Below are 72,089 nucleotides of genomic sequence, written 5' to 3'. Positions count from 1 at the left end.
ATGCATGTCCATGCGCCCCCATGTTAAATATAGGGGCGCATGACGCATGCGGCGACGCTGCGGCGCCGAACGCTAATGTGAACGTAGACTTACAGATGCGCCATTTCTGGGGTGGCTGCGGACTGGTATTTGTAGCCGGGGGGGGGGGGGACCAATATCCATGGCCCCTCTCTAGGCTATTAATATCAGCCCACAGCTGTCTGCGTAGCCTTTCTGGCTATAAAATATAGGGGGACCCCACGTCATTTTTTTTGGGGGGTCCCTCTATTTTAATAGCCAGTAAAGGCTACGCAGACAGCTGCGGGCTGATATTCATAGCAGGCTACAAATATTGGCCTCGGCCGTCGGCTTTCCCCCTCTGGCGCAGAAAATTGCGCGGGAGCCCACGCCGTTTTTTTCAGTTTTTTATTAAATTAAACGCTCATTAAGCCCTGTTTCACACTTGCGTCGGTACGGGTCCGTCGCTATGCGTTGGGCCGACGTACCGACGCACGTTGTGAAATTTGTGCACGTCGTGGGCAGCGGATGCAGTTTTTCAACGCATCCGCTGCCCATTCTGAAGTCCGGGGAGGAGGGGGCGGAGTTTTGGCCGCGCATGCGCGGTAGAAAATGGCAGACGTGATGGATGTGCCAACGGTCCGCCAAAACACGACGCATCCGTTGCACGATGGACGCGACGTGTGGCCATCCGTCGCGATCCTTCACTAATACACGTCTATGGGTAAAAAACGCATCCTGCGAGCACATTTGCAGGATCCGTTTTTTTCCCAAAAAGACGGATTGCGAAAAACGCAAGTGTGAAAGTAGCCTTATAGAAACATCGGCCTTTCTATTATATATCTATGGATATATCTATCTATAGATATATTTATCTATAGATATATCTATAGATACATAGATGTATCTATCCATATATTTGGCTGCTTTCACACATCAGGTTTTTGCCGTGAGGCACAATCCGGCGAGTTTTGAAAAAAACGGATCCATTTTTTTCCGACGGATCCGTCTTTTTCTCATAGAGTTTCATCCGTTTTTTTTCATCCGTCAAAAAAGCTGTTTCCGCCGGATGGAAAACACATACAGAGGAACGTTTTTTCTGTCCGGCGAAAAAACGCACAGCGACGGATCCGGCAAAAAAACGTATGAAACTGAGCTGTGAAATGATGAATCCGGCCTTGGAATCCGTTTTTTCATGCATGTTTCCATTCAAATCATGCACATTTTCCGTTTATTTACTTATTTCCAAAAACGGCATTAAAACCGCGCATAAACCGCACCCAAAAAAGCATAAAAACTGCACCAAAAACTGCATCAAAACTGCACCAAAAACTGCATCAAAACCTGGTGCAGTTTCGCAGTTTTGGGGCGGTTTTGATACAGTTTTTGGTGCGGTTTTGATGCAGTTCTTGGTGCGGTTTCGGTGCGGCTTTTTCCGCAGCATGTGCACAAGTCTGCGGCTCCCATAGACTTACATTGGTTGTACACTACACTGCGGATTTGATGCAATTCAGTGCAGCAAAAAACGCTGCGGATCTGCAATCAGATCCGCAACGTGTGCACACAGGCTTAGCATTTAGTGAACCTAGCCAAAAAGCCAAGCAAAAAACAAGCGTGGGATTGCACTTTTTTTGCCATTTCATTGCACTTTGAATTTTTTTCACATTTTCTGCTACATGACATGGTAAAACCAATGATGGCGTTCAAAAGTAGAACTTGTTCTGCAAAAGATAAGCCCTCACATGGCCATATTGACGGAAAAATTATGGCTCTGGAAAGAAGGGGAGCGATAAACGAAAACAAAAAAGCTCCAGGGGGTGAAGGGGTTTAGAAACATGGATATGGACATATCTATGGAAATAGACATAGATATATCTGTATCTATCTATCTATCTATCTATCTATCTATCTATCTATCTATCTATCTATCTATCTCTATCTAATGGAGTGTAGGTTGGACAAATGTAAAAGAGGAGGTTGGACAGAAATGACATCACAAATCTTTTTGAAGCTAGAGGAGGGAGGGGTTGGGGTGTGTTTTGGAGAGGGTGTGCTAGGTTCAGGCTTAGTAGCAGTGCAATGCATCATGGAACTTGTAGTATTAGAGCACAATGACTCAGGAGTAGTGTTGAGCATTCCGATGCTGCAAGTATCGGGTATCGGCCGATACTTGCTGTATCGGAATTCCGATACCGGGATTCCGATACTCTTGTGGTATCGGGTATCGGGTATCGGAACAACATTAATGTTAAAATGTGTAAAATAGAGAATTAAAATAAAAAATATCGCTATACTCACCTGTCCGACGCAGCCGGGACCTCAGCGCAGGAACCGGCAGCGTTGTTTGTTTAAAATTCCCGCTTTTACATGGTTACGCGAAGTCCCGGCTTGTGATTGGTCAGGGCGGCCATGTTGCCGGGCCGCGGACCAATCACAGCAAGCCGTGACGAAAATACGTCACGGCTTGCTGTGATTGGTCCGCGTCCCGGCAACATGGCCGCCATTAACCAATCACAAGCCGTGACGTCACGGGAGGCTGGAAACGCGCTCATTTTAAAAAGGGCGCGTGTCCAGCCTCCCGTGACGTCACGGCTTGTGATTGGTTGCGTCGCGGTCAACCAATCACAAGCCGGGAGGCTGGACACGCGCCCATTTCAAAATGAGCGCGTCCAGCCTCCCGGCTTGTGATTGGTTGCGCCGCGATCAACCAATCACAAGCCGTGACGTCACGGGAGGCTGGACACGCGCCCATTTCAAAATGAGCGCGTCCAGCCTCTCGGCTTGTGATTGGTTGATCGCGGCGCAACCAATCACAAGCCGTGACGTCACGGGAGGCTGGACACGCGCCCATTTTAAAATGAGCGCGTGTCCAGCCTCCCGTGACGTCCCGGCTTGTGATTGGTCAGGGCGGCCATATTGCCGGGACGCGGACCAATCACAGCAAGCCGTGACGTAATTTCGTCACGGCTTGCTGTGATTGGTCCGCGTCCCGGCAACATGGCCGACCTGACCAATCACAAGCCGGGAATTCACGTAACCAAGTAATAGCGCGATTTTTAAACAAACAACGCTGCCGGTTCCCTCGCTGAAGTCCCGGCTGCGTCGGACAGGTGAGTATAGCAATATTTTTTATTTTAATTCTTTCTTTTACACATTTATATGGTTCCCAGGGCCTGAAGGAGAGTTTCCTCTCCTTCAGACCCTGGGAACCATCAGGGATACCGTCCGATACTTGAGTCCCATTGACTTGTATTGGTATCGGGTATCGGTATCGGATTGGATCCGATATTTTGCCGGTATCGGCCGATACTTTCCGATACCGATACTTTCAAGTATCGGACGGTATCGCTCAACACTACTCAGGAGAAAGGAAGTTGTCGATTAACCCCATGAGAGCTGAATCCAGCACTAAAATGTGCTGCTACAGCATGATAAAAGGTAATATTGCTAAAATAAACACAGTAGATGTTTTCAGTGGCCCATAATAGCAAGATTTATGAAAAAAAAAAAAAAAGGTTATAGTAGTGGACAACTTCTTTAATTCCTGAGCTGCTGGAGAGACTGCGTTCTGTCAAGATTTTGCCAAACTTAGTCTAAGAGGGGCTTATAATCTCATACGAATTAGCCTGGGACATGAGTGGAAAACCACCTTTTGTACAAGATATGGACATTTTTAATACCTGGTTATGCCTTTCAGCCTTAGCAATGCCCCTGCCACCTTTCAGCACTTCATTAATGTTGTTTTTTGAGATTTATAGGATTAATTTGTTGTTGTTTTTCTCAATGACATTCTGATACAGTGCCTGAGTCCTGAGACTGGGACGGAGATTTGTCTTCCAACAAGACAATGATCCCAAACATAAAGCAAAAGCAAAATCTAAAATGAAATGGTTCACAAATAAACATATCCAGGTGTTAGAAAGGCCAAGTCAAAGTCCAGACATCAATCCAATCGAGAATCTGTGGAAAGAGCTGCAAACTGCTGTTCACAAACTATCTCCATCAAACCTCACTGAGCTCGAGCTGTTTGCCAAGGAAGAATGGGCAAGAATTTCAATCTCTTGATGTACAAAACTGATAGAGACATAAACACTTGCAGCTGTAATCGCAGCAAAAGGTGGCGCAACAAAGTATTAAGTTAAAGGGGCCGAATAATATTGCACGCCCCATTTTTCAGTTTTTAATTTTCCACAAAAATTTAAAATAATCAATAAATTTCGTTCAACTTCACAATTGTTTTCCACTTGTTGATTCTTCACCAAAAATTTACTTTTGGTATCTTTATGTTTGACGTATGATATGTAGGAAAAGGTTGCAAAGTTCCAGGGAGCCGAATAGTTTCACAAGGCACTGTATTTTCAGATACCTTGGAGGAACATTGCAAGCATGTCCAGTTAGTCCTGGAAAGTCTACAGGAGAATCAGCTCTATATAAAACCTAAAAAATGTGAATTTGAACAAACCAGGACTCAATTTCTGGCATATATTATTCTCCCAGAAGGTCTGAGCATGGATCCCACTAAAATCAGTGCTGTAGATGACTGGCCTACCCCAAGAAATCTAAAAGATGTCCAGCGCTTTATACGATTTGCAAATTTCTACAGAAGATTTATAGAAATTTTTTCAAAAATAATTTTAGCAATTATTTCACTCACAAAAAAAAAATGTTTTCCTGGTTTCCAGAGGCACAAGTGAGTTTTGACAGACTAAAGACTCTTTTTATTTCCGCACCATTATTAGTTCATCCAAATCTTGAAATGCCATTTGTTCTTGAAGTAGACACCAGAGAAATATCCCAAAAACATTCAGTAATCCTCTGCAGAATATGCACCAAAACGCTTTCTACCTCAGGCCCAGCCATCACATTTAGCTAGTGGGCAGAAAGACAGATATAACGTCCCTGCCCATGCTTACTGGTCCATGTGTCGTGATTAAGTGGACCTTTACATTGATGGTGTTGCATAGTGCACATCTTATTTTCTATGCAACAATTTTGTGCAGGGCAGAGATAGCTTGCCGAAAACGTAGTGGCAACTAGGTACCACGTACTGCTGTTGCCATGATCCCAAAATATTGTTAAACCTTTAGAAATCACATGTAGAATATGGTATCCAGTATTTGGGGGATGTATAGCTGAAATATTCAATGGGATGGTGTGAAGATGATGTGTGACACCACTGGTGGTTGTGCTGTCACATCCCCTATTTGCAGGGAGCCAGGTTGCCCTGGAGGGAGGAAGAGGCCAGGACCGCAGCAAAAGAGAGAGCAGGAGGAGTCTCATATCGTTCCTGGTTTTCCAGGTGTGTACTCCACTGCAGCTCATTCTTTGCATCCAGATGGCTCATCATGGAGGTGGTGTTCAAATTAAGAACATTTATTCCTCTCTTCAGTCTCTGTTGGCACAGCATGCAAACCACCCATGTCTTGTCAGGGAGCTCCTGCTACTTTGAGCTGGCTTTGTTGTGCTCAGTTCAATGGTGCGGTGATCAGTAGCAGCCGACGTTCTGGCTAGGGGCTGCACTGGTGCTTTTTCACCCTGCTCCTTCTTTTGCTGTGCAGTTGGGACAGCGTGACCACCACCTCTTCCTCCGAACTGCCAACATCACTCAGAGCCTTGACTCCATGTGGGTTCTAGGACTTCATCATCCCCTATCTCATCATTGCACCTCTCAAGTCTGTTCTTAACTCTCCTGCCCCACTAATCCATTTCTGTCCTTGCTATTTCTCAGCCTCTCTCATCTGCATATCCCTTCATAGTCTCCCAAATCTACAACATATCCACTTCAAGCTATTAACACTGACCTACAAAGCCATTTTCATGCTTGGGTGAGGAAGGAGTAAGTGCACAACAAGAGGTAGAGGGAGGGGGAAGCCAAAACACTAGGGAAGTGGGAAGTGGAAACCCCTAGGCAGATCTAAAATCACCCTGTCTGCCCTAAACGTCCCTGTATAGGTTCTGCACCTATTACTGAGCAGGAACCTAATCCCTGCATGACCCTGGCGATAGGCTCTGGTTAGGAAAAGGACAGGGAAGCACTAGTCAGTCCCACTACAACTAAAGACAGAGAGTGCAGATGAATGAGGGGAACACTTAGATTAAGAATGACCACCGAGATGTCACGCCAGCAATCCTCCAAGAGTCTTTTGAGAAGGAACTAACGGACTGTTAACACTTCCAACTAGACAGATACAAGTAAGAGCTAACACCAGCAACATGCTGCAGACACGGAATGAATATAAACCTTCAGCAAATGTGTCTAATTAGCAGCAGAAGGTGGAGGTAACCATTCGGTCCTAAAGGGAGAGGGATATCACTCCACAACAGAGATACAAAAATCAAGAAGGTGCTTGAGCTAATTGCAAAGACCTTCTACATCCGGATCCAGGATGAGTGTCAGTCACCCCAGACACATCCATGACTGCTGTTTATAATCCAGACCCTGGTCACCACACATTAACCACCAAGGGTGGAGGTGATCCTGATGAAACTCGGATACCAGAAGTGTACGCGGAATGTACTTTGGTGTCAGGGCAGGAAAAGGAGGTTAACTCTCAGGGTGAGGAGTGTGAGAGAAGGGAGGATGACAATAAGATTGCAAATCCCACTTGGTGGGAACCCAGAGGTACGCAGCTGAGTAACTCAGCAGGGGAAGTGGAGGAGGAGGAAGATGAGGAGGTTATGTTTGCAGTTTCCCACACAGACACAAAGTGATGCAACCACGACAAGCTCTGCATACTCAGTCCTAACTCTGGCTGTGCCCAGCACCATTCTCAAGTGTGAAGTTTGTAGGGGCAGCAAGGGTTGCCTAGCCTGGGCATTTTTTGAAATATCAAAGGATGACCCAACACACTTTATCTGTCAAATTTGCGAGGTAAAAATTGCAATAATTTGACAGCTACATGCATGAATCAGCACATATGCGATCAACATGCCTTAGTGTGGGAATCTCACTGTGCTAAAATATGAACTAGTGGCTCTCACCAAACTCCTGCCCTCCCATTAACCTTATGTGGCCTCTCTTTGGTTGGGGAGGGCTATATATACCCGCCCCTGTGCAGTGCCCATTGTCAGTTATACATCCAACCTTGGCTGAGCAGCGGACCCTGTGAATACCTGTGTGTATCGCTTGTATCTGTTTGCGTGCTTGTGTATGACCTGGTCGGTTCCCCATTTTGCATTTGTCTCCTGATTCGTTGCTTCTTGTTTTATTCCTGGTTTTGATCTCTGCTTTGTCTCCCGACTGTCTGCTCGTTAGTCCCTCTGGTTCTTCGTATCTCTCTCTCTCTGGCTTCTGACCCTAGTTTGACTCTTACCACGCTATTTATCTGTCCCCTTGGCTACCGCTCTGTTTTCTGGTCTGACCTCGGCTCGACTGACACTTCTTTGGGTTTCCCCGACTCCTGTCATCATCCCTGGGAGTTCAGGACCTAGCCCCATCTCCAAACCACTTCCACGGTGGTCACGTGCTGCAGGTCCTTGTCACCTGCAGGCAAGCTCACAGCAGCTTCCCACATTACAGTAGAAGTTCCCGGCTTACCCAGCATGCCCCCGGACACGTGTACAGTCTCAGGGGGTAAGTCTGTCACGGTGTCCATTACACACTTGAACGCCACCTTCTCCAATCCATTGGTCATAGAAATGTTGCTTTTCTGCCTGGTGGATACAGACGGTGGCCATCACAGTCCACTAGTACCAGTTGCCCAGTAGCCATTACTTCTCTAAAAAAGCTGTGCCTGCGCTACACCAGCATGTCGCTGACAACATCACCCATTCCCAGAAAAAATCTTTGTCTGCGAGGGTGCATTTCACTACTGATGCCTGGATGAGCAAACATGGCCAGGGGCATTACATCTTGCTGACTGGGCATTGGGCGACTCTTGTGGCTGTGGGGGCAAGTGGTCAAGGGGCTGCTCCACAAGTCTTTGAATCCCCAAGGCTTGCGGGGCAAACCTCTGTATCTTGCAGTTTCTCCACTGCTTCTGCCTCCTCCACCTCCTCTAGGGCCTCCTCCTGTGCCCTCAACTTCTATTTCAATCAGACACACGTTCCAGCAGTGTAGATAGAATCCCACCCACCTCCGTACTGCAAAACCATAGCTCGCCACAATCAGGCAGTGTTGAGTTAGGGCAATGGCTGTCTCCACTAAACCTGGAGCCAGGGAAGCCCGTGTGCGCTAACGGTGCAAACCTGGCAGTGGCTCTACACCATGGCAATCTCACACACGTGCCTTGCATGGCTAATGCCCTCAACCAGGTGGTACAGCAATGTCTCTGCCACTATCCCAGCCTGGATGTAATGCTGCAGAAAGCACAGTCACTGTGCTCACTTTTGACGATTGAACCCCACAGGTCATCAACTTGCATTGCTAGAAAGGTCTTTTGGCCTACCTGTTAACTGTTTGATTTGCGATGTTCTGGCATGGTGGAATTCCGCTCTGCACATGTTGCAGCAGATGTGGCAGGAGCAAAGAGCCCTGGTGCAGTATGTCCTTTTGCATAGCCTGGTCCAACCCAGTCCGTATGCGGTGCAAACACGCTTGTGGAGTGGACACAGATGAAGGACCTTTGCACCCTGTGCACAATTTTGAAATGGCTACTAAGATGGCTAGTCCTGGTGATACCATCATCAGCATCACTATTCCGGTCATCTACACACTGGAGCTCTCTTTGAATAGTCTGCATGAGGAGATGATGGTCCCAGATGAAGAGTTGGAAGCAAAGGAGGATGCGAAAGGGATAACAATATCTCAAATTTACGGACTGTCCACAGGCAGGTGCCATGGGAGGGTGTTTTACAGTAATCAAGAAGGGTTCATGGTTCCAGACAAACTTTTAGTGAAGATGCAGGAGCCGAGGAAAAATTGAGGAGGATGAGGTGATGGATGCGCAACAGGAACTGAAGAAAATAATGATGATATGCTTTCTGTTGTCCGTGGTTGGCGGGAGGGGATGAGGAAGCAACCTTGAGTGTTACCCCAACACCAACACACCATGGAATTGGACCTCATGGAAGTGCCTGACCCTTGAGCGCCTTCTTGCTGCACTATCTACAACACAATGCCCATATTCTTCGGATTAAATATAGTGTTGACTATTGAATTTCCACTCTATTAGATCCATAGTACAAGATTAAATTTAGCCAGATGCATCTCCCCCCCTGGAAAGGGATGCGCACATGCTGGAGTATCGAAATACGCTTGTAGACAATCTGAAGAGTGGTTTTCCCTAAGACAGCAGTGAGGCACACATTGGGCATCCCAATTCTATACATCCAACCCAAGGAACGTCAAGGTGTCATCGCCAAAACATTACCAGCAGCAGTGTCAGTGGCATAAGCAATTTCGGTGATTCATTTAACACATCTTTTAGACCAACCCATGCACTAGCAGAACAGAGTACAAGTCTGACACTTTGTGAAGGACTGGAGAGGATGGTGCAGGAGTATATGGAGCTCAGAATGAATGCCATCGGGGGGATGGACCCTTTTACATTTTGGTCTTTAAAAATGGAGGAGTGGCCTAAGCGTATTCGGCTGCCACCTCAAAGTGTAGACTGCTTAACTTTCATCAAAATGAGCAAGTCATGCACCCCAGTCACAGATTGGGCAGACTAGGCAAAGGTGTCATTTTTATCGTCATGTATTGATCTTGCATTATTGCAGTCTGTGCCATCTTTGTGGTGTTTCTGTGCCTGCTGTTGCTACAGCTGCTGATGTTTCCAAAAAAAATTTTTAAATGTGGAGACTCCAAGTTGGGCCTCCATCTGGTGAGTTTCCTGTATTAAAAGATGTGTCAGAGGCCTATTATACTGTTTGTACTCAGTGGAAATTGATGCTACTTTAGTGGTGAGTGACATTTTTTTTTTAAATGAGGAGAGTCAAAGTTGTGTCTCCATCGGATGGGTAGCCTATAGTAGAAAGTGTGTCAGAGGCCTATTATACTGTTTCTACTCTTTTAAAAATGTGGATCCACCAATTGCCTCTCTATCTGGTGGGTTGCCAGTCAGACAGGCCTGCACTTACTTTCAATCAACTACCTGTGTTACTTTTCTTCCATTTTTCTACCAATAGTACTGGAGGTGTTGTACCACTAGGTCCTCATTGAAACTTCAATTCCAAGTTGTAAATGCTTGGCCGGACCCTAATAAAACTTAAATTCCAAGCTGTAAATGCTGTCTCATGCATGGGCCAGGGCTGACTGCTGCAGCAAAATAATAAAATTTCTTCTGTGGGTCAATTGATGACACTTTTCCTGGTGTCTAATTTGAGCTTTTTGGTCAGCTGTTTGACACCATTAATGGTTAATGCCAAGAGACTAAATCAATATGGTTTATATTAATAGCCTCATACATAAATATAGTAAATACAAACCATATTGTGTTTGAGGCAACAAAAATCCATTTATACACCTATATGAATTATCAATATATTGCACAGTGCTTCACGTAAAGAGGTGATAATACCAGTATGGGATATCTGTAAGAAATACTGAAGGTCAGGCATCAGCTTCTTATGGGGGCATGTCTATGTGAGGGGTGGCAGACCCCTTTTGAATGAAGCGCTTGCCAATGGAGAGGAGTGTATCAGTGAACACCCAAAGAGAGCCAATCAGCATCTGTGACATAAGTGGCGCATGTAGTGCCTACCAATCCCCATATGTAAATAGTTACTTCCGAGATGGCCCTCATTGACATGCATGCTGGAACGGTAGTAGAGTGGCAGTGGAGGCAGCACATGCGCACTGTCTGGTGTGCGGTGATTATGATGAGAAAGCGAGGACAGAAAATCTAATAGAGACACTTAAACAATGACTCATTAAAAGAAGAGATTTTTTTGAATAGTGAAGTCAGACTTTTTTTTATTTAAAATAAAGTGCCAATATAGTGAGACCAGTAAAGGGGTGTGAAAGTTTCTTATGGGACATAGGAAGAAGAAGTAACTAATATGCTAAAAAATATATAGTATTTACAGTGACAGTGCAAACAAGTTATGAACAAATGAACTTTAATATTCCATTTAAATAATTAGATAGTTAAAGCTAAAGGCTACATGAGGTGTAAGTATCAGTGTGTACTATTGTTAGTAACATTTCATTTACATAATTACAAAAATTGCATGCAACTAGAGTTGAGCAACTTTTACTTTTTTAGGATAGAGTCAGGTTTCGCGAAACCCGACTTTGTCAAAAGTCAGGTCGGGTGAAATCGGCCGATTATTGCGAAAAGTCGGGGGCCGACTGAAACACGAAACCCAATGCAAGTCAATGGGGAAGCAAAGTCGGCAGAGAGTGGAGGACAGGAAAACACCTACAGTGCCCATTTTAATGCCAAAAACATCAATTCTTGCAACTTAAGCTTGTCAATCTTAATTTGCCTTATAATAATAGTTAGGCATTGAAAATTGGGGGTCATTTGGCTAAAGTTGTGGAGGGGGGTAGGGCTGGCTCAAGTTTTCCGTGGGCCCAGGAAACGCGGACTATGTCACGGCGGTGGAGCAGGGAGAGGTAGGTATTTCAACTTTGCAAGTGCTGTGATCCTGATCAAGCACACTCGTTCGCATTGGCACTGGTACAGGGCCCCTCAAAGGATGGCGGTGTGTTGGACGGCTTGAGCACCTCCCACCGGCAGAGACACTTTTGCGTACTATGAGGGGCCCTGTGCCAGTGATGTCGCCAACGAGTATGCCCCCCACCTGATGAAGGAACCTGCACTTTCATCTGCACCTTCCTCTTTGTCCCCGTGTAAGGTGGTATAGTATGCAGGAAGGGGAACCTGACTTTCAGCAGGGTCAGATTCTGGCTGTGTAGAGTGCAAGGGGAATGTAGTGGTCTGGGTCAATGTACCAGCAGACTCATCTAGCAGTGGCTGGGCAATGGGCAGGATGAGAAGGAAAAACAGTTAGGCCCAAATAATAAAGTATGCTAAATGCAGTTCAAATGTGGTAACAGGACTAAACAGGCGGCATTTCTTTGTTCAGTGGAAGACAACTGTAATGAGTGGCAGGCACAGTTAGTAGGGCCAAATAATAAAGTGGGCCAAATGCAGTTCAAAATTGGTAACAGGAGTAAACAGGCAGCACTGCTTTGTTCAGTGGAGGAGAACAACAAGCAGCGGCAGACACCATTAGTAGGCCCAACCAAACAAGTATGTCAAATGCAGTTAAATATCTGATATAGTCTGAAAGCCTGAAAATTGAAGCTCAGCTTTGTTCAGTGGAGGAGAAAAGCAAGGAGTGGCAGACACCGTTAGTAGGGTCCAACCAAACTAGTAGGCCAAAAGCAGTTTCATATTCAAAATATAGGCCGAAAGCCGGAAGATTGAAGCTCAGCTTTGTACAGTGGAGGACAGCTGTATTGAGTGGCGCAGACAGACAAAGGTAGTAGGCCTAAAATAAAAAAGTAGGCTCAATGCAGTTTAAAATAGGTTACAGGGGAACACAGGCAGCATTGGTTTGGTCAGCGGAGGACAATTGGAAGGAGTGGCGCAGACTTGCTAGGCCTAAAATAAAAAAGTAGGCTCAAAGCAATTTAAAATAGGTTACAGGGGTACACAGGCAGCATTGGTTTGGTCAGCGGAGGACGATTGCAAGGAGTGGCGCAGACTTACTAGGCCTAAAATAAAAAAGTAGGCTCAATGCAGTTTAAAATAGGCTACAGGGGTACACAGGCAGCATTGGTTTGGTCAGCAGAGGATGATTGCAAGGAGTGGTGCAGACTTACTAGGCCTAAAATAAAACAGTAGGCTCTATGCAGTTTAAAATAGGTTACAGGGGTACACAGGCAGCATTGGTTTGGTCAGCGGAGGACGATTGCAAGGAGTGGTGCAGACAGACTTAGTAGGCCTAAAATAAAAAAGTAGGCTCAATGCAGTTCTAAACTGGTAACAGGAGTAAACTGGCGGCACTGCTTTGTTCGGTGTAGGACAACTGGAAGAAGTGGCTGACACAGTAAGTTGGCCAAAATAGTAAAGTGGGCTAAATGTCTGCAAAAAAAATGTTCCTAAATAAACAGGTGGCAAAGCTAGGTACAGGGGTGGGTTCCTCTGCTGAGTAGCAGACAGTGGTAGTTCGCGCACAGTATTCACAGGTCTAAATGGAGGGCAGGGCCCCTGTATATTTTTACTATCATCTATCATTTCAACAAATTTGTATTGGCAGTGCCATTGAAGGATTTAACAGCACAGACTAAACAGTGGTGGAGCAGTGAGAGGTAAGTTTTGCAAGTGGTAGAGCACTGTTTGTGCTGAGGGGGAACACTATCTTGTTGGTGGCGGTACTGGCCCAGGGCCCCTCATATTACGACGGTGTGTCTGATGTTGGGTGTGCACCACCACCGCCAGAGACACTTCATTGTACCATGAGGGACCCTGTGCCAGTGCCGTCGGCCAAAAGTGGGCACACCCACCTGTCCAGGAAACGGCACTCGCACGGGTGCTTGCACCAAGTGGTGACCACGGCCCCGTGGGGGGAATCAGCCCATTTAGGGAGGTGTAAAAATGGCCTATGGTGGACATTCAGTAGCTGCAAATGGAGGAATTGGAGCAGTCAGTAAGAGGAGGCCAAAAGCAAGACCTTTTTACAGGAAAGTTACGTGTCAGCAGTGGAAGGTGGGGCAAAATAATTAGAAATCCATGATTGGTTCATTTTAATGAAGGTTAGATCATCAACATTTTGGGTAGCCAGACGAGTCCTTTTTTTGGTCAGTATTGAACCGGCAGCACTGAAGACTCTTTCTGATAGCACACTAGCAGCTGGGCAAGCGAGCTCCTGTAATGCATATTCTGCCAATTCAGGCCAGGTGTCTATTTTAGATGCCCAGTAATCAAAGGGGAATGACGTGTGAGGGAGAACATCGATAAGGGAGGAAAAATAGTTTGTAACCATACTGGACAAATGTTGTCTCCTGTCACTTTGAATTGATGCAGCAGTACCTGTCGTGTCTGCGGTCATTGCGAAATCACTCCACAACCTGGTCATAAAACCCCTCTGTCCAACGCCACTTCTGATTTGTGCACCTCTAACACCTTTGCCATGTTGCCCCCTGCAGCTCGTGTGAGAACCATCACCGCCGCTGTGTGCTGGGAATGCCTGAACCAAATGGTCTACAAGAGTTGCTTGTTTGGTAGCCAATATTTGCTCAAGGTTCTTATGTGGCATGATATTTTGCAATTTCCCTTTATAGCGTGGATCCAGGAGGCAGGCCAACCAGTAATCGTCATCGGCCATCATTTTGATAATGCGGGGGTCCCTCTGCACTCCCCGCACCCTCTGCACTTTCCAAGATGTGTTTGTATTAACCTGCACATGGATTAAACATTGTGGATCAGCCAACTGGTGAGTGCCGCTATTTTCTTACAATTAACTTTTGGAATGATGCACTGCAATTCTTGAATACATAGCTGAGCACCATAAACCCAGTTGTTCCACGCCGACTGCACCTGCATGGAGAGATGTGATTGAAAGTCTGCGTGCTGTGATTCATGTGGTCCTAGTGCCATTCCTTTTCTGGAGATTATATTCCTGCTGTTGGCCTACATACAGTGTTTCCTACCAACAACCTGGCGATTCCCTGACTGCTTTGGCCTTGCGATGATACCTCCACATTTGCTGCAGGTGGTGTCCTAAATGGTGGGCTTACAGTGAGGGAAGCAATGTAGCGTTGCTGACTAGCTTCATGCAGAGCGGGTGCACCTACATTACGGGACGTTTGGTAGTTAGTCCAGGCTTGCAAGTGCATGCTGGTTAAATGTCTACGCATGCACATTGTATTTATATTTTTGACATTCTGCCCTCTGCTAAAGGTCCTTGACCATTTCTTACAGATAACTTTGCACTGATCATTCGGATCGTGGTTAAAAAATTGCCAGACTGCACTCTTCCTACTATCGAATACCTTTTCAGGCATTGCACGCTGTGCTACTTTCACCGGATGGCCACGCTGTCCTAAAACTGTCTTTGGTTTTGACACACGGTTTTGGCCAGATACGGGCCTGCCAGATGAAAGCTTTTGCGATGTTGATGCCTGCTGCGGCTCATACTCCTCTGCTTCAGAGCTACTGCCAGCAGCACCCTGTTCCCCCAATGGCTGCCAATCGGGGTAAACAACAGTGTAATCTATCACCTCCTCTTCAATGTCCTGTGCACCTTCCTCTGTGTCACCGTGTAAGGTGCTATAGCGTTCGGGACGGGGCACCATAGTCTCATCAGGGTCAGGTTCTGGCTCAGACTGCGAGGGCAATGTTGTGATCTGAGTCAATGGAACAGCATAATAATCTAGCTGTGGCTGTGCATCTGTGCACTCCATGTCCGATTCATCTTGTAATGGCCTGTTAACAATTTCCCTTTCTAACCCAGGCACGATATGTGTAAAGAGCTCCATGGAGAAACCTGTTGTGTCGCCTGACGCATCCTTCACTGTTGTTCTGGGTGAAGGACACAAGGAAGCGACTTGTTCCTGACCGGTAGCATCCACTGACGACTCACTGCTTTTAAATTTTGAACTTTCCGAAGAGGAGGCAAAAGAGCTAGAGGCTGAGTCAGCAAGGAAAGCCAAAACTTTTTCCTGCTGCTCCAGGTTTAAAAGCGGTTTTCCTACTCCCAGAAAAGGGAGCGTTCGAGGCCTTGTGTAGCCAGACGATGACGCTGGCTCAACAACTCGAGCCTTAGGTGCTATTTTGCTTTTCCCACTACCATCATCATTACCAGCTGGCAATGACCGCCCACGCCCACGACCTCTTCCACCAGACTTCCTCATTCTTGGGAAAATGTAACCAAACTAACAACAGTTATATGGCACTGTAAAACATGGTAGAAGGTGTATGTAAACTTGTTGTGAATTTAAATCTCCCTTTCTAAATGTGTGGGAGACTGCTGCAAAAATCAGGCCCACTGTATTACACTACACAGTGTACGTGGCAGAAAGTGGCTGGCAGCTATACGCCAAACAGAACGGACGCAGATACACTTAGTGGCAATATAAATCTCCCTTTTTTTGTGTGGGACACTGCTGCAAAATTCAGGCCCACTGTATTACACTATACAGTATAAGTGGCAGAAAGTGGCTGGCAGATATACGCGAAACAGATCTGACGCAGAGGCACTTAGTGGCAATATTAATCTACCTTTTTATGTGTGGGACACTGCAGCAAAATTCAGGCCAAATGTATTACACTACGCAGCTTCAGTGGCAGACAGTGGCTAGCAGATATATATATAAAAAAAGGGACTGTACTACAATAACAATCTCCTTACAATGATCTCAGGACAAGTATGGCAACCAGCAATAAAAAGGACTGCTGCGCACAAAAGTGTGGACAAATAAACAATAGAACTGTGCAGAAAGGAGCAACAGGACTTTTGCTTTTAAAAAAGCAGTTGGTTTGCACAGCGACGTACAAACAGCAATGCAGCTATCAGGCAGCCTTATAAGCTACAGAGCTGATGCACAGAAATCTAGCCTCCACTGTCCCTGCAAAGAAAAGGTGGTGTTGGACAGTGGAAATCGCTACAGCACAAGCGGTTTGGGGGTTAATCTTCCCTCCCTAACTATATCCCTGCTTCTGACGAAGCTGCAGCAACCTCTCCCTATGCTCAGATCGGCGGAATTAAGATGGCGGTCGGCGTGCACGCCCCTTTATAGCCCCTGTGACGCCGCAGAAAGCAAGCCAATCACTGTCATGCCCTTCTCTAAGATGGTGGAGACTGAGACCTATGTCATCATGCTGCCCACACTCTGCGTCCACCTTCATTGGCTGAGAAATGGCGCTGAAAGCGTCATACGAAAGGCGACTTTGGCGCGAAGATTGCCGACAGCATGGCCGATCCCACACTGGGATCGGGTCGGGTTTCACGAAACCCGACTTTGCCGAAAGTCGGCGATTTTTTAAAATGTCCGATCCGTTTCGCTCAACCCTACATTCAACTTATGTCCATAAATGTATGCATGCATTCAATACATATCCATAAAATAAGTTTGTTAATAATACAAGGTGACAGATGCAAATTAATAAAGTGCCAGTGGCATATTAATACAATATTAGATTAAATGTATAAATATACAGATAGCTTTTAAAATGAACAGTGCTAGTTAATATAGTACTGAAAACAGGTACATTCCCCAAATTCTAAGACCAATACCTCCAAGATCTCGATGGGGTCAATATGAGCAGTGATCATTAACAGTGGGCACTGGGCAGTGACATAACAATATGAAAAAGGGGAAAAATAATAAATGTGATGTCCCGTGATCCCTTGGCACAGATGAATAGTTAAAAAAATACATATAATATCACTCCAAGTTTCTAGATGAATCCTCTTCATATGATCAGTATGAGTAATGCAATCCATTTATGGTCAAAATATACTACAGGCAAAAGAGGAAGATGGAGGAAGTGGCATTCAAAACTAGCCATCCCCATAGTAGCATTCTCCAGCACGCCATCATCGCTGTGAAAACCTCACATGACCACTCCAGCCATGATGGTGACAACATACCCACTGTATCCAAGGTAAGTACTCTAATAATGAGAAAAAAAATGTTAAAAACATATTTTAAAACAAACAAAACTGGAAAGGAAACCCCATCCCCTTTAAAAGATGCCTCACATTCAAAATATTGAAATCCCCAAACTTTCATTAAGGCCTTGGGGACTCATAGTACCCAAGCGATAAATCCATTTGTTCTCAAGTTGGGAGAGGATTCTACCTATATCACCACCCTGGGACCCCAAGATAAAATGGTCAATATCTTTAACGACAAGGCCTCTGGCATTACAGTTATGGCATTGCTTGAAATGTTGTGGTAGAGTGTTCAGGAGGGTCTCGTCTTCAATTATTCTGGTCTTCTCAATATTCCTAACATACTGTCTAGTTCTTATCTTGAGGTGACTGGTCGTTAAGCCCACATATATTTTTCCACATGGGCATTGGGCATGACAAATCACCTCCCAGGATGAGCAGTTCAGATATCTTTTGATATCATAAGTAGGTGTGTTATCAAAATTTGCAAAGGTGGAAGATTTCACAAGGTTAAGACATCCCTTACAGAGTCCACAAGGAAAGAAAGCCCATGGATCTTTAACATGTAGACACTGTGTCTTTTGCTTTATAGGGATCACAATGGCTATGTACTAGTATATCTTTTAAATTGGCTGATTGCTTGGCCACAAAGGATGGAGTAGACGGTAGTATTTGTTTTAAGATGGGATCCACCATCAAAACCCCCCAATGTTTTCAGACAATGTCTGTGAGTACTTGCCACTGGCCATTGTAAGTCAATATAAAACGTACCTGGTTGGTATCATTTTGGTCCTTCCTAGTTGTCTGGCCATATATAGTGGAGGAAATAAGTATTTGATTTCTTGCTGATTTTGTAAGTTTGCCCACTGACAAAGACATGAAGAGTCTATAATTTTATGGGTAGGTTAATTTTAACATGGAGAGATAGAATATTAAAAATAAAATCCAGAAAATCACATTGTATAAATTATATAAATTCATTTGCATTTTGCAGGGAGAAATAAGTATTAGATCCCTTACCAACCATTAAGGCTTCTGGTTCCTACAAACCAGTTAAGGTACCGTCACATTAAGCGACGCTGCAGCGATAGCGACAACGATGCCGATCGCTGCAGCGTCGCTGTTTGATCGCTGGAGAGCTGTCACACAGACCGCTCTCCAGCGACCAACGATGCCGAGGTCCCCGGGTAACCAGGGTAAACATCGGGTTGCTAAGCGCAGGGCCGCGCTTAGTAACTCGATGTTTACCCTGGTTACCAGCGTAAAAGTAAAAAAAACAAACAGTACATACTCACCCAGCGTCATACCTCCCCCAGCTTCTGCTTCCTGACACTGACTGAGCTCCGGCCCTAACAGCACAGCGGCTTTCACTTTCACTTGAGGGCCGGCGCTCAGTCAGTGTCAGGAAGCAGACGCTGGGGGAGGTATGACGCTGGGTGAGTATGTACTGTTTGTTTTTTTTACTTTTACGCTGGTAACCAGGGTAAACATCGGGTTACTAAGCGCGGCCCTGCGCTTGGTAACCCGATGTTTACCCTGGTTACCAGTGTAAAACATCGCTGGTATCGTTGCTTTTGGTGTCAAACACAACGATACACGGCGATCAGACGACCAAATAAAGTTCTGGACTTTATTCAGCGACCAGCGACATCACAGCAGGATCCTGATCGCTGCTGCGTGTCAAACTAAACGATATCGCTAGCGAGGACGCTGCAACGTCACGGATCGCTAGCGATATCGTTTAGTGTGACGGTACCTTTAGACACTCCTAATCAGCTCGTTACCTGCATTAAAGACAGCTGTCTTACATTGTCACCTTTATAAAATACTCCTGTCCACAGACTCAAATAATCAGTCAGACTCTAGGGATCAAATTAGTGTGATTTTTCTTGTATTTTATTGTAGCTCTGATTAATGGCTTTACCACTGTAACCTCTTTCAAAGAACCTCCAGGCCAAATCAGCGCGTTGATTTTCAAATACACTTGGTTCCGAGCAGATTCTCTTGACTCGGAGGAACTGTCCAATCAGAATCCCTTGTATGTTGGAACTGGGATGAGAGGAGTTAGCCATGAGAAAGGAGTTTGTTGCAGTCAGTTTCCTTAAGATAACAGTGTGCAACTGTCACTCTGGAGAGGTGGAGATTTTGACATCCAAGAAATCTAAACTGCTGCCAAATTTGAAGGTGAATTTGATGTTGATATCATTGGTATTTAATTTACACATCAAGATTTCTAATTCTTCTACTGTGTCTTCCCAGAAAACGACAATGTCATGAATGTATCTCATCCAGTTGTGAACATGGTTCACTTCCTGGATGAGATTTCCTTAAAATATGCTGCACCCATGTTCCCAGCAAGAGTTAGCATATGAGGGGGCATATGATGCCCCCATAGCTGTACCTTGTTATTGAAGAAAGCTGTTACTGTTAAAAATAAATTGATTATAATGTAGAAGAAATTCTAGTAAAACTAGAACAAGATCAGCAAGGGGGCCATCCAGACTTCTCAACTGGGGAAACCATCCAACCATGGTTAGGCCACCTTTGTGCTTAATGGATGTGTACAGTGACTCCACAAAGAGAAAGCTTACCCCTTAGACCTCAGTCCAGAGCCTCTCACCTAGCCAAATCAGTTCTTGTCCTTCGCACTGATGAGGGCCAACAGCCCGAAACACCATGTCTGCGAATTGGCTTATATCCTAAGTCATATTGCAAGACTCGTTAAAGGGTTGATTGTGACTTGTAGGATCGCTACTTTCAACAGGTGGCGCTGTAGAGTCTTCTTTTTCTCTGAAAAGGCAATTTGCACCACAAATCATACATTTATCTCTCATACAGACCCTACTTTCTATGGCTCTTTAACCTCATGGTCTGCTTTCAGGGGCTTTACTTCTTTAACCTAGATCTTGGTCTTAAGGGTTCTAATTCTTGAACCCAGACTTTGCTCTGTGAACGTTGTAAACAAATAGGTTTACTCACAGTGTTCGTCCAATAGGCAGTCTCACTATGGAACATTATGACAATATCTCAGGCCAACTCCACGTCAGGAACAGACTTTCCAGTGCTAACCATTCAGCCTGCCGGTAACACTCAGGACTACCACTTAAGCAGTCACCCACACAGAACACCTGCAGGACCACCTTATATGTTGCAAGTCTCTATGGGCAACAAGAATATATAGGCAGTCTATAGACTGCAATTGGGAGTTGGAAAGCTCATTTCCGTACAGGTTAATCCACACCACCCAACATTGTTGCTGCATCCTTTCTTTTGATCTTTATAATCAAACAAAAGATGCATGGCCTTTATAATTAGTGCTGATTGAAATTAGTTTCACTAGGAAAGGTCCCTGACGTAACCACTATCATGAATGGAATAATTATTGATTATGTTTGCTGGAATAGGCATTTATTAATTAGTTGCTGTTTATCCCCGTAGCTAGGAGGAACCTCCTGTTTATATGTAAGTAGCTAGGGCGTTCTCATATTGCCGCAGGGCTGTTATTTCTATCTTTGAATCTGTTTGCCTAGTCTTGTCCAGCAATATGATTGTGCTGCTTTTGCATGTAACATTTTTTCATGATCTTTTAGTCTCTTTTCCCCGAACAAGAGTGCATTTCTTATCAATCTTACAGTATATTACATTTGTAACATATTGCTGAAAAATAAATTAAAGGCTGAGATTATAATTGTAAACAAATAAAGATGAAGGCTCTGTTCATTCTGCTCTTATTTGTTATTAGTGATGATGAGCGAATATGCCGGGATAAGGTGCTATCTGATCATGCTCGGGTGCTGACAGAGTGTCTTCGGCGTGCTCAAAAAAGATGTTCGAGTCCCCACGGCTGTTAGACAGATGCAACACATGCAGTGATTGCCTAACAAACAGGTAATCCCTGAATGTATTGCGTCTGTTGAATATGCAGCTCTGGGGATGCTAACATGTTTTTCGATCACACCGAAGTCACTCAGCACCCGAGCATGCGCTGATAACATCTTATCTGAGCACGTTCACCCATCGCTATTCGCTATCCATCATGTTTACAGAATATTTTACAATAAATCCTGCAATCCGAAGGGCCATTATTGCCAACAAAATTACTGTATTTTCCGGCGTATAAGACGACTTTTTAACCCCTCAAAATCTTCTTAAAAGTCGGGGGTCGTCTTATACGCCGGGTACAGACAAATGTGCATATGGTGGGTGGGGGGGAGTGGTCCCGATGACGAAGAGAGGGGGCGTCTCACAGGAAAGTGTGAGTGGAGTAGCCCCCTATTACCTCATTGCGGCAGCATGGGGTCTCTGTGCTGGGGAGCGGTGGCTCCTCATTGCAGCAGCATAGGGTTTCTGTGCTGGGAGCGGCAGCTCCTCTTCGTGCCGTGGGGGCTCTGTGCTTTGGGGCGGTGCATCTTCTTGCAGCGTCGGGGCTCCTCTGGCATCTCCTCAAGGCCCGGAGGCACCGGCAGCTCCATTGCTGCGATGCGGTGGCCTCCGGGAAAATGGCTGCTGGGGGCGGCGCATGCTCAGATTCAGATCTCGTCCCGAGATCTCAGGAGATCTGCCGCTCCCAGCACAGAAACAGTATGCTGCCGCAATGAGGAGCCACCGCTCCCCAGCACAGAGACCCCCATGCTGCCGCAATGAGGTAATAGGGGGCTACTCCACTCACACTTTCCTGTGAGTCGCCCCCTCCCTTCGTCATCGGGACCACTCCCCACCCCAAAAGGCACATTAGTCACCGGCCCTATAAGACGACATACGGCATATAAGAAGACCCCCGACTTTTAAGAAGATTTCATATTTTAACTGGAAAAGTTGGGGGGTCGTCTTATGCGCCCAGTCGTCTTATATGCCGGAAAATACGGTACTTGAATAAGTAAATAGGATCCACCAAGATTTAATATAAATGCCTCCTTTGTAAAAGGAAGCAAAGAAAATAATGTGAATAAAGCCTAAAACATGGAATTTAAACACAGTACAAATAATAAAGGTTTTGGCAAATAATTTCCAAAACTTCACTGTTATCTTTGTGAAATAACTTGTGACAACTTAGCACCATATTGTTGCTACCAAAATGTTGTAAATAACCTGACCTGGCTTCTATGTAATTTGTAAAAACTGGTAATTTAAGACATTGATATAGTGTCAGCAAATATTTCTAATACAGTAGCACTTATTAAACATTCCATACAGTACTGCCTATTATGCAACTAAAATCATAAACAACTATTAAGTGCAGGACAGAAATTATCACAAATATATACTGTATTACCTTTCATAGTGTGTGCACAACGGCATCGTTTAGACACTAGCGTTCCAAACAAGTTTTTCAAGGTCAAGATGCTTCAGGGAAAGCTGTTTTTCCCGGAGTGTCTTCGTTGGTGTATTATCTGACAATTTTGTGCCTTTTTTCATAAATAGCAAGCGGCAGCCAAGCAGAAGCCACCCAAAGAATAAACTTCCCAGTAAAAGAAGTGACAAAAGATGAAAAGTGCACAGCAAGACATTTTTACATTGCTGTGCATTACATTCATTCTTTATTGAGCTTTTTTAGCACATTTTCAAGTAAATTTTTTCATGTGAAAACAACTTTTTGGAGAGTTTTGGGAATTTTTTCAGCCTTTTCTTTTGACAGTGCCATATTTTGGCTTGGATTACATCAAGAGCAGCTTTTAAAGAAGTGACATACACTTTTTTTTGCCAGCTTTTTTTCAAAATCTGAAGAAGAAAAAACTATTAAAACCCTAAACATATGAACAGCAAAGTAGTTTTTCAATGGAAATGAATAGTATAAAGTCTTTCATGCATTTTTTCTGATATTCAGGCATTTTTTTAAAAAAAAAATCCCTCAAAAATACTCCTTGTGCGCATAGCATTACAAGCCATAAATGTCAGCCCCTTTTTGAATGAGCTCACTAATGTTTTCAATTGGAAAACCACATTGCTGTTCACATAGCAAGTTTTTTCTGATTAAAAGTTGCGCTGCAGAAAAAAGGAAGTCACATATTTCCCTTGGTGCAAATTACTCATGAAATTTAGAGCAAGATTGATATTGAAGTAAAAACTCTAACATTTTACAAATTTCTCTATAATTAGAATTTGTCAGCAGGTTTTTGCTATGTATTATGAAAACAGCATGATGTAGGTTTAAAGACCCTGATTTCAGCGATGTATCACTTACTGGTTTGCGTTGCAGTAGTTTTGACAAACTCACTGTTATATCTTCTTCAGATATAGCAGTTCTTTCAATGCTGGGCTGTGAATAACTCCGCCCACACCAGTGATTGATACCTTTGTGTACATAGGCAGACAGCTGCCAATCAGTGGTGGAGGCGGGGTTACACAGAGCAGGAGGACTACATGGCACAAGAATACTAGTCCTGTAATGATAATCTCCTGGGGATAACACACTCATTTTATTGAAACTACAACGAACAGCCCAGTAAGTGACATATTGCTGGAATCAGGCTCTCGGTCCCTACATGATGCTGACAATTTCCCCATAAAACCATGTCTGATTTTTCTACCTTAAAAAACTGTGTGAACATATCCATATGATTTTTTTATAGCATCATGATGTAATAACAATGGGGCAATGTTTGTGGAAGAAATTCCGAACCATTGCTTACAAATGGGAGATCTGAATAATTAATTACAGGTGTCTCAGTGTGCTATTTATTTTGGCTCAATATATTAGCAATTTCCAAGTCAATTAATTTATTCATGTTGTTAGGCAGGTATATAAAACTTTAAATATAGTGTATGCTAATATTAGCTTGACATACAAACAGTGTAAAGCTGGATTCTATTTCCCTTCTATTAGTTGGAAGATGTTTAAGAGAAATTGATTTGATTACAAGTTCAAGCTAACATTAAGACCAATATTTTTATGTAATGATGTCATGTATTATTTGGGGACAAAAGCTATATATGCAAATCTGGCTTGTGCCAACACAGCCCACTTCTCAACACCAGCCTTGTGACACACATTCATGTGAGGGTATGTGCAAACGATCAGTAAACGCTGCAGGTTGGACGCTGCATACTTGTGCAATGTCCAACCTGCAGCGGCCAGATCAGGGGCGGACACAAGACAATTTGGGGCACATGTGCAAGAAATGTGTTTGGGCCCTCCTCCTTTTATGGCTACCAATGTACACATATATACATATATTACATAGTCTCCTCTCATTATGTATATTGATGCCCATTATTACACAGTCCCCTCTCTTGTTATGTGTAACGCCGATTCTTATTACACAGTGCCCACTCTTGTTATATACAGCACCATCCATATTACACAGTGCCCTTTCTTAGCAGAAGACTTCATCCACTATAAGTTCATGCTCAAAACCTATAACTCTGCCCTTTATCTGGCCAAACAATCCTACTTCACCACCCTCATCACCTCACTATCCAACAACCCAAAACGACATTTTGAAACCTTAAACTCCCTCCTGAAACCTAAAGTACAGGCCCCCATCACCAATCTCAGTGGTGAGGATATGGCCACTTATTTCCTAGAAAAAAATCAACCACATCCATCAGCCCAATCTCCTCAGTGCCTGGATCCCCTTCCCTGCCGCACCTCAAGCTCACTAGACATCTTTGAGCCTGTTTCAGAAGAAGAAGTTTCCAAACTCCTCGCTTCTGCTCGGCCTACAACCTGCAACAGTGACCCCATTCCTTCACATCTCCTGCAGTCTCTCTCACCAGTGGTCACCACTCACCTGACTAAAATATTTAACCTCTCTCTTTCTTCAGGTATCTTTCCCTCCTCATTTAAACATGCCATCATAACCCCTTTGCTTAAAAAGCCATCCCTGGACCAGAGCTGCACTGCTAACTACAGACCTGTCTCTAACCTTTCCTTCATCTCTAAACTCCTGGAATGCTTGGTCCACTCCTGTCTAATCCACTTATCTCTCTGATAACTCTCTTCTCGACCCCTTGCAATCTGGTTTCCGCTCTTTAGGGTATGTGCACACGTCCGGATTTCTTGCAGAAATTTCCTGAAGAAAACCGGAAATTTTCTGCAAGAAATCCGCATTTTTTTTTTTGCGTTTTTTTCGCGTTTTTTTTAGCATTCTGCAAGCGTAATTAGCTTGCAGAATGCTAAAGTTTTCCAAGCGATCTGTAGCATCGCTTGGAAAACTGACTGACAGGTTGGTCACACTTGTCAAACATACTGTTTGACAAGTGTGACCAACTTTTTACTATAGATGCTGCTTATGCAGCATCTATAGTAAAAGATAGAATGTTTAAAAATAATAAAAAAAATTAAAAAATGGTTATACTCCCCCTCTGCAGCCTCCGTTCCTATAGATGCCGGTGTGGTTCAGGGCCTTCGGTGACGTCACGGCTTGTGATTGGTCGCGAGCGGTCACATGAACGGTCACGCGACCAATCACAAGACAGTGACGTCACCGCAGGTCCTGAACCACACCATCTATACGAACAGAAGCGGCAGCATGCAGCGGTGAGAGGCGGGAACACTCCGGGGACATCGAAGGTGAGTATATGACTATTTTTTATTTAAATTATTTTTTTTTCGACCAATTATATGGTGCCCAGTGCGTGGAGGAGAGTCTCCTCTCCTCCACCCTGGGTACCAACCACACATAATCTGCTTACTTCCCGCATGGTGTGCACAGCCCCGTGCGGGAAGTAAGCAGATCAATGCACTCCTAGGTGTGCGGAATCCCCGCAATTACGCATTTTTAATTAACATGTTGCTTTTTTTTCCGCGATGCGATTTTTTCGCGGAAAAAATCGCAACACTTGCACAAAAAATGCGGAATACACTGTAAATAATAGGAGGCATAGGTTAGCGTTTTTTTCGCGTTTTTATCACGTTTTTATAGCGAAAAAACACGAAAAATCCTGAACGTGTGCACATGGCCTTACACTTCACTGAAACTGGCCTCACTAAAGTCTCTAATGATCTAATAACATCTAAATCCAAAGGTCATTGCTCTCTGCTGATTCTCCTGGATCTCTCTGCCACATTTGACACTGTGGATCACCAGCTCCTTCTCACTATGCTCCGCTCCATAGGCCTCAAGGACACAGCCCTCTCCTGGTTCTCCTCCTATCTCTCTTACCGCTCCTTCACTGTATCTTTTGCCTGCTCCACTTCCTCTCCGCATCCCCTTACTATCGGGGTTCCGCAAGGCTCAGTCCTAGGCCCCCTCCTCTTCTCTCTATACACAGCCCCTATTGGACAAATAATCAGCAGATTTGGGTTCCAGTATCATCTCTATGCTGATGACACCCAATTATACACTTCTTCCCCTGACATCACCCCTACCCTAATTAAAAATACCAAGGATTGTCTGTCTGCTGTCTCTAACATCACGTCCTCCCTCTATCTGAAACTAAATCACTCCAAAATGGAACTTCTTTTGTTTCTCCCTTCTACTAACCTCACTCTACCCAACATCGAAATTAGCCCTCACACAGGGTTAATGGCAGCGTTAACGGACCGCGTTATGCTGCAGTGTAACGCACTCCATTAACGCAGCTATTAACTCTGTGTGACCAACTTTTTACTATTGATGCTGCCCATGCAGCATCAATAGTAAAAAGATCTAATGTTACAAATAATAATAATAAAAAAAGGTTATTCTCACCTTCCGACGGAAGGAACATTTGCACAAAAAATGCGGAATACACTGTAAATAATAGGAGGCATAGGTTAGCGTTTTTTTCGCGTTTTTATCACGTTTTTATAGCGAAAAAACGTGAAAAAAACGTGAAAAATCCTGAACGTGTGCACATGGCCTTACACTTCACTGAAACTGGTCTCACTAAAGTCTCTAATGATCTAATAACATCTAAATCCAAAGGTCATTGCTCTCTGCTGATTCTCCTGGATCTCTCTGCCACATTTGACACTGTGGATCACCCGCTCCTTCTCACTATGCTCCGCTCCATAGGCCTCAAGAACACAGCCCTCTCCTGGTTCTCCTCCTATCTCTCTTACCGCTCCTTCACTGTATCTTTTGCCAGCTCCTCTTCCTCTCCGCATCCCCTTACTATCGGGGTTCCGCAAGGCTCAGTCCTAGGCCCCCTCTTCTTCTCTCTATACACAGCCCCTATTGGACAAACAATCAGCAGATTTGGGTTCCAGTATCATCTCTATGCTGATGACACCCAATTATACACTCCTTCCCCTGACATCACCCCTACCCTAATTAAAAATACCAAGGATTGTCTGTCTGCTGTCTCTAACATCACGTCCTCCCTCTATCTGAAACTAAATCACTCCAAAATGGAACTTCTTTTGTTTCTCCCTTCTACTAACCTCACTCTACCCAACATCGAAATTAGCCCTCACACAGGGTTAATGGCAGCGTTAACGGACCGCGTTATGCTGCAGTGTAACGCACTCCGCTAACGCAGCTATTAACTCTGTGTGACCAACTTTTTCTATTGATGCTGCCCATGCAGCATCAATAGTAAAAAGATCTAATGTTACAAATAATAATAATAAAAAAAGGTTATTCTCACCTTCCGACGGACGCTGTCCTCGGCAGTGCAAGCGGCAGGTTCCGGTGCCAAGGATGCTATGCGAGAAGGACCTGCCATGACGTCATGGTCATGTGACCACGACGTCATCACAGGTCCTGCTCATACCAACCCTGGGACCGGAAGCTGCTGCGTGCACCGTACACAGGCGCCAGGACTTCAAGGGCCTTCGGAAGGTGAGTATATATTTATTTTTTATTTTAAGTCTTTTTTAACCATGCATATAGTAGCCACATTGCTATATACTACGTGGGCTGTGTTACATACTGCGTGGGCTCTGTTATATACTACATCTCTGTGCTATATACTATGTACCTGGGCAATATACAATGTGACTTTGCAATATACAACGTGACTGTCCAATATACTACGTGGCTGTGCAATATACTACGTGCTCTGTTATATACTACGTAGCTGTGCAATATACTATGTGGCTGTGGCAGTTCTGTTATATACTGCGTCGCCTGTGCAATATACAGCGTAGCTATGCAATGTACTATGTGCCTCTACAATATACTACGTGGCTATGTTATATACTACGTGGCTCTGCTATATACTACGTCGCTGACCAATATACTACCTAGCTGTGCAATACACTACGTAGCTGTGCAATATACTAAGTGACTGTTATATACTATGTGGCTGTGCAATATACTACGTGCCTGTGCAATATACTACGTGGCTGTGCAATATACTACGTGGCTGTGCAATATATTATGTGGCTATATTATATACTACGTGACTATGTTATATACTACGTGGCTCTGCTATATACTACGTGGCTGACCAATATACTATATACCTGTGCAATACACTATGTGGCTGTGTTATATACTACGTAACTCTGCTATATACTACGTACGCTGTGTTACATACTACGTAGCTCTGTTATATACTACGTAGCTACTACGTCAGTTGTGTTATATACTATGTCACTGTGCAATATAGTACGTAGCCTGTGCTATATACTACCTACATATTCTAGAATACCCGATACGTTAGAATCAGGCCACCATCTAGTTATTTATAGTGCCCTGGTCTTTATTTCATACCGTCCTCTTTTGTTAGATAAAAACTGAAATGATTGCTGATGGAGCATGATAAAGCTTTTTTTCTGTTGTGGAGGCTAACAACAGAAAACGCTACATAATAAAGGATGGCAATATACATAACTAGAAAGGATGCTACATAATAAGGGGCAGTGTTATACATAATAAAAGAGGAAATTATGTAATTAAGGATGGATTCATGTATAAAAAGAATTCACCCTATATACTAAGAGATGACGCTATATATAAGAAGATGTACGCTATATAGTAAGGAACTGTACTATACACAATAAGGCTACATTCCTGTATCCATGTGAAGTGTCAGTGTGCTGCCCAATTTTTTTCTTGGGCAGCACACAGACCCATAGAGTATGTCCTATTCTGATCTTGAATCATGGTATTGTTACCCATGGGCCAGATGTTACAGCATAGTGGATGGGATTTCTATTAATCCCATGTCCACTATGCATCCAGAGATGCCTGCGAATCACCCACAGAGATGGACATGCGGCGCACTTCTCCAGACCACAGTATGTCAATTTCTCTTGCAGAAACGTGAGTCTTTGCAAGATGAATTTCACAGAACACTAATATTTGTAATTTCTCCAAAAAATATAATTACATTTTTCACTGACTAATCCAATTGGAATAAGAAAAAATTATTAAGACATAACTTTTAATAACAGCGATATTAAAACATTCTTTTTAGTGCAATTGTGAATGTTAAAGCACCCAGAAATGCCTGGTCAACCAAAATTTATCAGTGATGTTCTTTACAGGGTCTGCAGTTTCAAGCTAGATATTAGCCAGTCTAAGGTTATGTGCACACGTTGCGGATTTGTCTGCGGATCCGCAGCGGATTGGACGCTGCGGATTTGCAGTTTTCCATGCTGTTTACAGCACCATGTAAACATATGGAAAACAAAATCCGCAGTGCACATGCTGCGGAAAATATCACGCAGAAACGGTGCAGTTTATTTTCCGCCGCATGTCAATTCTTTGTGTGGATTACTCGCAGTAAATCTGCGGGTAATCCACAGGTAAAATGCAGTGCGTTTTACCCGCGGATTTTTAAAAAACTGAGCGAAAAAAATCCGCACAGAAATCTGCAACGTGGGCACATAGCCTAATAAGGTGTTATAGGAAAAGTAGTAACACCCTAAAGAGGTCAGTTATTGTAGATAGTGGGTTTTGTTTAATTATAGCGACATAGGTTTTTTTCTCCTCTTTTGCTTATATGTAGACATTCAGGTTTACCCCACTGTATGCCAGATTTACCCAAAATTATCATTTTTATTTTAGCCTGAAAATATTGCCTTGATGGGTATTTTGTCTAGATTCTATTATACATACAGTATAAGCTGAAGACCCTAAAGAAAATTAGGTGACCAAAGGTTTTTAACAGCAACACGCTGTGTTTTAGATGGAGCTGTCACTCTAATTATCTTAATATGCCTTTTCAATAGACAATGAAACAGTGGGGAATTTTAACAGCAACACTCTGTATTTTAAATGGAGCTGTCGCTATGATTATACTATTATGTCTTATCGATAGACATTAAATGGTGAAGGATATTGACAGCAACATGCTGTATTTTAGTTGGAGCTATCGCTATAATAATATTAAACTGCCAATAGGAAATGCATGGGCACCGTCACTCTCCTGACACAGATAAAGTTAGAAAGCAATGTATAATGCTTTAGGGGTTCCAACAAAAAATTGGTTGATATCACAACAACCGGACTCTTCCCTGCATTTATGGCTAGGCTGATATAGGGATCGCTAATTCAATATGAAATCGCAGATTCCAGTCAGGATCTTTACCAAATGAATAAATTCTCGATGTAAAAGTCAAGCACTACGCGTTTCATCATAAACAATTACTGCCATGATCATCAGGGGCTAGCAGTTATGCATAAAGAATTCAACATGTTTCCGATATTATCCTGCTGTAACGCATATGCAAAGTTGTTGGCGGCCAAACAGCTAAGGCTAGCTTCACATTAGCGTTTCTGTGTGCAGCGTATCATCTGCATGCACAAACGCATGCCAAAACGCATGCAAAAGCATGTTTACGCCTACGCTTCATCTTGCGCATGACGCAAACAAAAACTCTGTGTGTGCATGTGTTTACATTCATTTTGGCATGCGTTTGTGTTTTTTATGCACATGGTGGAGGCGGTGACATCATTGTCTGGACATGCGCAGTCTGAAGTACGCATTGCGTACCAATACGTTCCCATAGACAGTAATGCGTTTTTTACGCACGTGTCCGCATGTGCATGCCTGCGCATATTTGACACCTCCAAAAATTCAACATGTTGCGTTCGCTACGTCCCACCGCACACCACAAAACGACGCATGAGTGCGCAAAAGCATAACATGCATACACTATGTTAAAGTTGTGTATGCATGACGCATGCAGATCTATGTGGATCAAACGCTGCACACAAAGACGCAAATGTGAAACCAAACGTATATCTAGATTGAAACCGCAGACCCTATTGTGGTTTACCAGGCACAATTGCACTAAAAAGAATGTTTTGCTATTATTAAAAGTTATGTCTTAATAATAATTTTTTCTTACTCCAATTGAATTAGTCAGTGAAATATCTCCACAAGATGAATTTCCCCCATACAATGTATTGGACGCGGTGATTCCGCACAGTTCAGTGATCACACGCGTATTCACCTGCATTCAATAGACGGCAGCGCTTTAGATGTAGCGAATATGTACTGCGTCCAAAGCGCTGCCGCTTTCGGATTGTCTGCACATACCCTTAACTCTCATGAAATTCACAAATTAACTTTGGAGCACACATTCTCCTCTGACCGGAAGCACTTTAAGCAAATTAGATACAGTGGGGGAAATAAGTATTTGATCCCTTGCTGATTTTGTAAGTTTGCCCACTGACAAAGACATGAACAGTCTATAATTTTAAGGGTAGGTTAATTTTAACATTGAGAGATAGAATATCAAAAATAAAATCCAGAAAATCATATTGTACAAATTACATAAATTTATTTTCATTTTGCAGTGAGAAATAAGTATTTGATCTCCTACCAACCATTAAGAGTTCTGGCCCCTACAGACCAGTTAGATGCTCCTAATCAACTCGTTACCTGCATTAAAGACAGCTGTCTTAGGCCTGATTCACTCGTCAGTATTTTTTGATCAGTATTTGTATGCCAAACCTGGACAAGTTTCAATCCTTCACTTATAGTTTTTCTCTGAAAGTTCCATTCCTGGTTTTGGCATTCAAATATTGATAAAAAAATACTGACGTGTGAATGAGGCCTTAGGCTGGTTTCACATTTGCGGTTGTGGCCGCAGCGTTTGTACCGCAAATAAACGTATGCATCGTGTATTCCTATATTTAACACTAGCGATGCATGCGGTTTTTTTTGTTCGCGTTTTGCCACGTTTGACGACGCATGCGCCATCTCGTCGTTTGCGGCTTGGCGCGGAAATGCAACATGTAGTAATTTTTAGAGGCATCTATTTGCTGCCAGGAAACACATGCGGTCGATTGAGCAAGGATTGCGACAAAAAAACGCATTGCTGTCTATGTAAAAGCATGCGTTTACAAGCACATGCGTTTGGTTGCGTTTTTGAACGCAGGCGTTTCAATAGAGAAAAATATGTCTAGACACTGATAAGCCACCCCCCACCATCAAGGTGATAAAGGGAGGGTGTGGACAGTTGCAGGTCACTTCTCACCAGACTCTGAAGCAGACGAGACACAGGCTACATCTTGGAGGAAAACAAGACCCTGAACAATGTGAGTATATCCTAGCCAATGCCTTTATTTTCTATTTTCTGTCTCTACATGTCCTAATTTCTGCCATTTCTTTCTTTGTACATGCATCAGAATGTCTTCTTTGGATTCTTCATCTGGTGAGGAGTTTCGTCCAGGACAGTCGGAAGTGGAGCATGTCAGTGAGGTGAGTATTTGCCTCGTCAGATTGGTAAGTATTCACTGTCACATCGAAATATGTGACAATTTGATTTTTTCTTTTTTTTTAGAGCTCTTCTACTGCGGCAGAGACAGGGCAGGAGCAGCGGAGTCAAGGTCCGGTGGAGAGACGGCAGCAGGTACGTATACAAGGCTGACTGTCCTCAGTGTAATATTCTTGAATGTTCCTTTCTTTCCACTCGTATTTCATAACTTTTTTCTTCTGGAATCCTTTAGTATGTTGACTTTCCTATTCATGCCATTTGTCAGCATCTTTTTTCTTTCTTTTCCTTATTTAATTGAGCAAACTGTAATGACTTTCTTTAATTGTTAGGTTTCACAATGGGAGGATGATCTTATTGAGAATGACCTCCTTATCACCCTGGTCCAGGAGCGAGTCCCGTTGTGGGACACCCGGGATCCACTGCACTTGAACAACATCATGATCTGGCGGTTATGGAATGAGGTGGCCCAAGCGATGTGGGATGGCTGGGACAACGCCCCGACACGGGTCCGAACTGCATTTGGTAAGTATTGCACTGCAGTGTGAAGCAGCAGAGACCTTGGCCGTGCTCACTCGACTGTGTGTGATGAAAGAAACTCTCAGGAGTTTCTCTCATCACACACAGTTGTGTGAGCACGGCCAAAAGTCCTTTTTCTGACCACAATTTTTTTTTTTAACAGTATCCAAAGTCAAAACACGTTGGCGTTCGATGAAGGACCGCTTCAACAAGGACCTGCGTCAAGAGAGCCGTGTTCCCAGTGGTTCAGGAGCAAGGATCAGACGCTACAAATACCATTGAGTTCTGTCATTTTTAAGACCGGTCCTTGCCTAGAGAACGTAAGTATTTATCACGTGCATTAGGTTGTATTGTATTGCCATAATCTGTATTTTTACATTCCACAGGATTTTGCGTCTGGTAAATTTTTGATAGTAATTTTCTTTTTCCTTTTTTCACAGCACATACAGCACTACTGTTGGCCCAGGTTCTGGAGCGGTCCTTCATCCGACAGCCACGGACCCGTCCCAGCCATCCAGCAGCGCAGCAGCAAGTGGGCCTTCCACACTAACTGGAGACCAGGGAGCTGGTCCATCAGGTCTTCCCCTTTCGCAGTCCTCTTCCACTGCCCCCTTTTTTTTGGGCTCCTCCCAGCAGCGGCAGAGGGCTTCGGACAGGTCACTCATGCCCAAGATTTTGCACTTGAGCTCGGTTTTACACGACGCAATCAAGGCTTTGGGTGACGGAATGGATGTTTCACGTAACCTCTTGAATGCACGTATCCAGGAGGTCAGCAAAAGCCTTGATCAAGTGAAAGATGACCTCCAGAGGCCAGCACATCATTTTTTTAATCAAATTGAGCAGGGCATGTTGGAACACCTTACTCCTGATCTCCAGCTGAGTGTCATGCAGGCCTGCAATGCTGCTTACGTGCAGGCTATGCAGCAGAGTCGGTATTTCCAGCAGACAGTGGCGGCATATCCACCTGTGCCTTCACTGTCACGATTATCCTCAATGCCGACCTTTGCTGCATACCACTGCATGGCTACCTCAATTCCTTCCACAGCCGTTGGACATCCCACCGCGACCACCATGACATCCGCTGCTCCTGCTTGGACCTCCTCCACTGACACCACAATGCAGCAGGACCCTGGCATGGCCTTCCATGCCTGTTATGATCTGGTGACCTTGGAGCCGCATGAAAACTTTCTCTGGAGTCGGTGGAACCTGTACTGACCGCAAATCCTGAACTAACACCGCAACTAGAAGTAGCTGTGGGGTGTGCCTAACAAACCCTAGACACCTTGACACAGCCCGAGGTCTAAATACCCTTATAGATGGAAATAGGAATGCTATCTTGCCTCAGAGCAGACCCCCAAAGGATAGGCAGCCCCCCACGAATAATGACTGTGAGTAGGAGAAGAATAGACACACGCAGAGGCCACTCTAGCTAAATAGGAAAGGATAGGACAGATTACTAGGCGGTCAGTATTAAAACCCTTCCAAAAATATCCACAACAGATAATACAAAAAGTTCCACAATCTAACTAAAGACATGGAATGTATATCTGCCACTCCAGGGAATCCAACAAGACTGAGAAAATACTGACACAATCTAAGCTGGACAAGAAAACACAAAGAATAGCACTGAATTGTGAAGCACACAGCATGTGTGCCACAGGAAAAAAAAACAGACACTTATCTTTGCTGATTTGGCAGAAAGGCAGGAGGAACCAGGCAGAGGTCCTACACCTCCCAACAACAATTGACAACTGGCAAGGACTAATGAATCCTGCACACCTAAATACCCCAGTCAGAACTGCAATCAGTAGACACACCTGACGAGGACTGCAACCCAGGGACAACTGCATTACCACCTACTACCACTGGAGGGAACCCAAAAGCAGAATTCACAACAGTACCCTCCCCTTGAGGAGGGGTCACCGAACCCTCACCAGCGCCCCCAGGCCGATCAGGACGAGCCAGATGAAAGGCACGGACCAGATCAGCAGCATGGACATCAGAAGCAAAGACCCAAGAATTATCCTCCTGGCCATAACCCTTCCATTTGACAAGGTACTGAAGCCTCCGCCTCAAAAAACGAGAATCCAAAATCTTCTCAACCACATACTCCAACTCCCCATCAACCAAAACAGGGGCCGGAGGATCAACAGAGGGAACAACGGGCTCCACATATTTCCGCAATAAAGATCTATGGAAGACATTATGGATAGCAAAAGAGGCCGGAAGCGCCAATCGAAAAGACACCGGATTAATAATCTCAGAAATCCTATAAGGACCAATAAACCGAGGCTTAACCTTAGGGGAAGAAACCTTCATAGGAACATGACGGGAAGACAACCAAACCAAATCCCCAACCCGAAGCCGGGAACCAACACACCGACGACGGTTAGCAAAACGTTGAGCCTCCTCCTGAGACAACACCAAATTGTCCACCACATGAGCCCAAATCTGCTGCAACCTGTCAACCACAGAATCCACACCAGGACAGTCAGAAGGCTCAACCTGCCCAGAAGAAAAACGAGGATGAAAACCAAAATTACAAAAAAAAGGCAAAACCAAAGTAGCCGAACTAGCCCGATTATTAAGGGCAAACTCGGCCAATGGCAAAAAGGCCACCCAATCATCCTGATCGGCAGACACAAAGCATCTCAAATAAGTCTCCAAAGTCTGATTAGTTCGCTCGGTCTGGCCATTTGTCTGAGGATGAAATGCAGAAGAAAAAGACAAATCAATGCCTAACCTAGCACAAAAGGCCCGCCAAAACCTAGAAACAAACTGGGAACCTCTGTCGGACACAATATTCTCTGGAATACCATGCAAACGAACCACATGCTGAAAAAACAACGGAACCAACTCTGAAGAGGAAGGCAATTTAGGCAAAGGCACCAAATGAACCATCTTAGAAAACCAGTCACAAACAACCAAGATAACCGACATCCTCTGGGAAACCGGAAGATCAGAAATAAAATCCATAGAAATATGCGTCCAGGGCCTCTCAGGGACCGGCAATGGCAAAAGTAACCTACTAGACCGGAAACAACAAGGCTTGGCCCGCGCACAAGTCCCACAGGACTGCACAAAAGAACGCACATCACGTGACAACGAAGGCCACCAAAAGGACCTACCAACCAAATCTCTGGTACCAAAAATACCAGGATGACCAGCCAACACAGAACAGTGAACCTCAGAAATCACTCTACTAGTCCATCTGTCAGGAACAAACAATTTCCCCACAGGACAGCGATCAGGTCTATCAGCCTGAAATTCCTGAAGAACCCGCCGTAAATCAGGGGAAATGGCAGGAAGGACCACCCCTTCTTTCAGAATGCCGACCGGTTCATGGACCTCAGGAGAATCAGGCAAAAAACTTCTAGAAAGGGCATCAGCCTTAATATTCTTAGAATCCGGTAGATACGAAACCACGAAATCAAAACGGGAAAAAAACAAGGACCATCGAGCCTGTCTAGAACTCAGCCGTGTGGCAGACTGAAGGTAAATCAAATTCTTATGATCGGTCAGGGCCACAATACGGTGCTTAGCTCCCTCAAGCCAATGTCGCCACTCCTCAAACGCCCACTTCATAGCCAACAACTCCCGATTGCCGACATCATAATTGCGTTCAGCAGGCGAAAACTTGCGGGAGAAGAAGGCACATAGTGATGAGCGAACGTGTTCACTCGAACCTGGTGTTCGATCGGACATTAGGGCGTTCGAAGGTGTTCGGTATTCGGCCGAACATCTCGCGGTACTCGAGTGAAATCTCGTTTTTGTTTTTCTCATTTTTGGCGGTTTTTCAAGGAGCCAATCATGTTAGGTGAGCCTTCTAAGCTACTAGCATGACGTAGGGACATGTACAAGACGAGAGCAGTGAGTGGCTGGCCAGATCAGGTGACCTGACCAGCCAATAGACTGCTTTCATTATGTTCGGCGCTTTCAGCCATTTGCAGTGTGAAAGAGCATAGGGACAGACGTGCTGGGGGGACTGGGAATTGATAGGGACTAGAGCAGGGACAAAGACCAGAATTAATCAGGCAGGCAGGGTGCAGAAATCAACAGCCCTTGTCAGGGCTAATCTACGTTTACTACTACTAGTCCTCTCTTGTATTTGCTGGCTAGCTGTGTGGCAGCTGGGACCAGGAGTGCAGCGGCCGCCATCTTAGCTGCGCACTCACTGTCTCAGTGCCAAGTCTCAATCTCAGTCTCCAAGTCAATCTTTATAGGCATTAGGCATTAGGCAGGGATCGTGTGTGCATTAGGCTGGGCTTTATAGTGCGGCGTCCGCCATTTTGGGCGAACGCCGCACTATTAGAATATCGGCTGCTGGATGTTCCTCAGACTCCATTTAGCCTCCAGCACACGCTGTCTGTAACCTCATTTGTGCTGCTGTCTGGGACTTGTAGTGCCTCAGACTCCAGCACACGCTGTAACCTCATTTGTGCTGCTGTCTGGGACTTGTAGTGCCTCAGACTCCAGCACACGCTGTAACCTCATTTGTGCTGCTGTCTGGGACTTGTAGTGCCTCAGACTCCGTAGAGTGGTACAGCACACGCTGTCACCTCATTTAATAATAATAATATTAATTAATAACAATAATTAATAAATTAAAAAAGGAAATATTTGCGGCCTAAAAATAAAACCGCATAAGATATAAAAATGCATTTTTGAGTGATACAGATATACCACACCTGGCCCAAAAATATTTGTTTAGCGTACACATAAGCGCAGTGTACAGAATACGCAATTCTGCCACATATATAGTATATATATATAGTATAGAATACCCTACATTCTAATCCAAGGGTTTGTGTGTCCAAAAAACCGCATTAGATAAAAATTGCATTTTTATAGCACGCCATATCTAATAGTTAAAGAAATAAAGGGTATTTGATGTGAAGAAATACCACAAATATAAACACAGTTTTATATCTGTTACTGGTACCCAAGTTTTGTGGTTCAAAAATACGCTCTGTATTTAGTGACTAGGCCTGTTGCCAGATTTGTGCACGCCATATCTAATAGTTAAAGAAATAAAGGGTATTTGATGTGAAGAAATACCACAAATATAAACACAGTTTTATATCTGTTACTGGTACCCAAGTTTTGTGGTTCAAAAATACGCTCTGTATTTAGTGACTAGGCCTGTTGCCAGATTTGTGCACGCCATATCTAATAGTTAAAGAAATAAAGGGTATTTGATGTGAAGAAATACCACAAATATAAACACAGTTTTATATCTGTTACTGGTACCCAAGTTTTGTGGTTCAAAAATACGCTCTGTATTTAGTGACTAGGCCTGTTGCCAGATTTGTGCACGCCATATCTAATAGTTAAAGAAATAAAGGGTATTTGATGTGAAGAAATACCACAAATATAAACACAGTTTTATATCTGTTACTGGTACCCAAGTTTTGTGGTTCAAAAATACGCTCTGTATTTAGTGACTAGGCCTGTTGCCAGATTTGTGCACGCCATATCTAATAGTTAAAGAAATAAAGGGTATTTGATGTGAAGAAATACCACAAATATAAACACAGTTTTATATCTGTTACTGGTACCCAAGTTTTGTGGTCCAAAAATAAGCTCTGTATTTAGTGACTAGGCCTGTGGCCAGTTTTGTGCACGCCATATCTAATAGTTACATAAAGAAGGGGTATTTGATCTGAAGAAATACCACAAATATAAAACACAGTTTTATATCTGTTACTGATACACATCAGTTTGCTGTAAACCAAGGTTTGGTTGCATAAAATACGCTCTTTACCGAATAGTCCTTTTTGCAACACGCAATATATCCTCTGTTTGGACAAATAGAGTGTATTTCACCTTCATAACTAGCTTTTCTAGCATAACCTTTACAATGGTGAACCCCAGGGGTAAGGGACGAGGACGAGGACGTGGTCGTGGGCGTCAAAGTGAGGTTGCAGGCAGAGGCCGTAGTCCTGGGCAGGGTGACACAGTACCTGCTTCTGATGGAGCACTGGAACGCCGCAGAGTACCCTTTTCTAGCTTCCTGTCCCAATTTACAGTGTCACGTGGCACACCCCTATTGGATCCCCCGCAGTGCGAACAGGTGATCAACTGGATAGCGGATAATGCATCCAGTAGTTTATCCACCGCCCAGTCTTCCACGCAGTCCACCAACGCTAGCCAAGGGAGTGGACCTCAGGATCTTTCAGCTCAACCTCCTCCCGCCCAGCCTGGCCCCTCCTTGGAAATTAGTGATTCAAATCCTGCATACTCCCAGGAATTGTTTTCCCAACCCTTCCTAGATTCACAAAGCACTGCTGAGCAGCAACCTGACCAGTGGGTCTGTCCCGATGCCCAAAATAGAGAGCTTTCCCAGTCTGTGGGTGATGAAAGTGGGGATTTACAAATAGTCTGTGGAGAGGTGTCTGAGGATGAGACACGGGTGTCAGACAGTGAGGTGCTTGTCAGTGCAGTAATTCCCAGGGGGGAGCAGGCTGATGAATGGGAGGAGGAGGAGCCGGTGGATGATGAGGTGACTGACCCCAGCTGGGTTGTTAGGCCTAGTCAAGAGAGTGCTTCGGAGGGGGAGGCAAGTGTAACATCAGAAAACGTTGCAAGAGGTAGACGTGCGACCAGAGGGAGAGGCAGGGCCAGAGTAATTTCATCAGACAGAGGTTCAACAAGTGAACCAGTTTGGTCGAGGCCTCGGTGTTCTAAAGTCTGGAGCTTCTTTAAAGAAAGTGAGGAGGACCGACGGACTGTGTTGTGCAACCTGTGCCACACCAAGCTCAGTAGGGGAGCCACCACTAGCAACCTAAGCACTACCAGCATGCGCAGGCATATGAGTGCTAAACACCCAACTCATTGGAATCAAGGCCGTTCACCTCCTTCTGGTCGCACCGCTGCTCCTTCCCCTGTGTCACATGCTGGCTCTGCCAGTAACTCCCCAGCCCAGGAGCCCGGCACCAGCGACTCCCGCCATGCAACCACCCCTGCACCTTCACCATCCCCCCCACAATCCACCAATGTGTCCCAGCGCAGTGTTCAGCTGTCTTTGCATGAAACATTTGAGCGCAAGCGCAAATATGCCTCCACCCACCCACATGCACAGGCCTTAAATGTCCACGTCTCCAAACTCCTGAGTTTGGAGATGCTGCCCTACAGGCTGGTGGAGACGGAGGCATTCCGCAACCTGATGGCGGTGGCTGCCCCTCGCTACTCCGTCCCAAGCCGCCACTATTTTTCTCGATGTGCCGTCCCAGCACTACACCAGCACGTGTCTCAGAACATCAACCGTGCCCTGACCAACGCGGTTACAGAAAAGGTCCACTTAACCACGGACACGTGGACCAGTGCTGGGGGGCAGGGACACTATATCTCCCTGACGGCACATTGGATTAATTTGGTTGAGGCTGGGACAGAGTCTGAACCGGGGTCAGCTCATGTGTTGCCCACACCCAGGATTGCGGGGCCTACCTCGGTGACTGTTTCCCAGGATTACTATACTTCTCCCCCCTCCTCCTCCTCCTCCTCCTCCTCCTCCACAAACACCACTTGTAAATTTCCATCCGTGGACACGCCACCTTCAGTCGGCAGCTGCAGTCGCAGCAGGACCGCAGTGGGCAAGCGCCAGCAGGCGGTGCTAAAACTGCTGAGCTTAGGTGACAAGAGGCACACTGCCCAGGAGCTGTTACAGGGCATGACGGCTCAGACGGATCTTTGGCTGGCGCCGCTGAACCTGAAAGCAGGCATGGTCGTGTGTGACAACGGGCGTAATCTGGTGGCGGCTCTGCAACTGGGCAGACTCACACACGTTCCATGCCTTGCCCACGTGTTCAATCTGGTGGTTCAGCGGTTCCTCAAGACCTACCCCAATCTGTCAGATTTGCTCACCAAGGTGAGACGCATCTGTGCCCATTTCCGCAAATCCACCACTGATGCTGCCACCCTGAGGGCAGTGCAACGGCGCTTACAACTGCCAGCTCACCGACTGTTGTGCGACGTGCCAACGAGATGGAATTCCACCCTACACATGTTAAACAGGGTTTACCAGCAGCGCAGAGCCATTGTAGACTGTCAGATGACCACTTCCACCAGAACCGGTAGTCAAGTTAGTCAGCTTCCTCAAATCTACAATGAGGAGTGGACGTGGATGTCTGATATATGTAAGGTGTTAAGCCACTTTGACGAGTCAACACTGATGGTCAGCGGGGATGACGCCATAATCAGCGTCACCATCCCGCTGCTTTGTCTGCTGAAAAAATCATTGCTCAGCATGAAGTCTGAGGCGCATCGATTGTCACAGGAGATGGGGGAAGAAGAGTTGACTGAGAGCCAGAACACCAGCCAGTCTGTTTCTCAGAGTGTAACTGAGGAGGGGGAGGAGGAAGATGAGGATGAAGAGGAGGAGACTGTGGGCGAGACTGAAGACGGTACCCATTCCCTCTTCTCAGTTCAGCGTGTTTGGGCTGAGGAGGAGGAGTTGGAGGAGGAGGAGGAGGAGGAAATGGAGAGTCGGCCTGTTGCGGAGGGGGAATTCTTACGTGTTGGGACTCTGGCGCACATGGCTGACTTCATGTTAGGCTGCCTTTCCCGTGACCCTCGCGTGAGAAAAATATTTTCCACCAGCGATTACTGGGTGTTCACCCTCTTGGACCCCCGGTACAAGCACAACTTTTCCACTCTAATTCCTATAGAGGAAAGGAGTATGAGACTGCATCAATACCAACTGGCCCTGGTGCACAAGCTGAAAATAGCCTTCCCATCTGACACCGCTAGCGGCAGAGGACGTGGTTCTGAGGGCCAACAAGCGAGGGAGAGGAGGGGAGCAGGCAGCTTGTCAAGCGCTGGCAGAGGATCAATCTCCAAGGCCTTTGCCAGTTTTATGTCACCCATGCAAGAGTATGCCACCAATCCACAGTCTAGACAGAGTAGAGGCGAGATTTACAGAAAGATGGTGAAGGACTACCTAGGTGACCATACCAACGTCCTGCATGATCACTCTGCTCCATACAACTACTGGGTTTCAAAGCTGGACACGTGGCCAGAACTGGCACTGTACGCCTTGGAGGTGCTGGCTTGCCCTGCCGCTAGCGTGTTGTCAGAGCGGGTCTTCAGTGCAGCTGGTGGCATCATCACCGATAAGCGTACACGCCTGTCAACTGACAGCGCTGACAGGCTGACGCTTATCAAGATGAATAAAGCATGGATTTCTACAGATTTCCACTCGCCACCGTGTTAAAGCAGCTCAAACTGAAGTCTGTCATGTCACCGTGCCACTCTCCGTGCTGACGCTGCTGACGCCTCCACATGCTGGGTCTTCGCTACCTCCAAACTATGTAATTGTGCCACTCTGTGGCCTCAATGTGTAAGGAATGATGCTGCTGCCGCCTCCTCAAGGGTCCGTCACCGTGCCACTCTCCGTGCTGACGCCTCCACATGCTGGGTCTTCGCTACCTCCAAACTATGTAAATGTGCCACTCTGTGGCCTCAATGTGAAAGGAATGATGCTGCTGCCGCCTCCTCAAGGGTCCGTCACCGTGCCACTCTCCGTGCTGACGCCTCCACATGCTGGGTCTTCGCTACCTCCAAACTATGTAATTGTGCCACTCTGTGGCCTCAATGTGTAAGGAATGATGCTGCTGCCGCCTCCTCAAGGGTCCGTCACTGTGCCGCTCTCCGGCCTGATGCTGCCTCCGCATGCCGTGCCCATAGCTGCCATGCTGTGTCAGGCTCAATTTCGGTGTGTTTCACCTGCTACCTCATCAAAGTGGGTCACTCTGTCACCACAAAGCTGTTGGCCATAATTTGGCGTAATGGTGCATTTGGGCAGCCTCAGAGGCAACTATTCATGCTGCCCCTGCTGTTTCCTGTCCATTCCAGTGTTGTTTCCATCATTTTCTGAGCTTCCCAGGTTTTTAGGCGACCTTCCCTGTGCAGAGCTTTGGTCCCGCTGAAAAATGTTCGAGTCTCCCATTGACTACAATGGGGTTCGTTATTCGAAACGAACACTCGAACATCGGGAGATGTTCGACTCGAACAACGAGCACCCGAACATTTTAGTGTTCGCTCATCACTAAAGGCACATGGTTTCATCAAAGAACCAACAGAATCCCTCTGAGACAAAACGGCCCCTGCCCCAATCTCAGAAGCATCAATCTCAACCTGAAACGGAAGAGAAACATCTGGTTGGCGCAACACCAGAGCAGAAGTAAATCGGCGTTTAAGCTCCTGAAAGGCAGAGACAGCCGCAGAGGACCAATTTGCCACATCAACGCCTTTTTTCGTCAAATCAGTCAAGGGTTTTACCACACTGGAGAAGTTAGCAATGAACCGGCAATAAAAATTTGCAAAACCCAAAAATTTCTGAAGGCTCTTCACGGATGTGGGTTGAATCCAATCATGAATGGCCTGAACCTTAACCGGATCCATCTCCATAGATGAGGGAGAAAAAATAAAGCCCAAAAAAGAAACCTTCTGCACCCCAAAGAGACACTTAGACCCCTTCACAAACAAAGCATTGTCACGAAGGATCTGAAATACCATCCTGACCTGTTCCACATGAGACTTCCAATCATCGGAAAAAATCTAAATATCGTCCAAATATACAATCAAAAATTTATCAATATAAGTCCGGAAGATATCATGCATGAAGGATTGAAAAACTGATGGAGCGTTAGTGAGCCCGAATGGCATCACAAGGTATTCAAAATGGCCTTCGGGCGTATTAAACGCAGTTTTCCATTCATCACCCTGCTTAATACGAACAAGATTATATGCCCCCCGAAGGTCAATCTTCGTAAACCAACTAGCCCCCTTAATCCTAGCAAACAAATCGGAAAGCAAAGGTAAAGGGTATTGAAACTTGACAGTGATCTTATTCAAGAGGCGATAATCAATACAAGGTCTCAAGGAGCCATCCTTCTTAGCAACAAAAAAAAACCTGCTCCCAACAGTGAAGAAGATGGCCGAATATGCCCTTTCTCCAAAGACTCCTTAACATAACTCCACATGGCGGTATGTTCAGGCACAGACAGGTTGAAAAGTCGGCCTTTAGGAAACACTGCCTGGAATCAAGTCAATCGCACAATCACAGTCCCTGTGCGGTGGAAGGGAACTGGACTTGGGCTCATGGAATACATCCTGAAAATCACACAAAAACTCTGGAATTTCAGAAGAGGAAGAAGAGGAGATTGATATCAAAGGAACATCATTATGAACCCCCTGACAACCCCAACTAGTCACAGACATAGATTTCCAATCCAACACAGGATTATGTACCTGCAACCACGGGAAACCCAGCACGATAACATCATGCAAATTATGCAACACCAGAAATCGACAATCTTCCTGATGAGCTGGCGCCATGTGCATGGTCACCTGTGTCCAAAACTGTGGCTTATTTTTAGCCAAAGGTGTAGCATCAATCCCCCTTAAAGGAATAGGGTTCTGCAAAGGCTGCAACGGAAAACCACAACGCCTGGCAAACTCAAAATCCATTAAGTTCAAGGCGGTGCCTGAATCCACAAACGCCATGACAGAAAATGATGACAATGAGCAGATCAAGGACACCGATAACAGAAATTTAGGTTGTACAGTACTGATAGTAAATGAACTAGCGATCCTTTTTGTCCGCATAGGGCAGACTGAAATGACATGAGAAGCGTCGCCACAATAATAACACAACCTATTCTGATGTCTGAATCCTTGTCGTTCCGTTCTAGACAAAATCCTGTCACACTGCATTGGCTCAGGACTTTGCTCTAAGGGCGACGCCACAGCGCGCACAGTTTGACGCTCCCGCAAGCGCCGATCAATCTGAATGGCCAGAGACATAGAATCACTCAGACCAGAAGGCGTGGGAAACCCCACCATAACATCTTTAACAGATTCAGAAAGACCCTTTCTGAAAATTGCCGCCAATGCATAATCATTCAATTTAGTCAACACAGACCATTTTCTAAATTTCTGACAATACAATTCTGCCGCCTTTTGACCCTGAGACAGGGCCAACAAGGTTTTCTCCGCTTGATCCACAGAATTAGGTTCATCATATAATAATCCTAAGGCCTGAAAAAAGGAATCTATATTAAGCAAGGCCGGATTCCCAGATTCCAGGGAAAATGCCCAATCCTGTGGATCGCCACGCAGCAGGGAGATGACAATTTTAACCTGCTGAATGGAATCACCAGAGGATCGCGGTCTCAGAGCAAAAAACAGTTTACAATTGTTTTTAAAACCCCAAAATTTGGACCTATCACCAAGAAACAAATCAGGGGTAGGAATCTTCGGCTCTAAAGCAGGAGTCTGAACAATATAATCAGAACTACCCTGTACCCTAGCAGCAAGCTGGTCTACACGAGAAGCTAATTCCTGAACATCCATGCTGGCACAAGACTCCTCAGCCACCCATAAATAAAGAGGGAAGAAAAGACAGAACAGACTGCAGAAAAAAAAAATGGCTCAACACCTTTCTTCCCTTCTTCTGAGATGCATTTAACTCATTATGGGCCAGTTGTACTGTTTGATCTGGTGACCTTGGAGCCGCATGAAAACTTTCTCTGGAGTCGGTGGAAACTGTACTGATCGCAAATCCTGAACTAACACCGCAACTAGAAGTAGCCGTGGGGTGTGCCTAACAAACCCTATACACCTCGACACAGCCGGAGGACTAAATACCCCTATAGATGGAAATAGGAATGCTATCTTGCCTCAGAGCAGACCCCCAAAGGATAGGCAGCCCCCCACGAATAATGACTGTGAGTAGGAGAAGAATAGACACACGTAGGTAGAAAACAAGATTTAGCAAAAGAGGCCACTCTAGCTAAATAGGAAAGGATAGGACAGATTACTAGGCGGTCAGTATTAAAACCCTTCCAAAAATATCCACAACAGATAATACAAAAAGTTCCACAATTTAACTAAAGACATGGAATGTATATCTCCCACTCCAGGGAATCCAACAAGACTGAGAAAATACTGACACAATCTAAGCTGGACAAGAAAACACAAAGAATAGCACTGAATTGTGAAGCACACAGCATGTGTGCCACAGGAAAAAAAAAAAAGAAACACTTATCTTTGCTGATTTGGCAGAAAGGCAGGAGGAACCAGGCAGAGGTCCTACACCTCCCAACAACAATTGACAACTGGCAAGGACTAATGAATCCTGCACACCTAAATACCCCAGTCAGAACTGCAATCAGTAGACACACCTGACCAGGACTGCAACCCAGGGACAACTGCATTACCACCTACTACCACCGGAGGGAACCCAAAAGCAGAATTCACAACACGTACCGCCACCTCCACGATGCCGCAGGACCCTGGCATGGCCTTCCGTACCACCACCTCCACAATGCAGCAGGACCCTGGCATGGCCTTCCGTACTGACACATTCACGATGCAGCAGGACCCTGGCATGGCCTTCTGCTCTACAAGCGCTATGGACTCTGGCATGGCTGCACGCTCTACGAGCACTATGGACTCTGGCATGGCTGCACGCTCTACGAGCGCTATGGACTCTAGCATGGCTGCATGCTCTACAAGCACTATGGACTCTGGCATGGCTGCACAATCTACGAGCACTATGGCCTCTGACACAGTGCAGCCGTACCCTGACAGGTCACCCGCCACCAAGCCACGCCATATGAGCCCACCAAGACCTCCCACAATCAGGCAAACAAAAAAAAAACACAGAAAAAAAAATACAGAGGACTCTTAGCATTCCTCCCCCTTCACCTCCCAATGTGTCTGTAATGTCAGGTTTGTCTCACCCTTCCAGTGCGTCTCAAGCCTCTCATGTGTCAAGCCCCATCCCCGAACTTCCAGACCCTTCTAGTTTCATTGCCCCTTCTCCTGCCACCTCTGCGTCATCCACGGTTAGCCAGGCCTCAGTTCTTCACACCCCCCGTTTACATCACTCTACCCCAAGCCGGCGCAGTAAATACATTTTTGAGTTGTTTACAAAATAAAAAAAGTTTGATTTGCCACAATTATGTTTGGTTTATTGTGTCTTCTGCCGCCGGCAACATTCACCGTGCGCCAAGAAACTTCTCCACACACTTACTTTTTGGGCCACATCATATCTCCAGTAGTTACAAATAAAAAGACTGTAGCTTTGTGTGTCTTTAGTATACAGATATGAGGTGGGCCAGAAAATATTACATGTATCTCCATAATCTCTTTTTGTCTGTGCCTAGTGTGGCAGTCTGAAGAGAAAATGGTGGAAATACAGTGCAGACCTCTACTGAACAGGTCAGGTGTAAAAAAACTCATTAGTTATGACACCTGACCTGTTGAGTAGAGAACTGCCTTGTATAACCACCATTTTCTCTTCTTTATACATAATCTATTACACACAAATTGAGGGACAATGGTGGTCACACACTGCGTATCTATGCTCACCTGCACAGGTGTCAGAAATAGTGAATTCATGAGCCTGTATATGTTTATCATGAATTCATTATTTCTGACACCTGACTTGATGAGTATAGATAGTGTGACAGTGATTGTCTCTTCAGTTTGTGTCCAATGGATACAGGAGAAGAGAATCATGACGCAATGACGTCAACAAGCTTACCAATAAAGCAACATGGCTGCCATAACACTAGCAGTATGTGGCCAGTGTTGTATATCAGTATTTGTAAGCCAAAACAAGGAGTGAATAATTAGAGGTAAATTATGATATTAACATAATAACTAGCACCTCTGCTTTTATCACCCACTCTTGTTTTTGGATTACAAAAAATTATATTAAATACAGATCAAATACTGCCGGTTTTAGGACAGCCTTGGTTTGGAGAGGAAAAAGATAGGAGACACGGTAAACACAACCAAAAGTAGAGTTTATTAATGAGAAATATTATTATCATTGTAGAAAATTACTGGTACAGATGTAATTACAACAGGACATTTACACAACATTGTCCTTCCATGACACACGTCCAATATCTGAATCAAAAAAGGCAGCAAATTGGTCCCGCATGTGACCAACGGCTGCAGTTGACCGCAGCGGGTGATACTGGAAATCGGGCAGTGGGTGTGCAACTGGTGCATCCAGTTCAATGTTGGGTTGCTCCTTAACCATTATATAATTGTGCAGACCACACAGGCTTTGACCAACTCGTCGACTGTTTCCACTTTTAGATTTATGGCTGATGCAATAATGCGCCATTTAGCGACCAGAATGCCAAAGGTACACTCTACTGTTCTTCAGGCCCTGGTCAGTCTGTAGTTAAAGATCCTTCTAGTGTGGTTCAAGTCCCGACTGGAATAGGGCTTCAGTAGGTTTTCATACATCTGAAAGGCCTCATCCCCAACCATAACAAATGGCATCGGTGGACCTTGAGTATTGGGGAGAGGTTGTGGCGGGGGAAAATTGAAATTGTTGCCATACACACGGCGGCCCATATCCGAGTTCTTGAAAGTCTGGGAATCGTTGCCACGGCCAAAAGCTCCAATGTCCACGGCGATGAAGCGACAGTTCGCATCGGCTATTGCAACAGAAAAATATTTTTTGCAATTGAAGTACTCCGATCCTGTTTTGGCTGGTTTGATAATGCGAATGTGCTTTCCATCCACGGCTCCTAAACAGTTGGGGAAATCACACACACTCCAGAATTTTTCTGCAACTTCAAGCCACATGTCCATGGTGGGTAGGGGTATAAACTCATTCCGGAGTACATTCCACAAAGCCCGGCAGGTGTCCACAACTATTCCGGACAGGGTGGATATTCCAAGCCGGTATTGGAAGTGGAGGGATGATAAACTCTCTCCAGTGGCAAGAAATCTTGAAGAAAAACAAACACAAAAAACATTACAATCTATTGTTTTTATGGTGTGGTTACGCTAAAGAAAGTAAGGAAAATACCCAAAAAATAAATGTCAGAAAACACTAAATTTGGACTGTCATTGATTTAGATTTTGAACGTACCTTAATGTAACCAGCAGACATTCCTCCGGTGGAATCGCTCTACGGAGCTGGGTGTCCTGTTGCTGTATGGCTCCTTGGACACGAGAAAGCAAATCCCGGAACGAGTGTTGCGACATCCTTGGGTATTCCTGGAATTTCTCCTGGTTGGCATTAAGCTCGCCATACAGCATGTGATAGGCTCCATGGCTCTCACGTAGTTCGATAATGGGGTGCCTCCAAAAACGCCTGCGTTGTCTCCTCCATCTTTCGCGATTTCTGTCTTGCTCCCAAGCAAAAGCACAGGCAAGAAACAGCTTGAAGCTTAAATCCAGGTTGAAATAAAAGTTCTCCATGCGAAGATCCATCATGACACAGGATACAGTAGCAAACTGTTAAAATTTCAGTAGCCCTAGGGTCTATATATAGAGAGCCCATAATACACGCCCTCTGTAGTCCCATTGGCGGTGTCTGGTTATCTTGATTTTTCTCTTGTGAAATTTCTCATCATGCGCACCAAAAATGCAAACGCAGGAAAAAACACATATAGACGCGTAAAAACGCGGTGTTTTTTTAACCGCATGCAACAACGCATGCGTCTAAAAAATGCCACGTTTTTACGTGTTTATATGCGTTTTTTCCACCACTTGCGGATGCGTTTTAAACGCTGCGGATTTAAATGCTAATGTGAAACTAGCCTTACAGAGTCAAATTTATAAAAGACTCCTGTCCACAGACTACAACATGGGCAAGACCAAAGGGCTTTCTAAGGATGTCAGGGACAAGATCATAGACCTGCACAAAGCTGGAGTGGGCTACAAAATCATAAGTAAAGCCGGATTCACATTAGCGTATGTGTGCCCAGCATATATCTGTGTACCGATCCACATGCATCTTGTGTACATATATTTAAGATTGTGTAAGCAGGGACATGGCTTAGCATGTGTTCGCCCGCAGATGCATACACATGCGTCATTTTGCGGTGTGCAACATGTCACATTTTTTATTTATCGCAGACATCCACATGCGGATGAATGCGTCAATACAACGCATTACTGTCTATGGGAACACATTGGTGCGCAAGGACATTCGTACGCATGCGTTCAATACACATGCGTACTTCACACTAATCATGTCCAGGAAAGGATGTCACCACCTGCAAAATCCCTGATGTATAAAAGGGCGTCTGGAGGCAGGTAGTCCATTACTCTCAAGACTGGATGCAAGTGCAAGCACAAGACTCTGCACAAGACTCTGGACAGAACTCTGGATGTGCAGTGCCTTGCGAAAGTATTCGGCCCCCTGGAACTTTTCAACCTTTTCCCACATATCATGCTTCAAACATAAATATACCAAATGTAAATTTTTGGTGAAGAATCAACAACAAGTGGAACACAATTGTGAAGTTGAATGAAATTTATTGGTTATTTTAAATATTTGTGGAAATTCAAAAACTGAAAAGTGGGGCGTGCAATATTATTCGACCCCTATACTTTCAGTGCAGCAAACTCACTCCAGAAGTTCATTGTGGATCTCTGAATGATCCAATGTTATCCTAAATGCCTAATGATGATAAATATAATCCACCTGTGTTTAATCAAGTCTCCGTATAAATGCACCTGCTCTGTGATAGTCTCAGGGTTCTGTTTGAAGCACAGAGAGCATCATGAAGACCAAGGAACACAACAGGCAGGTCCGTGATACTGTTGTGGAGAAGTTTAAAGCTGGATTTGGATACAAAATGATTTCCAAAACTTTAAACATCCCAAGGAGCACAGTGCAAGCGATCATACTGAAATGGAAGGAGTAGCATACCACTGCAAATCTACCAAGACCTGGCCATCCCACTAAACCCTCATCTCAAACAAGGAGAACACTGATCAGAGATGCAGCCAAGAGGCCCATGATCACTCTTGATGAACTGCAGAGATCTACAGCTGAAGTGGGACAGTCTGTTCATAGGACAACAATCAGTCGTAGACTGCACAAATTTGGCCTTTATGGAAGAGTGGCAAGAAGAAAGCCATTTCTCAAAGATATCCATAAAAAGTGTCATTTAAAATTTGCAACAAGCCACATGGGAGACACACCAAACATGTGGAAGAAGGTGCTTTGGTCAGATGAAACAAAAATCTTTTATCAGCAGGGACAGGGAATATGGTTAAAATTGATGGGAAGATGGATGGAGCCAAATACAGGACCATTCTTGAAGAAAACCTGTTGGAGTCTGCAAAAGACCTGAGACTGGGACAGAGATTTGTCTTCCAACAAGACAATGATCGGAAACATAAAGCAAAATCTACAATGGAATGGTTCACAAATATTTTGTTCAACTTCACAATTGTGTTCCACTTGTTGTTGATTCTTCACCAAAAATTTACATTTGGTATCTATAATTTCCTCGGTTAAGCCCCGCCCACTGCTGTACCTCTTCCATTCAGCATGCGTCCTGCGTACCTATCTTTAGCATGCGTTGTTTTGTAGATGCGCCAGCTGCAACAAAATGCAACGTGTTGCATTCGACACCGTTCAGCGCAGCATCAAAACGACACATGCGGAGGCATCCACATACATTCGCATGGCCTGCGTACCCAATGTTAAAGATAGGCATGCAGGACGCATGCTGACATAAGCGGAGCTGAATGGAAGAGGTGCGGCAGTGGGCAGGGCTTAATGGAGGAACTACACAGCCCTCCGCAGCTCTGCCATATGCAAGTGTGAAACCAGCCTAAGTATGAGTGTGTGTTCTATGTTGCTCTGCCCAGTCTCACACGCTGCCCAATTTCACACCCTTCGTCACTTTGTGTCTTATGGTTTCCTTTTTTTTCCTTGTAGACTGTGCGGTGCTGCCATCCCCCTTTTGTGCTGCTTTTCTGGTGCGGTGCTGCTGTCCCCGTGTTGTGCTGCTTTTCCGGTGCTGTGCTGTTGTACTGCTGCCAGTAATGTAAGTATTGGCCTTCAAAAAATTATTTTTTTTTGCTTTGGCTCTTTTAAGTTCAATTTTTCTTATCTGTTCTTTTCCATAGTGTTTCACTTGACTGCTGCTTTCTCTTCAAATATGTCCTCCAGTGAAGACCTGACTGCTTCCCAGGGTGGACATGACATTGATAATGTAATCACAGTTGATATACTGATTGGTATGTATTGACTGGCAATACTAAACATGTGGTAAATCATGTATTTTCTTTACAGGTACCTTCCAGTGCGGAAGAGCAGGAGCAGTCAGGTGGAAATTAGTGTTGAGCGATACCTTCCGATACTTGAAAGTATCGGTATCGGATAGTATCGGCCGATACCCGAAAAATATCGGATATCACCGATACCGATACACGATAACAATACAAGTCAATGGGACACAAGTATCGGAAGCTATCCTGGATGGTTCCCAGGGTCTGAAGGAGAGGAAACTCTCCTTCAGGCCCTGGGATCCATATTCATGTAAAAAAATAAAGAATTAAAATAAAAAATATGGATATACTCACCCGTCCGGCGGCCCCTGGACCTTACCGATGTAACCGGCAGGCTCCTTTCCTAAGAATGAGGAGTTTAGGACCTTCGATGACGTGGTGGCTTGTGATTGGTCGCGTGACCGCTCATGTGACCGCTCACGCGACCAATCACAAGCCGCGACATCATCGCAGGTCCTAAACTCCTCATTCTTAGGAACGGAGGCTGCCGGTTACATCGGTAAGGTCCAGGGGCCTCCGGAGGGGTGAGTATATCCATATTTTTTATTTTAGTTCTTTATTTTTTACATGAATATGGATCCCAGGGCCTGAAGGAGAGTCTCCTCTCTTCCAGACCCTGGGAACCATACACTGGGAAATTCCGATTTCCGATATCACAAAAATATCGGAACTCGGTATCGGAATTCCGATACCGCAAGTATCGGCCGATACCCGATACTTGCGGTATCGGAAGGCTCAACACTAGTGGAAATGAATCTTTCCAGGGTCGTTGAGTTCAAATTACTGAGGAAGAAAGACGGGGTGTAAGTATTCTTTTCATTATCAAACTTGTAATTGAATTTTTTTTTCAGGTTTGTATCTTTAAAATTGTATGACTTATTATTTTTTTTCTTATTTTATTTGATCTATAGGTTCGACAACGTGAGGAAGGTCAACATGTCATTGACAATGACCTACTCATTCCACTGGTTCAAGAGCATGTAGCGCTGTGGGACTCCCGTGATCGTAATCATTCTGACTCAGTATTGATTCGACGACTCTGGGAAGAAGTAGCGAGATCGCTGTTGGATGATTTCAGGTCCTGAATGCAGAAATAGGCATCAGGACCTGAAATTACGTCACGGCTTGCTGTGATTGGTCGCGTCGCGGTCACATGGGCGGCACGCAACCAATCACAAGCCGTGACGTAATTTTAAAAATGCGGCGTCTCCTGCCTCCCGTGACGTCACGGCTTGTGATTGGTCGCGTCGCCCATGTGACCGCGATGCGACCAATCACAAAGCCGGAACGTAATTTTAAAATACTGAATGCCTAGAAGGACCTGAAAATTACGTCACGGCTTGCTGTGATTGGTCGCGTCGCGGCCACATGGGCGGCACGCGACCAATCAGAAGCCGTGACGTCACGGAAGGAAGGAAAAGCGCGCATTTTAAGCAAAGAACGCTGCCGGTTCCCGCGGTGAGGTCCAGGCTGCGTCGGAGAGGTGAGTATAGCAATATTTTTTATTTTAATTCTTTATTTTACACATTAATATGGTTCCCAGGGCCTGAAGGAGAGTTTCCTCTCCTTCAGACCCTGGGAACCATCAGGATACCGTCCGATACATGAGTCCCATTGACTTGTATTGGTATCGGGTATCGGTATCGGATTAGATCCGATACTTTGCCGGTATCGGCCGATACTTTCCGATACCGATACTTTCAAGTATCGGACGGTATCGCTCAACACTAATAATGACCACACAGTGCTCCATACTGTATAATGGCCACACATGATGCACCATACTGTATAATGACCACACAGTGCTCCATACTGTATAATGGCCACACATGGTGCTCCATACTGCATAATGGCCACACATGATGCTCCATACTGTATAATGGCCACACATGATATTGCCTACAGTATAATGGCCACACATAGTTACTCCTACACATGCAGCTGAGCTCCGTACACCTTGCACATGTGGCTCTGCTCCGTACACCTCGTACACACGCGGCTCTGCTCCATACACCTCATACACACGTGGCTCTGCTCCATACACCTCATACACACGTGGCTCTGCTCCGTACACCTCGTACACACCCAGCTCCGCTCTGTACACCTTGCACACACGTCTCCGCTCCGTACACCTCACACACCCAGCTCCGCTCCGTACACCTCATACACACCCGGCTCCGCTCTTTTCACCTTGCACACACGGCTCCGCTCTGTACACTTCATACACACACTGCTCTGCTACATCCACACAAACCAATCCTGACCCTCACACAAAAGCTTACCCTCCTGCAGCACCATGACGACCAGCACTGCAATACAGTCCTGCACTACACGGAAGCCCTTGATCATGTGACTCCGACTCCATCCCTCCTGTGACCTCATCACAGGTCCTGTGCGCACAGAGCAGCTTCAGCTATAGTAGTGGTGTGCGGCTCTCTGCGGTGGAGGAGCTCTGCTGCGGGACAAATGCAGTCCCACCCGTGATCGTGCACGCACTGAGAGCCTGCACGTGCACCAGGGCCTGTAAAGAAGGTTTATTTAAAGGGCCACCGGTCCATTTTGTAGCTCAGAGTTCTTAGGGGCCCGCCCAGCCTGCTGGACTGGGCGGGCCCTTAAGCACTCCGGGCCCCGTCGCAATTGCGACCCCTGTGACCGCGGTAGTTACGCCCCTGGAACCTGGATCTTTCTCTGTTGGAGTGGCCCCTCATCAACCAGCCAATGAACAGTCCCAATCATCCACGAGCGATGTAGCAACCAGGCAGGCCTCACAGGCTGGGGAACAGGCAGCCAGTCCATCAGGGTTTCCCCTCTCCCAGCCCTCTGCCACTGCTTTTGTTGGGACTTCTTGTCAGCGGCAGAGGGCCTGGGAGAGGTCAGTCATGCCCTAGTTTATTCACTTAAGCTCGGTCTTCCAGAATGGTATGAAGGTGATTGGAGATAGACTGGACAGTGGATTCACTCAGTTGAACACACTTTTCCAGGATGTCCACAGATGCCTTGATCGCCTGGAAGCCGACCTTCAGTGACCAGGGAGATATTTTTTTTCTGCAATAGAGCCGGGTGTGTCCAAAAACCTTATGCCTGAACTCCAGCTGAACATCATGCAGGCCTGCCAGGCTGCTTACAGCCAGGCATTACAGCAGCAGCAGTAACGAATATATAAGCCGCAGGCAGATTTTACCAGCATCACCAAACATAGCATCACTGGCCTGTTCTCCCAGTTCAAAGATACGTGGCTCCAGAGTGCAGCACCCCTGCAACATCCACCTCATTCCAGCATGCAGCACCCCTACAGCAAGCAGCATCCACCACGCTGCACAGTCCAGCATCACTCGCTGCTACAGAGCCCAAAACTCCCACCCGTACAACAAAGAAACTCAGAAAGACTCCCACTAGTGACTTGGCGCCGCACTGGAAAATGAAGACCAGGAGCAGGAAATGTCGGCTAATAATGGTCCTACCACGTCCACCCTCACCTTCCAACGTGTCTCTGTCTAATATGTCACTACCTTCCCTTAGTTGTCCCCCTTCCAATTTGTCTATGCCTTCCCGCAGTTCAACTCCTAATGTGTGCTCTACTCCCAATGTGTCCAGTCCCATCCATGAGCCAATCCTTCAATTAATTACCCCTTCCCCTGTAACCCCTTCATCATCAAATGTTACTTAATCATCACAGCTCAACACCCCCAAGGTCCACAATATATCACTATCACACAGACCCCGAACATAAAACCAATTGATTGTTTGTTGTTAAATAAAATTTGTAATTTGTTTGCACAATCCCTGTCTTGCCATGTAAGACATCCAATATCCGATACAAAGTAAGCAGCAAACTTATCCTCATTTGGGCAACTTCCACTGTAGTCCTCAGAGGGTGATCACAGTAATCCTGCAAAGTGGTATCAACAGGTTCGTCAAGTTTTAATTGTAGTCGCTCTTTTGCCAGGATGTAATTGTTCATAACAACATACGTTTTGACTTCATCATCAATTGTATCAGTTTTCAGATTGATTGGTGTTCCCAAAATGTGACATTTTGATGCCAGCAAACCAAAGGCACACTCCACAGTTCTTTGTGCTCTTGTCAGTCGGTAGTTGAAAACCCTTTTTGTGTGATTCAAGTCCCGACTCGAGTACGGTTTTATGAAGTTGCCACACATTTGAAATGCCTCATCCCCAACCACAACAAACGGCATTGGCGGTCCTTCAATGTTCAGAAGAGGATGTGGTGGTGGAAAATTTAAATTATTACCATACAAACTTTGTCCCATGTCAGAGTTTTTGAAAGTCTGTGAGTCATTTCCTCGTCCAAATGAGCCAACGTCAACAGCGACAAATCAACACTTAGCATCTGCAATGACCATGAGAACAATCTAAAAGTATTTTTTGCAATTGAAATACTCGGATCCACTTTCAGCAGGTTTCTGAATCTGAATATGTTTGCCATCCACAGCGCCCACACAGTTTGGAAAATTACAAATTTCATTGAATTTTGCTGCATTTTTCAGCCAGAGTTCAGTTGTGGGATGGGGGAGGAATTCTGCATGCAGAATGTCACATAAAGCACGGCAGGTGTCTCCAACAATCCCCGAATTATGGACACTCAAATCCGGAATTGGAAATATAGAGATCTTAAGGTCTCTCCGGTAGCCAGGAATCTGACGAACAGAAAATGGGGAAAAAAAATCAGTACATGGCTTTTCTAACAATAATACAAACAACGTGATTATTTTTCCAAATTACGTACCTCAGGGTCACCAACAGACGTTCCTCAGCAGGAATTGCTCTATGAAGTTGCGTGTCCCGCCTGGTGATGGATCCTCGCACATGTTGCAAGAATTAATCGAAGCTCTGTTAAGACATCCTCGTATGTTCGAAAAACTTCACCAGGTTTTCACGTAGCTAGGTGTACAACGAGTGGTAGACTCCACGGCTCTCTCGGACTTCAATGATGGGATGTTGCCAGAAGTGATGACGAAGTCTTCTCCATCTTGCTCTTCTTCTTTCTTCTTCACAAGCCACAGCAAAGGCAAAAGTCGATTTCAATTCAAAATCCAGTTATGATAGAAGCTCTCCATGCCAAGATCCATCTTGTAGCTGGATACAGCAGCAAAAGATGAGGGTTTCATCTCTGTAGAGTCTATATATACAGAATCCTCATGAGACACGCCCATTGGGTGTGGCTTTTGTCAAGGAAACTTTCCTGGAACAGCATTTGGCGCATAACAAAATACTTTAAAAATTCAAACGCATGCGCTGAAAAAATGCAAACGCATGTAAAAATGCATACAAATGCATGCACATGCAGCTTTTTTGACGTCATGCATAAGCTGATGTGGGTGAAAAAACGCAGCATAACCATGTGTTTGAATGCGTTTTGGCATGCGTTTGCACATGCAGATGATACGCTGCACAAGAGGCGCTAATATGAACTTAGCTTCAGACGCTTTGGTGTCTATGAACTCGTAATGACTTGGAGAATCATAATGGCAGGTCAGTTTTAGCATGGTAAAATCAGGGTAAAAAAAATAAACAATTGTGGAATTTCACTTTTTTGCCATTTCTGTGTGATTGCACTTTTTTGCAATTTCACCACACCAAAAGTACAAATCATACTGCAAAAAACAAGCCCTCACATATTGAGCCATATTGACCAAAAAATAAAAAAGTTATGGCACTGGGAAGAAGGGGAGCAAAAAATGAAAATGCAAAAACAAAAATACCTCTGGTCGCTAAGGGGTTAATGATGCTTCAAAAACAAATTTTTTTGGAAACAAATTTTTTCTGAACAAAAACTCAGAAGTATTAGGCTACTTTCACATATCAGGTTTTTTTCATTCCGGTCGGTTACGGCTCTTTTGAGAAAAACCAGAACCGGCGAAAATTAGAACCGGAACCGTTTTTTTCCCATTGACTTGTATTAGCCCCGGATTGAGCCGCATGGCCCAGTGTTCCTTCCTGTTTTTTCCGGATCCAGCGAAAATTTAGATTCCGGCATTTGGAAAAAACGTCTACAGTAACGTTTTTTGTCTGCGGCGAAAAAGCCGGAAGGGACTGATCCAGCTCTTCTGGCTTTTCGCTACAATGCATGTCTATTGACGCCAGAATGCGCCGGATCCAGAAAAAGGTGGATCCGGTGGCCTGATCCAGTTTTTTAATCTGAGCATGCTCAGAACCTATTGGCCTGCCCCCAGGACACATATATAAAACAATGCCATTGAGGCCTTCACTCATTTCCAGCCATACTGCCAGAGAGCCCACAACCTGCCTTCCAGCAAGAGCCTGCCTGCCAGCAAGAGCCTGCCTGCCTGCAAAGAGCCTGCCTGCAAAGAGCCTACCCTGCCAGCCAGAGAGCCTGCTTGCCAGCAGAAAACCTGCCAGCCTGAGAGCCTAGCCAGCCAGCGACAGGGCTGAGTCTGCCAGCCTGAGAGCCTAACCAGCCAGACACAGAGCCGAGCCTGCCAGCCTGAGAGCCTAGCGAGCCAGCCACAGAGCCGAGCCTGCCAGCCTGAGAGCCTAGCCAGCCACAGAGCCCAGCCTGCAAGTCTGGGAGCCTAACCAGCCAGCCAAAGAGCCGAGCCTGCCAGCCTGAGAGCCTAGCCAGCCTGAGAGCTGAGCCTGCCAGACACAGAGCCGAGCTTGCCAGCCTGAGAGCCGAGCCTGCCAGCCAGCCATGAGCCATGTCTTCTTCTGGGAGCCCTCCCCCGCGTCGGCAGTGCAATGAGGTATATATATTTTTTTTATAAATTTTTTCTCTCTCTTGTGCTCTCTCTCACTCTTTCTCTCTCTCTCTCTCTCGCTCTCTCTCTCTGTGTCTATATATATTAATATATTTCTCAATCTTTCATTTTTGTAGGAAGCTGCTGCTTTAGCAGAAGAGGTGCATCCAGAAGAAGACCGAAGGGGTGGAGAGAGACCTGGAGTGGGATCACAATTGGTATGTTTCTTTCATGCATCGCGGAACCACAAACCACACACTACACCCAACACATAAAAGCAAAAGATCCTTACAGAAAGAACACTGCACACAACACATAGAAACAGATCATTAGCGACATCACACAACATAAACAGAATGATCATTTTAGATATCAAAATGTACACAACATCTAAAAAGGCTAACTACAAGCACATAATTTTTATGTTATTCTTCTTCTAGAGTTCGGATTCTGGTGCTCGATCCAGAGGTCCTCCCAGTGGCTCCCAGGGTTGTCAGCGTGAGAGTGTGGGCGGCTGTCATCGTATAAGCAGTTTTTTTTTTTTTCCTTATGCTGTTTTGAATCTAATTTTATTTTATTTTTTACCTTTTTTATAACAGGCTTCACAGCGTGCTCCTGATTCGGATGGTGAAGAGGTCGGCCTCAATATTGACCTCCTCATCGATCTGATCCGAGACAGGGAGCCACTGTGGAACATGGGTGACCGCCGCCATGCTGTCACAGTGACCCGAAGACTCTGGTCACTATCTGTCTGCGAACAGCTGGTAGACAATTGGGAGGACCTCGATGTTCGGGCCCAGAATCAAGCATGTAAGTATACACAGTTCAGTTATCTTGATGGATTCAAAGTATTGTACCTTAACCAATTTGTGTTTCTCCTTTTTTAACAGGTGAGAGGATTGTCAAGTGGCGGCAGTCGATCAGGGATCGCTTTAAGAAGGAGTTCAACAAAGAGATGCGGGCCCCGAGTGGTTCTGGAGGACGCAGAAGCAGATACAAATATGCCCAAGCCCTGTCGTTCCTCAGGTCAACGATGGTGACCCGAAGGTAAATATTACCCACCACATGTAATAACCAATGTTTTACATGTCTATCCCTCTTTTGCTGTTTCAGCCAGGGCCATGCAATATCAGTATATTAATTATATTTTTTTTTTCTCTTTGTTCCACAGCACAGTCGGGAGCACTCGGGAGCCTGCAGCTGAGTTGAACCCTTCTGGGGTGATCCCTCATGAGTCTGCCACCGAGGGACACTTCAACAGTCCCAGCCCCTCTGCACCTTCCCACTTTGCACCTTCCCAGCCTTTCCACATATCTGATCGCTCGATCCCATCCACCAGTGCTGGAGCATCCTGGCTGGTTCCATTGCAAGAATCTGCTGGTGAGGATATAGCTTTTCCTGTACCCCACCCCTCTGCTGCTGCCATCTCTAGTGCACCTGTGGCTTCGGGGCGGCAGCAGCAGAGGGGTCAGGTACAGAACTATGCGCCCGAGTTCTTGTACCTGAATGCATCATTCCAGAACTGTCTCAAAGTTTTGTCCGAGCAAATGGCTGCAGGTTTTAATTTAATAACTAGAAGCATTCTCGAGTTGCATACACTTCTGCTATGGATGCATTCAGGGGCAAGTCAGTCACCGAACCACACTTTTTTCCGGTCGGTACTCGAGCGCATGGATAAGCTATATACTGAGCAGCAGATGCAAGTAGTGGAAGCCTGCCAGTCTATTCTAGCGCTTGTTGCCTCCCAAGCCACACCTGCCCTCCTCCTACATCTGCCCCCCTTCGGCCACTGTCCCTCACTACAGCCACTACCATCCTCCTGACCCGTACCAGCATCCTGCCTGTGCCCTGTCCCAACAATCTCACCATTACCAACATGGTGCCCGTGCCCCGTCCCACCATCCAGACCACTACCAGCATCATGCCCGTGCCCCACCATCTAGACCACTGCAAGCATTCCGCCCGTGCCCCGTCCCACCATCCAGACCAGTATGAACATCCCGCCCCATACCAGTTCCCAACATCTTCCACGCCTCTTCACCCTGCCCACTACCACCAGCCTCCTTCACCCATCATGTCACTAACCCAACCCTCTTCTCCACCCATCATCGCTTCTGCCTCCCAATCCTTCAGCTACACCCCTCCATCATACCAAATTCCTAACCCAACTCCCAGTTTCCTGTCCACCCGTTCACTTGCTTTCTCCACCCCTTCACCGCTACCTACTGATTCTTCCCCACCACCACCACATTCCTCTCTCCACACTCCCACTGTCGAAGTGTCCCTATCCGATAGCCCCCAACCTATTCAAACTTATAAAAGTTTTTTTGTGCAGTCAAATAAAGTTTATTTTTGTGTTGCCAAATACAAGTTTATTTTTGTTTTGCAAAAAACGTGTAATAAAACTGTGTTGTTTAAAGCAAATTTTAATTTTCTTTACTTTATAAGGTATAGTTAACACTTGGGTTAAACAAGGTATATTGGTTAGAGGTAAAATACTTTGGGTACAACCCAAACAGGTACACAAATTGGGTAAAAGAAGGTAACATACATTGGGTATAACCCAAACAAGTACACAAATTGGGTAATTAAAGGTTTAATACTATGGTGCGAACACAAACAGGTACACAACTTTTGTACAATATGGTAAAATACGGTTACAGGGTCCAAGACAAATTGTTCAAACTCTCTCATCCTGCCAGTCTATTCTTCCTTCAGGTGAAATAAAGTATTCTGCGAATTTGTCCCTCATTCGGGAAACTGCCGCAGAACTTCTATACGTAATCTATATATATAATTGTCTACGGGTTTTTCTGTCTGTCTGTCTGTCCTGGAAATCCCGCGTCTCTAATTAGTCGAGGCTGCCAGGCCTCGACCAATCAGCGACGGGCACAGCATGGCGACGATGATGTCATAAAGGTTGCCTCGACCAATCAGCGACGGGCACAGTCTGCCGCGAATTTTCCTCGACCAATCAGCGACGGGCACAGTATCGACGTAGATGTCATAATGGTTGCCATGGCGATGATGATGTCATAAAGGTTGCCTCGACCAATCAACGACGGGAACAGTCTGCCGCGAATTCTGGAATCATCATTGTCCATATACTACGGGGACATGCATATTCTAGAATACCCGATGCATTAGAATCGGGTCTTTCTGTCTGTCTGTCTGTCATGGATATTCATTGGTCGTGGCCTCTGTCTGTCATGGAAATCCAAGTCGCGGCAAAACACCCACGACCATTGCCACGACCAATCAGCGACGGCCATAGTCTGGCAGCGAAATGGCCGCTGCTTTACTGCCCTGCAGTCAGCGCTGAGCACTCACACAGGGTTAGTGCCAGCGTTAACGGACCGTGGTGTAACACACTCCGTTAACGCAGCTATTAACCCATCAATAGTAAAAAGATCTAATGTTACAAATAATAATAATAAAAAAAATGTTATTCTCACCATCCGACGTCATGCGCTCTCCTTGGCGGTGCAAGCGGCAGGTTCTGGTGCCAAGGATGATATGCGAGAAGGACCTGCCATGACATCACGGACATGTGACCGCGACATCATCACTGGTCCTGCGCTCATACCAACCCTGGGACTGGAAGCTGCCGCGTGCACCGCACACAGGCGCCAGGACTTCAAGGGGCCTTCGGAAGGTGAGTATATGTTTATTTTTTATTTTAAGTCTTTTTTAACCTTGCATATAGTGCCCACATTGCTATATACTACGTGGGCTGTGTTACATACTGCATGGGCTCTGTTATATACTACATCTCTATGCTATATACTATGTAGCTGGGTAATATACAATGTGACTGTGCAATATACAACGTGACTGTCCAATATACTACGTGGCTGTGCAATATACTACGTGCTCTGTGTTATATACTACATAGCTGTGCAATATACTATGTGGCTGTGTCGGTTCTGTTATATACTACATCGACTGTGCAATATACTACGTGGCTCTGTTATATATTACGTGGCTGTGCAATATACTACATAGCTATGCAATATACTACGTGCCTCTACAATATACTACGTGGCTATGTTATATACTACGTGGCTCTGCTATATACTACGTCGCTGACCAATATACTGCATAGCTGTGCAATACACTACGTAGCTGTGCAATACACTACGTGACTGTGTTATATACTACGTGGCTGTGCAATATACTACGTGCCTGTGCAATATACTACGTGGCTCTACAATATACTATGTGGCTATGTTATATACTACGTGGCTCTGCTATATACTATGTCGCTGACCAATATACTGCATAGCTGTGCAATACACTACGTAGCTGTGCAATACACTACGTGACTGTGTTATATACTACGTGGCTGTGCAATATACTATGTGCCTGTGCAATATATTACGTGGCTCTACAATATACTACGTGGCTATGTTATATACTACGTGGCTCTGCTATATACTACGTGGCTGACCAATATACTACGTGCCTGTGCAATACACTACGTGGCTATGTTATATACTACATAGCTATGTTATATACTATGTTGGTTGTGTTATATACTACGTCACTGTGCAATATAGTACGTAGCCTGTGCTATATACTACCTACATATTCTAGAATACCCGATACGTTAGAATCGGGCCACCATCTAGTGTTGTTATAATCAGCCAAGGTGGTTTCTTCAGAGTGGTCTTCAATGGAAATCTGTTCCTTGCATATCACATAATTGTGCAGTACATCACACACTTTCACCACCTCATCAACAGTCTCAGTCTTCAAGTTTTTAGCTGTCAGTAGAACTCTCCATTTGGCGGTCAAAATCCCAAAAGCGCACTCCACCATTCTCCGTGCGCGTGTGAGGCGGTAGTTAAAAATTCTTTTAGTTTGCATTAATCCTCTGCTGGAGTACAGTTTCAGCAGGTGTTCCGATAGTTGGAAGGCTTCATCCCCGACACAAACAAAAGGCATTGGTGGCCCAGAGGTTTGAGGCAGTGGTCTTGGGGGGGGGAATTGAAAGGTGTTTCCATACAGATGACGCCCCATTGCACACAGTTTGAAAACTTGGGAATCATTTGAGCGACCATACGCCCCAATATCCACCGCTACAAATTTGTACTCCGCATCGGCGATGGCCATCAGCACGATGGAAAAGTATATTTTATAGTTAAAATATTCCGAGCCAGAACCAGCCGGTTTCACGATACGGTTATGTTTCCCGTCCACCGCGCCCAAACTATTGGGAAACTGAGACACTTGCTGGAATTTCTTGGCTACTTTCAACCAACTCTCCATTGTGGGATGTGGTGTAAATTCACCGTGCAAAGAGTCCCACAGTGCAAGGCAAGTGTGCTTGACAATTCCGTAGATGGTGGAAATTCCCAGTCTGAACTGGAAATGTAGTGACGAAAGGGATTCTCCAGTAGCAAGGAATCTGTGAACAAAAGCAATGCAGAAATTACTACAAAATCAAATTACAATCAATTAAAGTGTAGTACAGGAGTACATACAATAAAAATGGCTTACCGAAGAGTGACCATCAGACGCTCGGCTGATGAAATAGAGAATCGGCAATATGTATCACTGCTTCGGATTACATGTCCAATTCGGTCCACCAATCCATCGAAGTTCTCCTGTTTCATCTGCACATATGAGAAAAATTTCTCTGGGTTTCCTCGTAACTCCATGTACAGTGTAGAAAACACCCCACGTGTCATTCTCTGTGCGGTGACGGGGTGGATCCACAAACAGCGTCGGTGCACACGCATGATGTGTTGTCTCTCTCGCTCTTTCTCCAGAACAATTGCTTTCAAGTGATTCACCTCCACAATGAAATCCACGTTGTTCTGCAGAATTTTCGCAATAACGACATCCATCTTGCTCTCCAAACACTTGCTCCTCTCCAACCTGTCACTGATGGGCTGTAGGAATACTGTATATATAGTTTTCAGAGGGCCAATCACAGTTTGGAGCCTCCCAGGGGCATTTTTAAAAACCGGATCCGTCAAAAAAACGGAAGAAAAAATGGAAGAAACGGATGCCAACCGGATGGAACGGATCTGTTTTACCGCCGGATCCGGGCATCGGATCTGGCATAAAACTGGATCCATTCCATCCAGTTTTCACAAACTACGCCGAATCCGGATGCGGCGAGACACTGGAATCGGCATGGTGCAAAAAACCTGATGTGTGAAAGTAGCCTTAGAGAAGAGTCTTATGCTGAGGTTACACTTAACGTATGAAAAATTGGACCGAGTCTCCCTGCCGAGAGTCGCACGAGTGTTTTCTGTATGGTCATCCTTGTGTAATGTGTTTGCAATCCAATTATACAATTTTCTCACACCTATGCATCCGTATGACATCCGTATGTCATGCATATGGCTTTATATTTCTCACTGACTTTCAACATGGCTCAGTGGCTTGAAATGAACAAAAATCTAATCATGGAGCTTATTTATTGGTTCCACAACAAGTTCCCTCCTCCAGTCTTTCAAATAGAGTCCCTGCTGATTTATTGGTTTTGCTGGATTGTGTCAAACATGTGTGACAGGCTAACCTTCAACACAACTGAGCGGGTTCTTTTCCACTGGGTTTTGTCTCAACGTTTTGGGGAGCCTTACCCAGTGATTGCTGATCCGAGGAGATAGAGACGAATTTGGGTACATCTGCTTTTGAGTTTTGAGGCGACGGCTGACTAAAGGACATTTCCAGCCACTGTATGGTTCTCTATGCAGCCATCCTGACAAGTTCTATGGGTACTGTCGGATGAGCCTGGCTACATTTTACATTCTTCTGGAGGCTGTGCACCATGGCATAACAACCTTCAAGGACACCAAGATGCGCAAATGTATTTCAGCAGAGTAGCAGCTTTTATTTACATTACGGTATGTATTCATCCTATATTTGATTGATCTTAAATGTCTTTTGCTTTTTGAAACCCACTTTGCCCTTCCTTTTGTTCTAAATCTTTTCAGTATCTTTCCCTCATCTTAACTTAAATTGCTTCATCACATTTTTTCATTTTCACTCCCTGATGTTTCTCATAATGATCTGTTTCTTAGCATTGAATAGTGTTGTCTCTTGTTGAGCCAGGGTTTAGTTTGCTATGTAGCTTACTTTTATGATGGTCTATACTGTTAAGATTATGCGTGGAGATGTCAATTTCTAAATTTTGGTTTGTTTCTTATTTTAGATTTCTATCTACTGGTCTCTCCTTTGCGGCACTTAATCTGGAGTTTTTGATTGGGAGATCCAACATCTCAGGCATTGTCCATTGTACTAATATTTGTACAGAAATATGGGCCTGCCTTCATAATTCTGTAATGCTTGAGCCAAAAAAAGAACATTGGCTGTGGATAGCCCATGGCTTTGAGGAACCGTGCCAGTTCCTCAACGGCATAGGATCCCTGGATGGGAAGCACACCGTATTCGTTAGCCCAGGTTCACATTGCGTTAAAGCAGCCCGTTCAACGCATAGCATTGAGGGGCTGCGTTAACGCTATAGCATACACGCCATCGCTTTATGCTATACCGCTAGCACAGATGATTCATCTGTGCTAGCAGTGACGGAGCCTCAGACGCTGCAGCCCGCGTCCAATGCTCCGTCACTGAATGATGGCACATCGCTAGCGCATGCACCCCATTATAGGGGTTAATGGCAGCGATAACAGACTGCCATAATGCAATGTGAACCCAGCCTAAGCCGACAAACTCAGGGTCCCTATATTACAATTACAAAAAAAATTTTCTGTAGTGCTGTTTTCCCTGGTTGACAGCACATACAGGTTTATAATTGTCAATATTGGAGACTCCAGTGTCTTCAATTCTTCCATAACGGGTCGTCATTGGCGAAGTAATGATTTGAACATACCACCCCCACGTTCCTACTGAGGTTAAGTTTGACTGCGGAGACCCGTGTGTCGTAAATAGTGCCTTCCCCCCTACCACCAATCCCGAAAAGACAACACGAACAGGCTCGGATGGGTTGAACTAGTCGGTCACAGTTTATTAATTTAATAAGCAGGGAGGGGCAAATTACATTTCGCAACGGGCTCACAGCCGTGGGCCCAGTCTGCGACCGACCGACGGCCAGCCAATGAGCGGCTACGAAGCTTCGCCCCCCCTCCATTTCCGCTGTGACTTAAAAATAACAGTATTATTATCGTCAGTTTTAAAATTTCAAGTAATCAAAACATTTTAAAGTCATAAACACAGTAGTAAATATGTAGGGGAGGGAGGTTCAAAATTCAAAAAGAGGTAGAAATAGGCAGGATGGCAAATACTTCTGGGAAGATTTTTGGCCACTGTAGGCCTCTTATCCCTCTCCAGTTGACTACTACATTCCTGAAGCCTAGATTCACGCCCCCGGGTACCCTCCCACCATGTTGACGTGTGGCTGAGCCGTTACCGCTGATGTTGTCACTCCCGCCATGTTGATGTGTGGCTGAGCAGTTGCCGCTGTTGGCATCGCTCCAGCCCTGATGGATCCTCGGGGTGAGCGCCGCCTTCTACGGTAGCGCCTAACGCTGCACTCGGAACTGTCAGACTGTCCCGACGTGGATGGTGAGCACCACCTAGCGGACCGGGATCTGTGGCGATACGTATGCGCGCGGCGTCTATAGGGGGAATAGTGGGGATTTGGGGGGCCGTGGACGTAATGTTGAGAGTCTTCGGAGGAGGATGGGGAGGGTCTCCGGCGTATACGCCTGTGACTGTTGTGGTTAGGGGATGAGACTGGGGCACGCTGGCTGTGTGTCATAGCTGGTGGTGTGGGGCGCGGTGACGGCGTTGGCGATAAGGCGATGACGTTAGCTGCCGGGGGTGTGCAGGAAGGGACCATGGAGGGTGTATTAAACAGCTCCATCTGCATCTGGGTGCATGGGGGTGTCGGCGGCGCGCCGTTTATTAGTGGTGTGTATGTGTTACGTGTGCACGTGTTTGTGCCATACTGTACTGGTTGCGGAGCGCGCTGGTTGGACGAGATGGCCTGATCAGCGCGCTCTGTGACCGCATTGTTGGGTGAAAGGCCTGACTCCACGACCCCTCGTGCAGGCGTTGCAATGATGCCTGCTGGAAGGGCGTAGTGGGCCAAGCCGCGGCTGGCAGATGATCTGTGCTGGGGTGGTGGGTGGACGAGTGGGACCAGACTTGGGGGGCCCGACAGCGCTGCCCGTGAGGCTCCCCTCCGAATGATTTGGTGTGCAGGGGCCCCACAGTCTTGCGCTGTGCTCACCGAGAGTGCAGGGGCGGAAGTGGGTGGGGTGTAATCGCCCGGAGCAGGCAGCAGGGATGGGGATCTGCCTGCTGCGGGGGCTGTGCGGCACACCCGGGCTGTTTGGCGGCGCCGCACCGCTATCCCGCTGAGCGGCTGGCGCACAGCCAGGCTACCAGAGGCGGCGGGCGGCCCCCCGTGATGCCCGGAGCTCCGGGCGGAAGTGGGGGCGGAAGTGGGCGTATCCCTGCCGGCCGGCGGTGCACTCTGGGAAACGGGGCGGGCCTGCATCCATGAGGAGTGCAGGGGTTGTTCCACGCGCGCCGGTCCCCAGTGTGCAGGGCAGGGACCGGAAGTGACCGGGGCCTGCGCGTATGTGGGAGGAGGGGGGCAGCGTGGACGGGCCCGATGTTGTGGGACCTCACGGCGTGCAGCAGCGCCCAGCGAGGACGACCCCGTGCGCGGGGTGGCTGACAGAGCGCGGCGGCTTGGAAGCGCCGGCTCCCCGCCGACACGCAGGTGCTCAGGGGGCATGAGGAACGCCCCGAGCGCCTACCAGGTGGAAGCGCTGCAGCAGGGGGAGGAGCGCCGGTGGCAGAGGACGGAGGCTCCGGCGAAGTGGAGGAGAAGGAACAGCCCGCAGCACCGGCGATTGACCGAGGTGGGTCCGCGGGTGGGGGAGGGGGTGCAGGCAGTCCGGGAGAGGGGGCGGCGGTAGTCCGGGAGACCCCAAGGTCCGCGGGCAGGGGAGGGTGATTTGTCAGCCCCGGGATGGCAGGAGAGGACGAGGACCCGGGAGAAAGTGTATGGGAGGACGGAGCCCTGGGGGACGGCGAGGAGGCTTGAGGGGAGACTAGGGGGTGAGGAGAGGGCACAGGAAGGTGAGCACCCAGGCCAGAAATAAGGGAACGTAACCATTGCTCACCTTCCTGTGCAGCTCTCCGTTGTATGGCCTCGATCATGGGGTCAGACATGGCAGGCAGGATATCCGGGGACAATTGCTTCCAGAGGGTCAGCCGGGGAGAAAGAGGAAGGAACTGACCCCGGCACCTGGATTTAACCCTTGTGGGTGTGGCCAGACGCCCCTTCCTCTCTCTTCCCGTTGGTCAGCTGGGCGTCCCAATTAGTGCATCACCTGGGGGAGTAGTGTGAGGGGGAATAGGCACTGCACGGTGTTTTCCTATTAGTTTTTTCCATAAGGGGCTCCGCAGTCAGAGGCACATTCCCTATGCGGTACCATGCCTGCCAGGAAGCAGCTCCTTATGTCATGGTTGCTGATGAGGCGTTTCAATTGACCCGCAATGTCATGAGACCATATCCACGGAGAGCCCTGGACCACTGGTGCAGAATATTTAATCATCGGCTATCACACGCACGATTGGTGGAGTGCGCCTTTGGAATCCTCTGTGCAAAATGGTGGGTCCTGATGACAGCCATGCAACTAAGCAAATGTAAATGGTGTAATTAAAGGCTGTGTCATCCTTCACAATGATCCATGACTGTCCATGAAATGATGATGATGATGGAGTTGATGGAGATAATGGCATGGCTACAACACATGTTCCTAATCCACGTCGTCAGCCCTATGGCGGGACATGTTTACTAATTATTTTGTTTTACCAGAGGGATATACTCCGTGGCAAGACAATGCCTTGTCTATGTTATGAAAGGCTTTTTTTTTGTTTAATTAAATGCCTGTTAGTGAATGAGCTATGTGATGTTATTTTTTGTTTGTTTTTTAAAGGAAGATCATACACATCATCTATATATTGTTTAAACATAAAGCACATATTGAAATAGCAGTTTAATTTTGTTCCAGTGCTTTTGGCTCAAAAAAAAACATATTCTAAACATATGGCAACTTAGATTACTAGTACAGGGCAACACGAGAATTAAAAACAAAAAATATAGCCATTAAGAGACCTTTTTTTTTTTTTTTTTTACAAATTCTGGTATGAAGGTGGAGGTGATGGTGGGAGGCCAGCATGAGTGGTTTGTGTATTTTGTGGTCCTACCTGATTGTGCCCCTGAGAGGTGGATGAGGCTGGATTCCGGACCAAGGGAGGGCCCTGTTGTGGTACATGGTACTGGCCACTTGGGTGATGATATCCATACTCAAGTGGATTTGTGTTTGCCATTTGTGAAAACCCGAACGATGTTGAACATACCCATATTGAGACCACTCTCCTACAGTGGGTATGTACAAGTGGCCATATTGGGCAGGCGCAGCTGGATTTGAGATTTGCGCATGTTGTGGCCGTTGTTGGTATGGGGTTTGATGTGGCTGTGGTGATGAGAGTGTTATTGTCTGCAAATCCTGGCTTCCAGGCATGTGTAGGTGATTGTCAGTGGACATCTGCAATCTTTCAAGGAAGTTGAACACCAGACTTGGATTATTAGGTTCGGTGCATGAATCAATCACAATCACAATTTGTTGGGCACCTCTGGCACGCAGCCTCACCTCACGGAGAATTGTGATCATATAGCAAGCAAAGCTCCATCCATATGCCTCCTCACCATCATCGTTAACAGTGCATGATAGATAGTCCAAAACACCAAGGTCTGCTTGCTGCCTGTTACCGGTGGCGGGAAGCTCCCTCCTGCATCGGCCCCAACGTCTCATGGCTACAGCATGTGGTGAGGTATCCAGGGGTAGCGTAGGACTACTACTATGTCCACGTTCATCTTCTTCTCGATTCGTCTCCCATCCTGCAGAAGGTCGTGGTGGTGGTTGGTTTGTTGCTGATGGTGCAGAAGAAGGTCCAGCCACATTTTCAATTTCAAGGACAGGATCCAAGTTGACCTCGGAATCAGATGCTGTTTTTCGTTCAGTAATGTTGGAGTCAGTTCTGTTATTTGTCAAAATTAAAATAAAAAAAAAAATTGATAATTAAGGGCAATTATCAAATTTTCTGTCAAGCATACACTTACAAACGTAGATCCAGAATGGGAGCAAGGAAATTAAATCAGTCATAATATATATTTCTTTTTTTTATTGCCTGCTTCACCACTCCTGGCCTGCTACTGGAGCTCACGGCGGTACTGATCACGGCAGCTGCGCCACCATCTTGTGACATCACACACTGCAAAGTAACACAATCCATTATTCAAAATATGATCACCGTGTTTGCATTTAGAAAGATAGGTTACATTCAGTAGTGTAGCTACAAGGGGGGCAGAGGGGGCCATCGCCCCAAGTCCCGCGCTCTGAGGGGGCCCACCCGGAGGTATGCTACTGTAACTGTATCGGTGTACGCACAGTGCGCCGATACAGTTACATTCTGCAGCAAAGCAGGGAGAATCGATCTCCCTGCTCTGTCACCCAGATTCTATGGGGCCCCTGAGCAGGCAAGGGACCCGGTGCAAGCAGTGGGCCCCCTGCCCATCATCACAAGATCAGCTGTATTGGCTGGATGCTGATACAGCTGACTGCATTGATGAGAGAAGGAGTGATACGCTCCCTCTCCCATCATCCCCCTGTCAGCATCTGACTCAGACACTGACAGCGGGTGAGATTACATCACTACCCGGCACCCGCTGTCTGGAGATGT

This window comes from Ranitomeya variabilis, chromosome 8, assembly GCF_051348905.1.
Source record: "Ranitomeya variabilis isolate aRanVar5 chromosome 8, aRanVar5.hap1, whole genome shotgun sequence".
Lineage (NCBI taxonomy): Eukaryota > Metazoa > Chordata > Amphibia > Anura > Dendrobatidae > Ranitomeya > Ranitomeya variabilis.
This window is presented reverse-complemented; position numbering follows the sequence as displayed.